General features: G+C 46.6%; 1 protein-coding gene across 1 annotated transcript; it reads right to left on the minus strand.

Annotated features, from left to right (window-relative positions):
• Nucleotides 1-5,015: 5,015 nt before the first annotated feature.
• Nucleotides 5,016-55,182, minus strand: LOC142431596 (very-long-chain 3-oxoacyl-CoA reductase-like). The gene is made up of 14 exons (XM_075536618.1): nt 55,129-55,182; nt 50,547-50,591; nt 45,292-45,472; nt 44,104-44,150; nt 42,214-42,289; nt 41,937-42,047; nt 41,724-41,791; nt 40,055-40,099; nt 39,871-39,905; nt 39,606-39,687; nt 38,907-38,972; nt 37,589-37,738; nt 5,219-5,725; nt 5,016-5,132 (listed from the first exon to the last, which is right to left on the minus strand). The coding sequence occupies exons 1-14, from the start codon at nt 55,180-55,182 to the stop codon at nt 5,016-5,018; spliced, it is 1,584 nt and encodes a 527-aa protein (XP_075392733.1).
• Nucleotides 55,183-72,089: the final 16,907 nt, after the last annotated feature.

Raw genomic sequence — 72,089 nt, forward strand, 5'->3', positions numbered from 1 at the left:
TGATTAGGAATGGGTGCTGGATATTGTCAAATGCTTTTTCTCCATCTATGGATATTATCATGTGGTTTTTATCCTTTCTCTTCTCAATGTGGTGTATAATATTGATGGATTTTTGGATGTTAAATCATCCCTGCATCTCTGGGATGACTCTTACCTGGTCGTGGTGGATGATATGTTTTATATACTTTTGTATTCTATTTACCAATATTTTGTTAAGGATTTTTGCATCTTTGTTCATTAGAGACATTGGTCTGTAATTCTCTATACCTGTGGGATCTTTTCCCTGTTTGGGTATCAAAGTAATGCTGGCTTCGTAAAATGGGTTTGGAATTCTGTTATGGAATACTTTGTGGAGGATCGGTGTCAACTCTTCCCTGAATGCTTGGTAGAATTCTGCTGTGAACCCATCTGGCCCTGGGTTTTTTTGTGTTGATACGGTCTTGATGACCCTCTCAATTTCTTCTTTCGCTATGGGTGTGTTGAGGTTCTTGATCTCTGTCTGAGATAATCTAGGGAGAGACTGTTTTTCCAAATATGTATCCATATCTTCCATGTTTCTGAATTCATTATGTTGTTATGGCCCCTGTTTCATCCCTCGCCCTGGCTATTGATATTTGCTCCTTTTTATCCTTGGTAAGCTTTGCCAGAGGACTTTCAATTTTGTTCATTCTTTTGTAGAACCAGCTTTTAGCTGCATCTGACTTTTGCATTGGTCTCTTGTCTTCCCACTGGTTTAACTCTTCCCTGATTTTTATTATTTCTTTTCTCTTGCTATTGGAGGGGTTGTTGTGCTGACGCTGTTCTAGTTGTTGAAGGTTTTGTGTTAACATATCTGTCATGCACCTCTCTTCTTTTTTCATATATGCATTTAATGATATCAAGCTGCCTCTGATAACTGCCTTCACAGTGTCCCATAAGTGTTGGTACATTGTATTCTCATTCTTGTAAGTTTCTAGAAACTTCCTAATATCCTCTCTAATCTGGGCCTGTACCTATTAATGTTGCAGGAGATTGTTGTTCATACTCCAGTTGGTTGTCCTTCATTTTCTGGACATTCTCTTATTAATCTCCAGCTTTATGGCATGGTGGTCAGAGAAAGACGTATAGATAATATCTATGTGTTTGAATTTACTCAGGCTGGACTTGTGTCCCAGCATGTGGTCTATTCTTGAAAAAGATCCGTGTGGATCTGAGAAGAATGTGGAATCGTTTGCATTTGGATGGAAAGCTCTATAAATGTCTATCAAGTCCTGTTGTCTGATTACATTGTTTAGCTCTATCACCTCTTTGCTGAGCTTCTTTCCCAGTGATCTTCCTTTCTCTGATAGCAGAGTGTTAAAGTGACCTACTATGATTGTTGAGTCTGTGATTTCCTTTTTCAACTTTTTAATAGTTTGACGAAATTCACCACACCATTATTAGGAGTGTAAATATTCCATATGCTAAATGCTTCTTGGTTTGCTGAACCTTTGAGCATTATGTAGTGTACCTCGTTGTCTCTTTTTATGGTTTGCATCTTGAGGTCCATTTTGTCAGAGATTAAGATAGCCACCCCTGTCTTTTTTGAGTTACAATTTAATTGATAAACTTCCTGCAAACCCTTTATTCTTAGTATATTCTTTTCTTTTTTTTATTATTTTTTTCTTTTATTTTATTTTTTAAAACAATTTATTGGGGCTCATACAATTCTTATCACAGTTCATACATATACATACATCAATTGTATAAAGCACATCTGTACAGTCTTTGCCCTAATCATTTTTTTCTCCTCTTTTCTTTTTTTACATTTTATTAGGGACTCATACAACTCTTATCACCATCCATACATATACATACATCAATTGTATAAAGCACATCTGCACATTCCCTGCCCCAAACATTCTCAAGGCATTTGCTCTCCACTTAAGCCCCTTGCATCAGGTCCTCTTTTTTTTTCCCCTCCCTCCCCTTTCCCCCCTCCCTCATGTGCCCTTGGTAATTTATACATCGTTATTTTGTCATATCTTGCCCTATCCGGAGTCTCCCTTCCCCCCTTCTCTGCTGTCCCTCTCCCAGGGAAGAGGTCACATGTGGATCCTTGTAATCAGTTCCCCCTTTCCAACCCACTCACTCTCCACTCTCCCAGCATCGTCCCTCACACCCTTGGTCCTGAAGGTATCATCCACCCTGGATTCCCTGTACCTCCAGCCCTCATATGTACCAGTGTACAGCCTCTGTCCTATCCAGCCCTGCAAGGTAGAATTCGGATCATGGTAGTTGGGGGGAGGAAGCATCCAGGATCTGGGGGAAAGCTGTGTTCTTCATCGATACTACCTCACACCCTAATTAACCCATCTCCTCTCCTAAACCCCTCTATGAGGGGATCTCCATTGGCCGACACTTGGGCCTTGGGTCTCCACTCTGCACTTCCCCCTTCATTTAATATGGTATATATATACATATATACATATACATATACACATATATACACATACATACACACACTTATATTGTTGTTGTTTTTTTGCATGATGCCTTATACCTGGTCCCTTGGCACCTCGTGATCGCACTGGCCGGTATGCTTCTTCCATGTGGGCTTATTTGCTTCTGAGCTAGATGGCCGCTTGTTCACCTTCAAGCCTTTAAGACCCCAGACACTATCTCTTTTGATAGCCGGGCACCATCAGCTTTCTTCACCACATTTGCTTATGCACCCATTTGTCTTCAGCGATCCTATCATGGAGGTGTGCAGTCAATGATATGATTTTTTGTTCTTTGATGCCTGGTAACTGATCCCTTTGGGACCACTCCATCACACAGGCTGGTGTGTTCTTCCATGTGGACTTTGTTGTCTTAGTATATTCTTATCTGTGCGCTTAAGATGTGTCTCTTGTAGGCAACAGATTGATGGATTATGTTTTCTGAGCTGGTCCTCAAGCCTTTTTCTTTTAATGTACGAATTGAGTCAATCAGTGTTCAGAGTTATTATCACTATCTGTGGATTCATAGTTGTCATACCCTGTTCTGTGTTTTGGGTCTTTACCTACCTCACTTCACATGCTGTGTTTGAGTGCAGAGTTTCTATCTTGTCCTCTTTTCCATCTGAGACCCTGTTGTCCTGGTAATTGTTGCTGGCATGTTGGATTCTAGATGGAGATGGGCTATATGGTGGTCTCCTGTTTGTTCTTGGTGGAGGTTGATCCTCTGGCCATAGTGAGTCAGCCAGTGTCTCCTGCAGTGTCGGGTATCTTGCAACATATTCTTGGAGTCTTTCCTTGTCCTGGAAGACTCTTATCTCATCATCTATGTTAATGGATAACTTGGCAGGGGACAGGATTCTAGGGGAGGTGTTTTTTTTTCTTTCAGATTTTAGAAGATGTTGCTCCATTCTTTCCTCCTCTTCATGGTATCTGCTGATAGGTCTGAGCATATTCTTACCTGCACTCCTTTGTATGTGAATATCTTCCTTTCTCTTGCTGCTCGTAAAATTTTTCCTCAAAGTTGGATTTTTTAAATATTATATGTCTCAGTGTGTTCTTCTTGGGATCTAGTATCTCTGGCATCCTTTTTGCTTCCTGTCTAGAGTGCCTGGTTCTCCCTTGTTAGGATGGAAAATTTTTCTTCCAGAAATTTCTTTGCTCTCTTGGCTATTGACTTGTGTGTTGTCTTGTGTTCCGGTAGACCGATTATCCGAATACTATTCCTCTACATAACATCTGTCATTGATCTCAGGCTATCTTCTGTTTCTTTTATTTTCCTAGCTGACTGTATTTCTTGCTTGCTTTGGTCTGTTTGAGTGTCCTTGAGATCACTGATACGGTTCTCTGCCTCCTCAAGAATAATCATAAATTCTGTGACCTTGTGTGTGGCTTCTACTACCTCCTCTGTTAGCTCCTGTAATTCCCTTTGGTGGGTGGACTTCATCCCCTCTATTGTGGACTTTATCTCCTCTATCATAGCATCCTTATTCTGGGTTGCTTCCCTCAACTCCTGTATTACTGCGAGCAGACTTCTGAAGATTTTCTTCTGTGGCAGATCTGTATCTGTTTCTTCTATGAGAGACGTTAGCTCTGATACTATGTTTTGTCTCTCTGGTGTTTTTGTTGTTGTTGTTGGGAGTGATGATTTTTTTCCTCCAGCCTTTCATAGGCCCCATGTTTCTGAGAAGCCAGGGGAACCTTATCTGTGTTATGGTTATGGATTCCTTCAGGCGACCGCCTATGACCTACTATAAGGATGGGTCAGACTGCTGTGTAGGCAGAGTTCCCCGAAGGCTTAGTGACCTGCAGTGGTGAGATCTTTCAGCGTCTGGACTGGTGGCTGGAGCCTTAGTGAGTGCCCCCAGGCTGCTTTGACCTGGTCTGTCAGGGTACCCTTAGCAGTCCTTTTTTGTTTAGTAATAAAAAAGAAAAGTTCAAAGTTTAAAAATAATTTTTAAAAGTTTTGGGGACAGTAAAAAGAAAAAAGTGGAGAGAGAGAAAGAAGGAGAAGGGATAGAAGAGCAGAGAAAAGAAGTGATAATAATGGAAGTGGAAGGAGAAAAAGGGATAGAAGGAAAACCTATAGAAAGGGGGCAGAAGAGAAGTAACAGCAATAATGAAAAAGGAGGAAGAAAGAAAACGCAGAAAGTAAAAGAGAAAAACCAGCACGAGATAAAAGATGTATATATGTATATAAATTCCCCCCTGCCCCTTGTTTTCCCTCTAAGTTCTAGTGATGCCTAACAGAAGGCGGAGGTGGACAAGGCCTCGCTGCCACGGGACTTGGTGCTGATCTGGGCTCCAGAGCCGGGCTAGGTGGGGGAGGGGATGCTCTTCAGACCAGCAGGTCCTCCCAGGTCCCTGCAGGTCTGTAGAGTTGAGCCTGTGGGCAGGGGCTACACAGGTGGGAGCAGCCCCACAGGGGTGGGCCTCCTGCACCAGCAAGAAAAGGCTGAGCCCACAAGGTGTGCTGAGAGAGCCACTGGCTGCAGACCCCGCATCCTATGGCGGCTGGGAAGGGCTGGGGCAGGCTTAGATGCTGGCACTGGGGACCGCTCAGGGCACTGTAGTGGTGATATCCAGCCGGAGCACACAGAGGGCTCCGGCGGGGACCGCAAAGCCGTGTCCTAGGCTCCCTAGCAGGCGAGGCGCTTGTCGCTTGAGCTGCTGGCCCTATGAGCAGCGCAGGCTCCTCAGCGACGTGGTCCGAGTTGGTTCCGACAGCAGCGGCTCTGGTGGGAAACAGCCGGCAACGGCACCTGCCTCCACCCTGGGAGGAATGCGCCCTGGGCATACTCAGAGCTGGGAGCCGCCGGCTGCTGGCATCCACGCAGCGCAGCGGAGAAGGCAAACCCGATCTGGCAAGAGTGCAAGGCCCGTCGCTCACGCTCCCAGTAGGCAGGGTCACCCACTTGTTCCGCCCTGGGCTTTTGGCGCTGCCAGGGGCGCCCCGCGGCAGGCAGGTCTAGCGCCCCAGGCCGCGGGCACAGGACTCTGCGGTGGCACAAACCAGCCTGAAGTGGCTCCAGCGGCGGAAACGCAGTGTAGGGGTAGAAGTGGGATGGGCTCTGCTTCCGCTCGCTCAGGTGGAAGTGCTCAGCACAGGTTCCCGAGCTGGGCGTGGAGCCGGCGCTAAGATGACGGGGGTGGGTGGCCAGGTAAACAGGGTGGCTGGTGGAGAGGTCTCGGGCAGCAATGGGGACGGATGGTCCCCTGTGGGGGTTGGCCAGGCAGCCCCCAGTTGATTGCAGGTCAGTTGTCCGGGCCTTGGATGAACGGAGGGAGGGATGCGGGGCCCAAGGGCAGATCGCTGCCATGTGGGGAGAGGGGAACTGCGGCACAGGGAAGCTTCTCTCCTAGTAGGGTTCCTCAAGTGGGCAGCTGCTGTAGGGGGTCCCACCACCACTGCGCGTGTCTCGGCAGAGCAGACAAGCGAATCTGGGTGGGAGGTCCAGGTCTGGGGATGGAGTGGGGCTGTAGCTAGTCTCGGCTGTGGTATTGGCAGCCTAGTGACACGAGATGTCCCACGAATCGGGTCCTGTGTGGCCAAGGCCCCTGCTCAGGACAAATGCCTGGGGTGGGGTGGGGTGCTGTCCCTGGGAGATATTTCACTCACCAGATTCCTACCATTCATCTACCTGGACACCAAACCCTCCTTGTTGGAAAGAGCTCTCAGAGTAGGTAGGTCCCCTGGTCGGCCAGTCTTCCCAGAAGTCTTCCCCGGCTGTTTGTCTCTTTGTGTAACTTGATCAGTCTAATTATTGTCCTCTCTCTGTGTAAATGTCTTTATATTTCTCCCGCAACTCTGATAGATAGATAGATAGATAGATAGATAGATAGATAGATAGATAGATAGATAGATAGATAGATAGATATGTATATATATATTTATAAATATATAATTTCTTTCTTTTCTCCTTTCCTCCCTCCCGGTGATGGGGTTACTGGCTGTCAGACTTGTAGTCACAGACCTGATGGGCTGTAAGTCTGTCCAAACAAACAAAATCTTTTCTTGGGGCTGTTTTTTTGTGCTTTCTATTGGCAGGTTTAAATTGTTGCCTAAAAGTAAATGAATTTTAATCAGGACCGAACAATTTTTGTTTTATAAATTTAAAACATTTTTGTAGTATCTTTTAAAGAACACGGAGTGTGTTTGTTTGTTTCTTTAATCATTTTATTAGGGAATCATACAACTCTTATCACAATCCATAACATGAAGTGGTTTTATCCGCAAACCTGGAATTTGGACAGACTGAATGAATATGAATCTAATCTGCCAGGGCAAAAGCTTAAGCCTTCGAAGGTAGATGTCTTTGTGTGTGTGCTTCTGGTTTATTGTAAAAATAAATAACAATTTTAAACAGCTTTTTTAAAAAGAGGTCTGGTTTGGCTTTCAGTTCTCCTGGTTTAATTTTTTGTATTGCTCTTTCCATGTGCCCTCAGATCTTTTCCCTTTCCTAAAGTTTTGTTTTATCTGCTCTGCAGTGTTGCTAAAATAGATGACCTGTCAAGTTTTGCGTCTTTGTTGAAAGACTTTAAGCCGTTTCACCCAGAGATTTGAGAACAGGAATGTGTTTTTCAATGGGTAATTGATATTTGCTTCCAAGAAACACTTTGTAAGTTCAACCCATAATAGGAGTTTTTCTTTACTTTTGTTTTGCCTGGTGACAATCTGTTTATATTTTCTCGTCTCCGAAAGGGAATTCATGATTTTGAAATGTTTAGAAATATGTAGATTTGTATTCACATCTAATTAAAGCTCTAAGCTGCAGGTCAGGCGAGCACCTGAATGGTTTCACTTTAAGTGGAACTCTCCTCTATGTGTCTGCATTGTACTGAGAGGGTTAAAAATCAGCTCAAATAACTACCCTGTAAAGTGTCTGTCTCCTTCTTCCCCATGGAATGCAGTCTCATTCATCTTTGGTTAATTCTCGGGGGATTTTTTTTTGGGCCACACGTTTTGGCTGCTCAGTGTCTCTAACTTTCTGTCCAAGAGCTTGCTGCCGCTGAAAACCATCCTCTCTGCACTCGGCAACTCAGAGTGCTCTCTGTAACACCCCAGAATTCACCTGTACTCCAGAATCTTTGGAAAATGAAAAATGCTCTGTGGTGGCTCCAAGCCCTGCCTGTCTACTGAGGTTTCCTAGGCAAAGCCCTCCCCCCACCCCACCCCCACCCCGTGCCTGAATCTGTTTAATGTGGGCTCCATCCCTAATCCTCCACAGGCCGCACCACCACCCCAGCCCCCCCCCACCCCCCGCCTTGCTCACCTGTGGAGGGCAAAGAGCAGCCACAGATGCTGACTGCCTGCTCTCACCTGTAAAGAGCAGGAAGCGTCAGTGCATGATAGCTCCGTGCTCTGCAGAGCTCTGGTAAAGTCCCTGGTTTTGTTTTCCTCTAAGCTGATCTCCCCACTTGACATGACTGCCAGCAAATAATGATTGTGCTTTTTGCATCAGAGGATCACAGTGGGATTTGCTCCGGGGCCCAAAAAGCTGTGCTGAGCTTCAGCAGCAGTAGGGCATGAAAGGAAATAAAAACGGATCTATTTATTTGTTTAAGAATGAATAGAAATTGCTTAAAGGATATGTAATGACTGGAGAAACAAGCAAAAGGGCTGTAGTGTGAACTGTAGTCGTGGCCTTCAAAGAAGCAGGTCAGACCGCTCAGAAGCCTATAAAACCAGAGACAGTTCCGATTCAGAACAGGCAACCCTTGGGAAGGAACCACCGCACATTTAGAAGAAAAACTTTAAAAGTAACAACAGTAATAGTTAAATATTAACACCTTTGCTGAATCAAAGGAAAAGTTGTGTTTGCATTTCGACAGATTTTGAAATGTATACACATCTCTTTGATGGATCTACCTTAAGCAGGTTGTTTCCACAGATTCCTACAAGGACAGTCTCATGTAGAGAGCAAATGATTTCAAAACCCTGAGGCCACATTTCGTGTCACTAAAAGTGTTTAATTAAGCGCTACAATAAAAATTGAGTTTCAAATCTGGCTTTACTGGGTCTATACCGTTTTCTTTTACTCTTGTTATTAATACAATGATTTATAAAAATGATTGTATAGTAAAAGAATAGAAAGTTTGTAGGTCTACTGGCTTTCAGCCATCAAGTTGAATCTTTAAAATAGGGATTGGCCACGCCTGTAAAGAAGGTTCTGAAAAAGTCAGTCCCACCAAGTGCTTTGCGTGCTCTGGACATTTGCAGACACTGGTGAAGATAGCGGTTGGCAGAAGAAAACGAACCCATTTGGTTTTGTTTAAACTTTAAACTACTGGTTCACATCTAAGGCTGGAATTTTTTATAATAAATCATTTTATTGGGTCTCATACAACTCTTATCACAATCCATACATACGTCAATTGAGTAAAGCACCCTTACACATCATTGCCCGCATCATTCTCCAAATTCGCCTTCCACTTGGGTTCCTGGAATCAGCTCATTTTCCTTTTCTCCCTCCCCCCTCCCCTTCCTCATGAACGCTTAATAATTTATAAATTATTATTATATCTTATCTTACACTTCCCAGCATATCCCTTCACCCACTTTTCTGTTGCCCATCCCCCAGAGAGGAGGTTATAAGTAGATCCCTGAGATTGGTACCCCCTTTTTATCCTCCCCCCTTCCCTCCTGGTTTCGCAACTCTCGCTGTTGGTCCTGAGGGGCTCATCTGTCCTAGATTCCCTATGTTTCCAGATCCCAACTGTACCACTGTGCATCCTCTGGTTTGCAAGGTAGAATTGGGATCATGATAGTTGGAGAGGAGGAAGCATGTAAGAACTAGAGGAAGGTTTGAGTTTCATTATTTCTACACTGAACCCTGAGTGACTCATCTCCTCCCCACTACCCCTCTGCAAGGGATGTCCATGTGTCTACAGATAGGCATTGGGTCCCCCTCATGCACTCCCCTCATTCACGATGATATGATTCTTTTCTCCCACTTTTGTTGCTTGAAACCTGGTCCCCTCGGCCCTTCGTGATCACACATGTTGGTGTGCTGCTTCCATGTGGGCTTTGTTGCTTCTGGGCTAGATGGCCGCTTGTTTACTTTCAAGCCTTTAAGTCCCCAGACGCTATATCTGCGCACCATCAGCCATCTTCACCACACTTACTTGTGCCCACATTCGTCTTCAGCGTTTACGTGGGGAAGGTGAGCATACAATGATGGTTTTTGTTCTTTGGTGTCTGCTACCTGATCCCTTCAACACCTCGTGTTCACTTAGGCTTATGTGCTTCTTCTCTGTGGACTTTGTTGCTTCTGAGCTAGATAGCCGCTTGCTTGCCTTCAAGCCTTTAAGACCCCAGATGCTATATCTTTGATAGCTGGGCACCATCAAGGGATGGAAAATTTTTAAAGCCATGAAGAAACTCTCCTCTCTAGGACTAAATATTAAAAGAAGCCTGTAAGCAGCCTGAAATGCTTGCTAGGTGACTACCTGGGTCCACTTGTTGTGGGGAAATGGAAAGAAATGCAGCAATAAGAAATCAAGTTCAGTCTGGTCATTAACACCTAAGAACCTGGTTTGAGAGAAACTAAATAAGATGAGAATGGGTTGACTAAAGCTCATGGCCTAGCCCAAGGGGGCTGAAGTTGTTTTGAAAAAAAAATTGTAACTAGGCTCATGGTCTAAAGCAGGATGACCAACGGGCACCCTGGTGTAGTCAAGTGAGGCATCCCACAATGAGTTATCCAAATTCCAACCAGATGAAAAGAAGATATTTGATCCTCTAAACTGGTGTGTATTGCTGCTGCCTTTATGGATGGTCTGTCCTGATTTGACTTTGCTTCTGGATGCAGACTCACAAAGGCTTCAATTGCAATGAAGATTCTTCACTTCAAAGAATTTGCATATCTTCCCAAAACACTTGGTTAATATAAGTAGGAAGCATAAAATTTGGATGCCCAACTTTCATAGGTAAAAATATAAAATATTTTTGTTATGCTCACTTATAAAATATTGCTTAAATGATGCTAGTACATTTCCACCTGTATGTATTCTTGTTTTATTTTGTTCGCACTATTGTCCTTGTTTTGAAATTTATATATGGCTAAAAATCTGTTTAAGGGTGTCATGTTAATTTGACCCAGACCCTTTGACTGTCCCAAGGACACCAGCAGGCAGAGATGCATAAACATAATTTGCTTAAGTCCCTGCAAGCTTTACAGATTTTCCAGCACCAACTCTACAAATCCTTGAGGAAGGCAGAACCCCACCCACCAGCAAGCAGCCTACCTGCGCACCCATTCCAACCCGGGGCCCGTGTCCGCGTAAAACAGTTCATGTCCACTGGACTTACACCACGTTAAGACCCTTCACCATCATGCTCACAATTCCAACCACGGTCAAGTTGAATGGACTTGTTGCCTGTGTTCACCATGAGCATCTCAAGGCTGCCCTGCCCAACACAGAATGAAAGGTTCATCCTTCTGTAAAAGACTCCGTAAACTTACACCATCTTGGGTCTCTTAATACTGTTACCTCAGTCTAGGTTTCCTGAAAATTGTAATTAAACTATTAAAATGTGCCAAATGTATTATAAGGCTTTCCCAGAAGTATGGTTTCCTGTTCTTTTTGCCTTACCACCTGCTTGACTCCTTGTCTGTTTAACAACTAGGCAATGCAGGTTCTGCGGCCACAGGTATCTCTGCACTCTTCCCCCAGAGTCCTGGCTTGAAAGGCCTCTCTAGTATAATTAATGTAAACACTAACAGATTAAAAGCCACCATTTGAAAACTGTCAGAGCAAAATCATTAGAGCTCATCCAGAACCAGTAAGCTAACAATATTGATACCCCAGTATACCAACGTAAGTGCAGAAAAAGTTACTGATTAATCAACTATTTGATTCCCAAATAAAAAGATTAGGAAATGAGGCTGGGTAGCCAAAGAAACTCCATTTTTTAGCAGCTGATTGACCTGCCTCCTTCCCCCCCTCCCATCTCAGAAAGTCCCACTAGAGACTAATTTTATAATGTACTGTCATGTTCCCAGGTTCAAGACACAACAGTTAGTTTAGACTATTCTTCACTCAATCGTTTGTTTTAATATTGACCCTTTTGATGTTGTAACCTGAATGGTACAGTTAATCTTGTTATGGTAACCAGGATGTTACAGTCAATGTTGCTATTGTTTCTTTATGATAAGGAACACACCTTGTAATACATGTAATGCATGCTTGCTCTTCCCCAAGTTAACAGAATGTGATCATCAATGCCGTGGCCTGCAATGCTCCCTAACTCTAAAGAATAATAACATCAACTTTGCTTTCTGCTTCAGTCCACCCTTTTGTAAGTGTTAGACAAGAGATCAGTGAGGTTTTTGCCTTTAAAAATGAACTGAAATGTGGACTCGGGACTGCAATCAAAGAATTGCTTTTAGATTTTAGGAGTCTGGTTATAACCGAATAATGACTCTTCTAAATAATCAAGAAATTCTAGTGACTGTCATTTACTTGAACCCACAACAGTGTGATTCTGCATGGATTCTCTCAGCCGCTCTAAGAGACTCACAGGACTTCCATTAGGTCCTTTGTTAATAGCTGTCACTTGAGTGTAGGTGATGACCTTTAGCTGCCCTGGCTCTAGTCCATTTTTGAGTCACATCAGAAAATGTTCCCGTGCCCACCTACCTTTGGGATCATTATAATCCCAGGTGGAGTCAGTGGGAGGGAGGCCCAGCTGTTTCTCCTATTGGATACTTATCATTCATCACGTGTGAACCTTCTGCAAATGTCCCAGCTCCATGCAGCACTCGCTCTTTCTCCAAGTCTGTCAAGGGTTGTCCCGGAATGATCATTACACCCTTTCAACCAATCATCGGCTAGGGTGAGGTGCTGAAAGCTCTCTGTGTGTTCTTCTGGACTGTCTGTACCTACGTCACTCTGAATCTGCTTGAGTTCAATTAGGGTGAAAGGTTTGTGACTTTCCTGGGGACCAAACTCCCCCAATACCGCTATTAAGGGTAGGACTTTGATGAGACCACCTGTCCCCCAGCTTCGACAGGTTCAGGGATCGACGGTGGTGTGGCTGGGCTTGGTATAAAGTGCCCTTCAGCTTCAGGGCCCCTTAAAGGATCCTTAGTACAGTTAGAACAAAGGACTTTACTGCTTCTCAAGAGCACAAATGTTTTAACATAAGGGAACTACACCCACTTCCCCAACTCTCTACAGGAACATCCTAACTGAATCAGGGTCAGAAGGAACGTGTGCCGTTCTTTGGCCAGGATTCCCCATCCCCTAGCATGTACTGAGGCCAGATGGTGTTGCAGAAAGATATTAGCTTCTGTTTCTTTAGTGTCTGTGGGTTAAATCTCTGCCAATTAGACAGGATATCGTGTAATGCCATTCCTCTGGGGATAGATCCTTCATAACCCATCTAGAAAACAAAACAACATCAAGATTAGAGATTCTGGTGCCCCAGGGTCATCATCTGAAGTCCCAGTGCACACCACACCTAAGACATGGTGGAGCTTGAGCCCAGAACAAGCACCCCTGTTTAACGGAATGGGTCGGGGGACCCATCTCTGCTGGAGAACTGTGCCCAACCATTTTCTAGGCAGCAAGTAAGATGTTATAGGCCCCTGACTGGAGTGACCTCACAGCAGTGATGAAGGGAATTACTGGCATGAGGAATTCACCTGAACCTTCAAAGGTGAGACCCCACCTTGGAGAGGCATTACAATTGCCTTCAAAGGTGACCACTGGCTTATGAGTGGCCTTTTGGTAACCATTGAAGGGGACGAGAGACCTGTCACTTGGCTCAGGATACATTCAGCCACTCTAGGGAAATCGGGATCCTTGGCTGATGCATACTGACACAGCAGAACTGGACCAAGAACCTCAATGGCCCGGACGCCAGCGTCTGAAGGCAGGGAGGTAGTTGTGCTTAAAAGCCTTTCAAAAGAGCAGGGTTCCCATTCCTCAGTGGCCTTGTCTTCAAATTCCTTTTGCCCAAGCTTGGCAAGAGAGAAGACCAACCAGCAGGAGAACCAAAACTACAAGCTAGCAGAAAGCCTAAGCCAAACACCAAAACAGCACCATGCTACTTGTCTGTGAACAGGAGAAAACAGTTGGGGAACATCTGTGGGAAAACCTGGGCCCAAAGCCATGACAACTGAGCCAGGCCAAAACCCATGGGAACTGGGTGGGACTAGCCACTAAGTCCCTGCCCCACACTGAGTTGGAACACTGGATGCCATCTGGGTGAGATCGGTAGAAGACCATGTGCTCAGTTGCCCTACAACAAAATGGCAGACACACTGGGGCCCCATCTTGGTGAGATCCATGGAGTTATATGTTCGGCTAGTCTAATGAAATGGTGGAAATGGGGGTCTAGGGGAAGAGGTATGGGGATCCAGCGTCCTACAGAGAGACCAATGGATTTACACAAGCAGTTTGCTGACAGCAACATGGAGCCAAACACTGGAAAGCAAAGGGCTTTGGGGACCAGACTTCCCCCAAAGTGTCAACAGCAGTCTTTTAATCAAATCACAGGAAGGGAGGCTTGGGGAGTCCTGGAGCCAAGGATTACAAAGGAGAGCGGAAAGCGACACGAGCCCAAACATGGAAGCAGGAAACCCATGGGAGGATAGGAAGGCAGACGCATGCTCGAGCAGAGAGGCAGACACGCAGATGTGGAGGAGTAAGGGGCTCCACCGGCCATACATTACACATGGTCGCAGTCAAATAGACCTCCCGTGACCCCAGGAAAAGTTCTCCCCCTTGCAGAAACTCCTCAGTGCAAGGTCGAATGGTTCCGGGGACATCTGCAGCCACATCTGAGCGGAATGTCCTACCTTCCTCTTACAGAGGCCGGCATTTTCAAACTGCATGCTTTGCAGTTAAAGTCTGACCCAACCACTAGAGTTCCGCGGTTTCTCAAAGATGATGAGGTGAAGTCTGAAACGAAAACTGCACTAAAACAGTCAGTGAGGCAGAGATGTGTGCCTGCTTCAGGTACAAATGTCCCGGGCTGGGCATACCTTAAAGCTGTAGCCAAAGGTTTTAATCTGAGGCACTGAACTACATTGCTGGGTTTCTGCAGCGGGTCTTTGCTTCACACGCTCAAAGAATTCAGGCTGATGGCCATTTTGTAATTCAGGTGGGTTTTGATGAAGGACAAGACAAGTTTCAGGTTGTAAAGTCTCACAGGAGTTCACAACTGAACTCAAACAAGCACGCTGAAAAAAAGCACCGGTGTGTGTGGACTTCAGGTGGGAGGAGGGTCCTAGGAGGTCAGAAGCCCAAGAATCCTAGAAGTCAAGAGCATGTGGGCACAGAGGCTGTGGATCCGAGGTAGGGCCGAAGCAGGCACATGCGGGCCTGCATGAGGGAGGGAGACCATTCTCACCCACTGCCTCTGACCAGGAGCAGGGCAAGAGAGCATACAGAGTGTGCTCCCTGCCTTTCTTCTAGCCCACACCCTGGCTGGGGGAAGGTGTGGCTGAAGATATAGTTGACTCCATTGGCTGGGTTAAGCCACCTGGGTGATGTCATTAGCCTGGGTCCAGTGTGGCCAATGCAGGTGTATCTTCCTACCTGTCTTGGGGCCTTGAGTACAAGCACACTCAGTTTGGGGTCTTCAGAGGTGTCTAATAGATGCCTGATTTCTTTCCAACCTCCTCTATAGGAGCATTTGCAGGCATGGGCAGGAAAACCCCTGTGGGATTATAAAGAGACTTTTCTCCAGCTTTGTCTCCCCAAAAGGCATGCCTAACAATAGGGGTTTTTTGCTAGCATATGGGGGAGGCCAGATGCTTACAGACATCCTCCCTGAAGGTAATCAGTCAGCAGAATAAGGTAGGCCCCACTCCCGCCTGATAAGGACAATGGGCTACTTCTCCCTAAAGACTTGCAGCCATTGATTTGGTTCCTGTAGGTGGAGTTAACACCCTTCAGGTAATGGTGCCAGGGAACAGGTCAAACCTGCTCAGTGACATCGAAAGTTAGCCTATCATCTGAATCTAGGATCCACCCATCTTGCCACATGTACACCCCCAATCCTTCCTCTTCCTATTGCGTGGATACCCCTAGACCACCCCCTCCCATTACTGTATTACCTATAGCACAACCCTTTCCTATGATGTAGGTCTTCCCTGTAATTAGGGGGCTTGCATGTCCCTAGAGAATATTAAAGCCTTGCTTAGCATTAAATATCGCTCTCTCTCTACGTGGACCACAAAGTGAGGCTGAGGTGAGCACTGCTACCATGAAATGTGTCTGACTCCATTACTTCTCTCTGTCTTCTATCTCTCAAGCTCTTTATGACTTTACCATAATCTTTACTTATTATCGCTGTACAACTGCATCTACCGGACCAGTGATGATGTGCTAGGGGCTGGATTCTCCTTGCAAAACCCCTGTCTCTAAACTAGCTACCTAACAGGTCCTCAAAGGTGTTATCTATTTTGTGTCTCTAGGAGATTTAGAAAAACAGTTAATGTTCTCACATGGTCTTTTCTGTGGGAGATCAGTCTCCCCATAAACCAATGGGAACAAAGTGATGATAGCGTAATTGCTGGGTAAATTAAAGAGTCATCAAACAAGATAAAACATGTAACGGTTCACCTACTTCCATGACTGCCAGGAACAGAATGAGACTGTACTTGATTGACTCAGACATGTAATCTCGGGCAACCAAGCCACAGTAAGCTCAAATGTAACAGAAAGGGGTTGTAATAGAAGCATACACATCTGTTGTGGGAAAGTTTTAGAATCAGTCAGAAAACGCCTCTCTGAGGCATATGCCATCCACCTGGAAATAATATGCCTCGATCCTTGGTTTCACTGGAGAAAGAATTCACACTGGTTTGTGATCCAAGTGAGTTTTATGAAAGGGGAAGGGAGCAGGAAGGGGAAGAGCTAGGAGTGTACACACAATAAGAAAGAGTTCCATGGGAGGCATACATGTGATAGGAAGATGGGCAGGCTCTAGAGCAGTGGTTCTCAATCTTTCTAATGCCGCAACCTTTTAATACAGTTCCTCATGTGGTGGTGACCCCCCAAACATAAAATTATTTTCATTGCTACATCATAACTGTAATTTTGCTAGTTATGAATCAGGTGGCCCCTTTGAAAGGGTCATACGTCCCCCCCAAAGGGGTCACGACCAACAGGTTGAGAACCATTTCTCTATAGACTCAAGAGGACAACCTAACCTTGGTTGTACCTCAGCTGACTTAACCTTGGATTTCTTTGAGCTCTTCTCCAGGGGAATAATTTATGATCCTTATCCACCCTACTAAGGGTGGAACAGACAATAGGGTCTGATGGCAGACAACCTTTAGGAAGACAGCCTTTAAGAAGTTGACCTTCAAGTGTATATAGTAGCAGCCATGTGCTTGAAGTAGCACCTTAATATTGGCATTATTTTGGGGGACACCATGGGGAATCTCTTTTCCTTAGGACGATGTGAGTGGGATGCATCTCCAACCCATGAACGTGAAGGTTTCTTCCACAGGAGCCTTGGCCTCCCAGACTCCTTAACGTATGAAATGTTGAGAGTTTCCCCCAGTACAGTCTCCTCCCAGTATTTTTTGCCACAATTTTCAAATTTAAAGTTTCTGTGATCTAGTAGTCATCTAATCTACTGTTGTCCCTGGGTGTGCATAAGTCTGGGTGTCTGAATTTAATCAGAAGCACTTATTAACCCTGCCTGTGAGATGGCCTTACATAAGTTTGTTGCAGCATTTCATTGTTAGGTGCAGCTATTGTGATATTGATAGGTAGCTAGCATAGAGCCTGGGGCGTCCATAGCACATGCTCAGAGGTTCGAACTTCCAGCCAAGAAGGAGCGGTACACTTCAGTGGGTGATACACTTGATTGGCCCATCTGGACCATGTGAGTTCAGCTCAGCCAATGGGGTCGACCACACCTCCCAGAGGACAACCTGAGAAAGCAGAATCCAGAGCCTTGTGGCCCTCCTTCTCAACCTGCTCCTCAGAGGTCGTGCAGCATCCTCTCGCCTCGGGACTCCATGTGCAGCGATGAAGTGTTCTGAGGTGCCTGTGTAAACCTGAAACTCCTTTAACCTTTCATAAAACTCACTTGGATCACAAACCAGTGTGAATTCTTTGGTGTGAATTCTTTCTCGAGTGAAACCAAGGATCGAGGCATATTATTTCCAGGTGGAGGGCGTATGCCTCAGAGAGGCATTTTCTGACTGATTCTAACACTTTCCCTACAAAATACTGACACGTGGTGGTGCTATTTACTACGCCCTGAGCCAGAGTTGGGAGATGGCATCTCATAGTAGCGGGCCTTTGTGCTCAATTCAGGGATTGTGAAGGCAAAACTCTCATGATGAGTAGGATCTAACTGGATAGTGTGAAAACAGTCTTTTAAATCTATGACGATTGAGTATCAGTTTGGAGGATTATTACTAGGTGAAGGAAGCATTGGTTGGGTTGTGTAATTAAGTGGATTGACAGCTCTCAGGTCTATGAGCATCCTCCATGTGCCAGATTTCTTTCTAATTATAAGTGCAAGAGAGTCGGGGGACTGAAAGTGTCTGCTATATAACCTTCTTGCAGCTGATTTTGAACCAATTCATGCAGAGCCTGCAATTTTTCTTCATTTAGGGACCACGGCTGTTTAATTTCCAAGACAGTTTAATAGGTATTGGCCTTCAAACAGCAGTCTCAATTCGTAATGTGTGTATCGTGGTCCATGGCGGTCATTTTTAGGAGTGACCTCCATTGGGCGAGGAGCTCCTTGTTCATTCTTTCCAAGGCCACTTCCTTTACAATCCATATTTTTCATCAAGTCTTGTGCTTCTGTATTTTGTGGTGAGATGTCCAGTCTGGCTCCCCACTGCTGTAACGATCCCTCCCCCATAAATTAATTGGGGCAAGAGTCACCAGGAGTTAAATTAAGCTTCACTGTTCTTCAGGCCCTGTGCATTGGAGGGACTTTCTACTCGCCACACCTTTCCTGGTTAACCTCCACTACTGCCCCATGGTAAAACCACGGGTGGTTAGAGGTCAGACTCTTGACCTTTGTGATGACTCATGCCAGTGAGGTAAGCCCCAGGCTAAACGTCCTGAAAATCTCTTTCCTTCAATCATCAATTCCATACAAGGGTGCTCTTGGTTATCTATAATAACATTCCAACACTCTCCATGACCTACGGGCAGATCTGATCCCTCTGGTGCCTGTCTCCCAGTGGGGTTAGTTTGATCAGCTGGACCATAAAGGAGTGAGAGTTTCTGGGATCTCCCCTTTTATCACCCAAGGGACTACAGATTTATCACAACTTTAAGGTCCCCTTTGTAATCCTGATCCATAACTCCAGTGATGATCTGAACACCCCGAATATTCAAATTAGACTTTCCTAATAGAAGCCCTATTGTTCCTTTAAGCAGTGCCACCCAACTGCCAGTCTGAATAATTGCTGGTGGGCTACCTGGTATAAGCTGAACTTCTTGACTCTTAAATTCTTCTTCTTGAAGAGCTCCCTCTGGCGGTGGGTCTGAGTAATAGGGAGGTCTGGGGTTCGGCCTGTTGTGCGCACAGCTCTGTGGGAGCTGAGTTACCCGGGCGCCTTGGGTGGGACACAGAGCATGCCTTGCACTCTGTTTCCAGGCGAGGAAGCACTCACAACCAGGACTACTCCACTGATGTATCTTGATTGACACTGATTTTCCCTATGATTTCCTTTTTTGCAGGGGGGCAAAGTCCGGGTTCCCTTGAACCTGGCCCCAACCCACTGTTAGCCGCCTGGCTGACTGGTGGTCCTTACCAGGACTATTTCTGAAAATGTCCAACCGTCCCACAACTAAAACACTTCCCTTTATGTCTGTACTTGGCTGTAATCGTGGATAGGAGGCCCACTTTAGGTGTCTCTGACCCAGCTCCGGCAATTCTTATAGCAGTCTCAAATTGTGTCCCATTCTTTGTAAGGACAGATGGCAGACCGACAGTCATGGTTAGCATGATCATAAGCTAGAGTCTGTATGAGACTACCTGCTACCTATGCGCTGCTGACTTTCTTATGAACTCTCTCCTGGAAACAGGACACAAGATCTACATATGGCTCATGACGGTGTTTAGCAGTGTAGCCTCGACATTTCTCACATAAGGCACATTATCTTTTCACAGGCCTTCAGACAAACATCACATACTTGGGAGAATACTTGTTCGATAATCTATATTGTGCTTCCACTCTCATAAAATTCCCACTTGCCATTAATTGATCTACCCCTATGGGGTCACCCTGCTCTGTGTTCTGGTGAGGCTGTGTTTCTGTTTCAGACCACCAGATTCCGTAGTGTCTGTAAGCTGATGAAGAGAAGCAAGCCTTAGTTAAAGCATTCCAGTCTGCAGAGATAACACGCTCAAGCTTCAGCTAGAAATTTAATCACGCTAGCTTTCAACTGCCTGCTTGAGATCTGTTAGCAGCTCCAAGGGGTTGGCATCATCATGGCTTTCCTGATATCCTTGTGGGCTGCCAGAATTGGGTGGTCTTTACATTACACGCAGTGGTTCTCAACCTGTGGGTCATGACCACTTTGGAGGGTCAACCTACCCTTTCACGGGGGTCACCTAAGACCATCAGAAAACACATATTTCCGACAGTCTTAGGAACCGAGACACCGCTACTCTATCCATCTCCAGGCGGGTCTGCCCACATGCAGATATGCCCACATACGAGTACCTGTCATTATGATACCATGGCACCAACTCCATCATATACACCCCGTACAGATATAGGTGTATGTGATAAGGTTGTCATGGTGCTATAATGTACTTATGCAGACCAGTCGTAGACAGCAGCTACTGTTTAAAGGGTAACTGCTGTGTTGAAAGCAGCTACTGTGTTAAAAGCAGCAGTATTGGAGGTAAAAGGACACTTCATGAATTATAATTACTTGGTAATGTAAAATCATGTACTGTAAAATGATCAACTACTGCAATATATATACATTTTAATTATTATTTATTTATTTATCTGTATTATGGGAACTTACCATCTGGATGCTGATCGGTCTTTATATTCAGCTGTGGCTAATGTGAATAGTGTCCCCTTATGTTATTAAAAGGTATGTAAGAAAAACAACACAGAATGGTAAACCATAGGAAACTTTAATGAACTGTATTGACTGAAATATGCCATGGATCATCGTTTGTCTTATTAAAGCTATGGTTATATATTATGTTCAATAGCAAACCATCCCATGACAATGGATCGTGTAGAGAAGAACATTAAGAAAAGAAAACATTAGCAATGAAGATGCTGCCACAGAGTTACAAGAAGTAATGAAAAGTTTCGTAAGTTCTGTCAATTTTGGAAAGGCGAGCACTTGAAACAACTGACTGTTCCCACAACTGTGAAATGCGCCGAATAATGCTCTGCTATTTCACACTGAAGTGAGATGGTTGTCGAGAGGGAAAGTTTTAAAACGTGCTTTTGAGCAATAAAAGTGAACTGCAGAAAACAGCTTACTTAGTTGACATCTTTGTCATTTTGAATGAGTTAATCTGATCAATGCAAGGACCAAATGCAACATGCCTCAATTTGTCTGAAAAGATCTGATCATTCTAAATGAAACTTCAGTGTCAGCAAAAAAACAAAACAAAAAAACTGTATGAAAATAAAATGTATTTCCCTTTTCCTCCCGCCACCCCCATTTTAGTTGGCTGCCATATGTATCCCTGGATTTGGACTGGCCCCTGCCATACTACCTAGACCGCACCGTTGGTCTGGTCCCTGCCATACTACCTGGACCTCACCCCTGTAGTGTTTGTATACAGATACAGTAGCTTTTTCCCTGTGCCCCCTTTTCACTTACCTTTGTGGATATATATATACCTCAGTGGACTCATGTTATACTTGTCCTTTTGTGCTTGGCTTACTTTTCCTCCAGTTCTTCCCATACACCGATGTGCTTCATGCGTTCTTCACTGCTTTTTGGCGATGCATAGTACTCCATTGTATGTATATACCACAATTTTTTAATCCATTCGTCTGTTGATGGAATTTTGGGTTGTTTCAAACTCCTTGCAATTGTGAATTGTGCTGCAATGAACATTGGAGCACAGATGTCTGGTCGTGGTTTGTTTCTTGCCTCGTCTGTGTATATGCACAGTAGGGGATTGCTGGATCGTACAGTAACTCAATTTCCATCTGTTTGAGAAATCACCAAATCGATTTCCATAGGGGCTTTACATACCTCCAGGTCCACCAGCAGTGGATGAGAGTTCCTACCTCACCACAGCCCCTCCAACACTTGTTGCTTTCTGATTTTTTTTTAATTGGTCTGTCTTTGAGGGTGTTGGGTAGTATCTCATAGTTGTTTTGATTTGCATTTCTCTGATGGTTAATGATCGGGAACATTTTCTCATATGTCTATTGGCCATTCGGGTTTCAGACTCTGTGAAACTTCTGTTCAGGGCCTTTGCCCACCTCCTCAGTGGGCAATTAGTTTTTTCTCTTATTGTAAGCTTGCAAAGTATTGCAGATTTTAGTAACAAGGCCTTTGTCTGATGTGTCATTGCTAAAGATGTTTTCCCAGTCAGCGGATGCTCTTATTACTCTCTTGATGAATTCTTTCTATGTACACAGGTGTCTTATATTCAGTATATCCCTCTTGTCTATTTGTGGCTCCTCTGTATTGGTATCCTTCCCTATTTCTGATCGCCTAAGTATTCCCTGGGTCAAGGTTCTCAGGTTTGTCCCAATTCCCTCATTAATGGCCCTAATTGTTTGGGGGTTTATCTCAAGTTCTGTGATCCACCTTGAGTTTATTCTTGTGCATGGAGTGAGGTAAGGGTCTTGCTTCATTTTTCTGCAGGTAGATTTCCTTTTTTCCCAGCACCATTTATTGAAGATGGCACCTGCTTCCCATTTAATATTTTGGGGGCCCTTATCAAAGATCAGTTGCCTGTATGCTGAGGTTTTTATTTCTGGGTCTTCAGCTCTTTTCTATTGGTCTGAATATCTGTCATTATGGCAGTAACACGCTGTTTTGACTCTTGTGGCCGTATCGTACAAGCTTAAGGCAGGTAGAGCAAGCCCTTCCATTTTGTCCTTCTTCCTAAGGAGTTCTCTCATAATTCTGGGCTTCTTCCCCCTCCCTATGAAGTTGGTAATCTGTTTTTCTAGTTCTTTGAAGGATGGTGGTATTCGTTTTGAGATGGCATTGAAGTTATATAGTACCTTGGGCAGAACTGACATCTTTACTATATTGAGTCTGCCAATCCACAAGCATGGGATATTCTTCCATTTGTTGAGGTCACTCTTGATTTCTTATAGTAGTATTTTATAATTTTCCTCATATAAATCTTTCATTTTTTTAATCAGATATATCCCTAGGTACTTCAATTTGTGCTTGGCTATTATAAAGGGTACTACCTTTTTAATTGTCTCTTCTGTGATCTTGTCTGATGTGTAGAGCAGTTCAGTAGACTTCTGTTTGTTGATTTTGTATCCTGCCACTCTGCCATATTCCTCTATTGCTTCCAACACTCCGCTTGTGGAGTTTAAGAGCTCTTCGATATAGAGAATCATATCTTCTTCGAATAATGGTAAGTTTGCCTCTTCCTTCCCCAGCTGAATAACTTTAATATATTTCCTTTGTCTTATGTTATTAGCTAGGACCTCCAGTACGATGTTAAATAGGAGTGGGGACAACAGGCATCCTTGTCTGGTCCACTTTTTCGGTGGAATTGTTTCATCTTTTCTCCATTAACAACCACATTAGCTGTTGGTTTTTCATATATGACTTGTATAATATTGAGGAAATTCCCTTCTATTCCTATCTTCTTGAGTGTCTTAAATAGGAATGCGTGTTGTGTGTTGTCGAATGCTTTTTCCGCATCTATCAATATTATCATGTGATTGTTATCATTTTTCCTGCCAATGTGGTGAATAATGCTGATGGCCTTTCATATGCTGAACCATCCCTGCATCCCTGGTATGAATCCCACTTGGTCATGGTGAATTATTTTTTAACATGCTTTTGTATTCTATTGGCTAGTATTTTGTTAAGGATTTTTGCATCAATGTTCATTGGGGATATTGGTCTATAGTTCTCCATTCTTGTGACATCTTTGCCCACTTTAGGTACCAAAGATATACTAGCTTCATAGAAAGAGTTTGGGAGTTTTCCATCTTTCTATGTTCTGGAAGAGTTTGTGGAGAATTGGTGTCAATTCTTCCCTGAATGCTTGGTAGAATTCTCCTGTGAAACCATCTCGCTCAGGTGGTTTTTTTGTTGGTAATCCCTTGATTACCTTGTTTATTTCTTCCTTTGCTATGGGTCTGTTGAGGTTGTTGACATCCATGTGGGATAGTCCAGGGAGGGATTGTGTTTCCAAATATTTGTTCATGTCTTCCAAATTGTTGAATTCGTTAGAGTATAGACCTTCCTAGTACTATATAACTATCCTTTTGATTTCATTAGGGTCCGTTGTAATGTCCCTTGTTTCATCCGTCATCCTTGCAAATGTCGTTTTTTCCATCCTTTCTTTGGTTAGGTTTGCCAGAGGTCTTTCTAGTCTGTTAATTCTTTCAAAGAACCAACTTTTGGCAGCATTAATTTTTCCATAGTTTTCTGGTTTGCCCTCTCCTGTATCTCGCCTCTGATTTTTATTATATCTATCCTCTTCCTATTAGTAGGATTGTTCTGTAGACTCTGCTCTAATTGGTGTAAGTTTTGTGTTAGCATATCATCCACGAGTCTCCCTTCTTTTTTAATGTGTGCATTTATTGCTACCAGCCGTCCTCTGATAAATGCCTTTGCTGTGTCCCACAGGTTTGAATACGTCATCTTTTCTTTCTCATTGGTTTCTAGAAACTTCCTGATTTCATCTCTGATCTGGGTCAATACCCACACCTTTTGCGGTGGAAATTGTTCATCCTCCAATTTTTTGTCCTTGTTTTCTTCATCGTCTTTCTGTTAATTTCCAGCTTTATGGTGCAATGATCTGAGAGAGATGGTTGTAAAACTGCTATGTGCTTGAATGTACTCAAGTTCAACTTGTGTCCCAGCATGTGGCCTATTCTCGAATATGTGCCACGTGGGCTTGAAAAGAATGTGAATTTTTGCATGTGGATGGAAAGCTCTGAAAATATCCATCAAGTCAAGTCGTCCAATTGTGCTATAGATCTGTAGCCTCCTTGTTGGGTTTATTTCCCAATGTCTTTTTCAGAGAGTGGTTCATTGAAGTCACCGACTGTAATTGTTGAGCCTGTGATCTCTTGTTTCATCTTTTGGAGTGTTTGAGTTACGAATTTCTCAGGTCTTTCGTTAGGTACTGGTTCTTGGTCTATTGTTCCCTTGAGCATTATATAGTGCCCCTCCTTGTCTCTTGTTATGGCCTCTATCTTGAGGTCAATTTGGTCAGATATTAAGATCAGCTACCCCTGCTTTTTTGCATTACCATTTGCATGGTATATTTTTCTCCAGCCTTTCATTCTCAAACTGTTTTGTCTGCCAGCTTGAGATGAGTTTCCTGGAGGCAGCAAATCGATGGGTTGTTTCCTGAGCCAGTCTGTTAGCCTCTGCCTTTTAATGCCTGAGTCCAGGCCTTTGGTATTCAGTGGTATTATATCCATCTTTGGATTCTGTGATGTCATCTCATACCTTTTGTGCTGGACACTTTCCTATCTACCTATCTTATCCTCTTGTTTTGTGTGTGTGGTTTATGTTTGCCTTCTTTCCACTACTGAGCTGATGCTATCCTGGGAGCTGTTTCCTCTTTGTCACCCTATGGGTGGAGTTGTTCTATGTGATGGTCTCTTATTTGCCCTTGGTGAGTGCTGATCTTCTGCCCATACTGTATTGGCAAGGATCTTTTGTAGGGCTGGGTTTCTTTTTCTGTATTCTTTAAGTTTGTCCTTCTCTGGGAAGACTCTAATTTCTCCATCTATCTTAATAGATAATTTGGCTGGGTAAAGTATTCTTGGGTTTGCGTTGTTTTCCTTCAATTTTTGGAATATGTTACTCCATTCCCTCCTCTTCTTCATCATTTCTGCTGATAGATCAGAACATACTCTTATTGGGGTACCTTTATGCGTGGTTGTTTACATTCCCCAAGCTGCTTTTATGATCGTCTCCTTTTCCATATAGTTGAATAATTTGACAATTATGTGTCTTGGTGTGTTCTTCTTGGGATTCAGTCTGGCTGGTGTTCTTTCAGTCTCTTAAATGTTTGCCTGATTTTCATTTATTAAGCTGAGAAAATTTCCCTCTAAAACTTCCCTTGCTATTTTCGCTGTTGACTTCTTTGTTGTGTCTTGTTCCAGTAGTCCAGTTATTCTAATAGTATTTCTTTTCATAGCATCAGAGATGGCTCTTAAGTTTTCTTCAGCTATTTTGATTGCTTTATTTGACTGCTTCTCCCGTTTGCTGAGGTCTGCTTTGTTATCCTCTAGGTCACTGATGGGATTCTCTGCCTCCTCAAGCCTATTGGCAGGTCTGTCAATTTGTCACTGGATTTTGTTATTTCATCCCTTAAATCTTGTATTTCCCTTTGGTGCACTTCCTTTATCTACTCTATCACTTCATCTTTTTTGCATTGTTTCCCTCATATCCTTTATGATGTCAAGCAGCATTTTGAAATTTTCTTTTTCTATTATGTCAATATCCGCTTCTTCTATGCCCTTCGTTAAGTTCATGACTTCTTCAGGCATTGTCTTCTGTTTCTCCGGCTCTTTCGAGGAAGCTGTTAGAACTGGTTGCTGTTTACGTGTTGTTTTAGAGGATGCTGGAGCCATCTTCCTGAGTCCAAGAGCTCTGGGCTCTCTTTTAGGGGATTCGTATGAGCACTTCTATGAACTACCTGCCAGTAGCTGTACTGAGGGCTCAAGCTATCGCTATATCTTCCTGTGGTTTCACTCTTATCCTCTCCATCCAGTATTCCATTACTTGGAAAGTGTGTTGGATTTTCCCCACATGTGACACTGGTCAGGTTGTTGTGGGTTCACGAGAGCATCGGTTCCATGGCCGATCTGTAAGTAGGCTTCACAGTTCTTGGAGCACCTTGGCTGGCCTGTGGTATTTTCCTCTGCAACTGTAGTGCTGAGGAGGACGTGTGGGTAAATCCTCCTTGATGTAGAGCTCTGTAGCTGACAGGGCAATTACCTTAGACAGAGAGATCACCTTGGAGGTTGGGTGGAAGTTCCCGCAGTTGCGTGAAGCCCCACCAGTGGTGGGCAGGGGTTTCCCCAGTCACTTGTAGGACCTCAGGTTTAGGCTTGGGATGCCCCCCTATTTGTAAGGGAGAACCCCCTGCTGCTTGGTGTGTAAAGAGGACCGTCATGAATTCTCCAGATGCTTGCCAAGTCAATAAATGCAGGTGTTAACTTCCCTAGTTGGGCCTTCAGAGTTGCCCTAGGCAGAGGGGAGTAGCCTGGAGCCTTCCAGTGGCTTGTGACAAGAAAGAGAGTGAAAGGAGAGGGAAAAGAGAGAAAGAGGAAGACACAGACTGAAGCAACAATGCCAAGCAAACTGACACCCACTCTCGCACACACACCTGAAATGCACAGAGTAAACAAAAGTGAAAATAGTAAAAGAAAGAAAGAAAACAACAAAAAAGATAACTGAATCTACTGAGGCTTTGGTAGGACATAGAGAAGAGCTAGAAGAAGCGGAGAAAAGAAGAAAACGTGAAATAAGAACACAAAGAGAGAAAAAATAGAAGAGAAAAGGAAGGAGAAGGAGAGAGAATTTTAAAAGTAGATTTAAAAATAGCTGGCCCAGTGTTGTGCTGTGTGCAGCACTGTCTGAGCGGTCAGGCTGCCCACTGGGAGGACAGGATTGCCCTAGGCAGAGTGTAGGGCTTTGGGAACCAGCAGTGGCATGTGAAAGAAATGAGAGGGAGAAGAGAGACTCATACAAGCAGACAGAGAAGCAAAGGAACAAAGACAGAAAGAGGAAAGAAAAAGAGAATCAAGAGAAAGGGGGGGGCCAAGTGAGTTCATTAAGATTGGCTGTGATGGTAAAGAGGGAGGAGAGAGAGAATGAGGAAATAAAGAATAAAGAGATAGTTGATCCCTAATTGCTTGAATGTGTGGCCAGAGGGGTTTAGACCCTGCCCTACAATGCCAGGTGGGTGTGCTCTTTTAATGCAGGGACCCAGTGGTGCTGGGCAGAATTGCCCTAGTTGACGAGATGGCCTTAGAGCGCTAACGGAGTTTTCCTCAGCTGCGCAACACAGTGTAGATGTTTGTCCCAGCTGTCCTGTGTGGTGTACAGCACTCCCATGGAAGGCTGGCTGGAGTTCCTCCTGCATTTTGGTTGATTTTTCCCTAAGCGGAGGGTACTGACCTAGAAGCCAGTAGTGGTACATGATAGGAGAGAGCGTGGGAGAGAAGAGGAGAAGAGGGAAAAAGAAGAAAAAAGAGGGGGGGAAGAAAGAGAGACTAAAACCCCCAACACAAATCTGAGCTCATTAAGACTGACTGCAGTGGGAAAGATAGAAGGATTCGTGAATAGAGTGGGAAGAAATAGTGTATTTAAGTAAGGAGATAACTAAGACTTGATCATCTGTCCGTGAGGCTGGAGGAATTCCAACTCTTCCTCAAGGTAGCAGGGTGATGTACCCAGTTGTGGACCAAGAAAAAAAAAAAAACAGGGGAAAACTGAGTCTAACTCAGAACAACCAATGCCTTTGCATTATGATGTTGGCAAAGAAGATGGACTTTCTCAGAGTGTCTTAGGCTGGGTTCTCTAGAGAAGCAAACACAGCGAAGCTTGTGACTCTTGATGCTGTTAGTAGTCATCAATTCTGTTCAGCTTCACAAAAACTCTAGACACTGCAAAATTGAAAAACATTCGACACCATAGAATCGAAAACCATTCGTTCTGCATCATCCTCACAAGGCTGATTTAGCCCAAGGCAATGGTGTCTATGCTTCTAGACTGTCACCAAGTCTGTAGGTCAGGGAACACGCTGGGGGCTTTTCCTGACTCATTTAGCTGCCATAGCAGATGAACCCAGACTTGGCAGGTCAGACTACTGGTTCATTCTCCCTGATAGCTGGAATGCTTATAAGACAGATTTGTTATTCTGGTCATTCAAAATCATCTCATTTGTCTTTACCAACATTCACATATATGTGATTCTTTCTTTGTTCTCTTTTATACCTTCCATTCCTCTGCTCCTTAGGACTTTTAAGAAGTTTGTGCAGCAGATTTTCCCAAGACAATACATCCATCGATTTCTAGACTGCTGCTTTCCTGAATGTTGATCCTGGATCTAAGTAAAATGAAATCCTTTATAACTTCAATGTTTTCTCTGCTTGTCACTATTTTGTTTATTTGTCTAGTTTGAGGATTTTTATTTTCTTTATTTTGAGGTCTAATCCGTAGGGAAGGCTGCCTGATTTTCTTCAGCAAGGACTTCAAGTCCTCTTCGCTTTCAGCAAGTAAGATGGTGTCATCTGAATGTCGGTCTTTTAATGACCTTTCCTCCAATCCTGATGTCAAATTCTTCCTCACCAAGTCCAGCTTCCTGGATTATTTGCTCAGCAAACAGATTAAGTAGGGTGAGAGGACATATCAGCGATGTATACTGTGTTAGTAACATAATTTCATGTGAAATTGATAAATGAAAGTAGGGGTGGAGTCTAGCCTGTCGATCAGGTCCCAGGCTGATGATGCCTCCTTGTGGGCATGGTCTTCTCATGAGGATTCTGGGAACTTCCTCTCTCTCTCTCCCCTTTTCTTTCTGTTTCTAGTCACATGGAGACTAGCTGAGCACAGCAAGAGCCTCTCACTCTCTGCTTCACTTTCCTATTGATAAGCCAAGCTGACAACAGCCAGGATCCTGGAGATGTGTCCACCACTATTGGACCTAAAGGACTTTCCACTCACTGTCCTGGGATCTTCTAGCATTTGCCATCATCGTATGCGCTGTGTGAGTCTGAAGAAGGATATTTGGACTAGAATCAGACTTATGGGCTAATATCGAACTTATGGGGTCGATCTAGACTGGACTGGGATGTTTTTTAATGTACAATTACTCTCTGGTATAAAGATTTTTCTTATACACATAAGAGTGCCACTGGATTTGTTTCTCTAGTCAACCAGGCCTAACACACATGCCATTCTTGATTTTTAAACCACCCAGTATTGGTTTGTTCAAACAAGTTCCTTTTGGCCCCTGCATAGGTTCCACACCAGAACAATAATGAGTTCCAATTTACATTCTGTGCAATGCAATCCAGGGTATGTTAAGACCCATGCAGTCGAATGCCTTTGCATAGTCAATCAACACAAGTAAACATCTTTCCAGTGTTCTCTGCTTTCAGTCAAGATCCATATAACATCAGGAATGATATCCTTTTCCAGACCTGAAGGATTCCTAAGGGCCATCATCTTGGGGTCCCACCTATCTCCAGTAAACTTAGTCTCCAGAAGTTAACATGTTCTTGTAACCTGCAGGGTTTGTTCCTGCTTCACGTCAGTAAACCCCTGGGTGGGAGGTGGGGGGGGGAGTGACTTTTGCTGGATGGATCTAGTTTTCTTCTATTTTTATCTCCTTCCAATCATCAAAAAGAAAAAATATTTTTTTTAGTTGTATAAGTATTATTGGCATGTTCAAAGAAATGTTTAAGTCAATATATACCCAATATGTAATACCAAGTTTAAAAATTTTTTTTTAAATTTTAACAATTTATTGGGGCTCATACAATTCTTTTCACAGTTCATATATATACATACATCAATTGTATAAAGCACATCTGTACAGTCTTTGCCCTAATCATTTTTTTCTCTTTTCTTCTTTTACATTTTATTAGGGACTCATACAACTCTTACCACAATCCATACATATACATACATCAATTGTATAAAGCACATCCATACATTCCCTGCCCCAATCATTCTCAAGGCATTTGCTCTCCACTTAAGCCCCTTGCATCAGGTCCTCTTTTTTTTCCCCTCCTCCCTCCCCATTCCCCCCTCCCTCATATGCCCTTGGTAATTTATACATCGTTGTTTTGTCATATCTTGCCCTATCCGTAGTCTCCCTTCCCCCCTTCTCTGCCGTCCATCTCCCAGGGAGGAGGTCACATGTGGATCCTTGTAATCAGCTCCCCCTTTCCAACCCACTCACCCTCCACTCTCCCAGCATCGTCCCTCACACCCTTGGTCCTGAAGGTGTCATCCACCCTGGATTCCCTGTACCTCCAACCCTCATATGCACCAGTGTACAGCCTCTGTCCTATCCAGCCCTGCAAGGTAGAATTCGGATCATGGTAGTTGGGGGGAGGAAGCATCCAGGATCTGGGGGAAAGCTGTGTTCTTCATCGATACTACCTCACACCCTAATTAACCCATCTCCTCTCCTAAACCCCTCTATGAGGGGATCTCCATTGGTCGACACTTGGGCCTTGGGTCTCCACTCTGCACTTCCCCCTTCATTTAATATGATATATATACATATATATACATACATATATACATATACACATATATACACATACATACACACACGTACATCTTTTTAAGAAAAAAGATTTTGAAACTCACTCTTAATTGTAGAGAAGCTAAGGCAAATGGAAGAAATGGTGAAGGAAATGAGGTCAACAGAACATTTCAAAAAGCATCTCGAGAAGACAAAATATTATAAAGAAATTTGCAAAGGCCTAGGGTTGGAAAACCAAAAAGGAAGTTCATCAGACCTTCAACTGATTAAAAAAAAAATTTTTTAATCAATTCTTGATTTGCAATATTGAAAGATTCTATAGGTAAAATATTAAATGGTGCTAGGACACAAAGTCTCTGTGACCAAGGGAACTAGTCGATACTCGACAATTTCAAGAGGAAGCATATGATCAAGAATCTATGGTACTGAAGACATTAGTAGCAAAACAAGGGTTCAGGAATTGACGGAATGAAATGTTTCATCACTCTCATCTGGGCTAACGAATTAGGCTAAGACTTACTTGGCAACTGACTTGAAGATATCCATATCTGTACGCATTCCAAAGAAAGTTAACCCAACAGGATGTGCAAAATATTGAACAACATTGTTGGTAGCACATGTAAGCATAATTTCACTGAAGATTATTCAAGAATGATAGCAGCAGAACATTCACAGAGAGCTGCCAGAAATTCAGGTTGGATTTAGAAGAGGACTTGGAACAAGGGTTATTGCTGACATCAGACGTATCTTGGCTGAAAGCAGAGAATATCTGAAAGATGTTTACTTGTGTGTTTTTTTTATCTTTTTATTGGGGCTCATAAGGTTCTTATCACAATCTGTGCATACATCAAATGAGCAAAGCACCCTTATACATTCGTTGCACTCGTCACTCTCATAATTCACCTTCCACTTGAGTTCCTGGAATCAGCTCGGTTTCCCTTTTTTTTCCCCCATCCCCCTCCCTCCCTGATCCCACCCCTGGTCCCTTGATAGTTTATAAATAATTATTATATCTTATCTTACACTCCCCGGCGTCTCCCCTCACCTGCCTCCCCCTTGACAATCTCCCAGAGAGGAGGTTACACATAGATCTCCGAGATTGGTTCTCCCTTTCTACATGCCCTTCCCTCCTGGTGTCACCTCTCCCACCGCTGGTGTTGAAGGGTTCGTCTGTCCTAGATTCCCTGTGCCTCCAGATCCCCATTGCACCGCTGTACATCCTCTGGTATAACCAGGTCCGCAAGGCAAGGTAGGATTGGGGTCATGATGATTGGGAGGGGAGGAAGCGTTCAGGAACTAGAGGAAAGTTTTGAGTTTCATTGTTGTTACACTGAGCCCTGTGTGGCCCATCTCCTCCTCACTACCCCTCTGGAAGGGGTGTTCAGCTCTCTACAGGTGGGCATTGGGTCCCCATCATGCACATCACGGTGATGTGATTCTCACCACCACCCCACCTTTGTTGTTGGAGACCTGGTCTCCTCTGTCCTTCATGGTCACCTATGTTGGTGTGCTGCTTCTGTGTGGGCTCGGTTGCTTCTGGGCTAGATGGCCGCTTGTTTGCTTTCAACTTGTGTGTGTTTTTATTATTCATTGACAGTAATGCATACATTACATTACATTATTCCTTAGTACTTGTGCTGTATCGACTATAAAAGGCATTCTCGTGTGTGGATCAAAATAAACAATGGATAGCCTTGAGAACAATGAGAACTGCAGAACACTTGTGCTCATGTGCAATCTGTAAATGCATCAAGAGGCAGTTGTGTGAACAGAAAAATCGGATACAGTATGGATTAAAGTCAGGAAGGTTTCTGACAGGGTCATATCCTCTCATCACACTTATTCAATTTGTATGTTGACCCAATAATCAGAGAAGCTGGACTATATGAAGAACAACACACCGCCAAGACCTGAGAAAGCTTGTTCTGTCATCCAAGGGATTCATATCACAGTCCTTGGATTCCTTGCTTGAACTACTACTTGAAGGCTGAACCCACTCAGCACCATGGAAGGAAGACCCAACTCCCACTGTGGCAATCACATAATCTCCTGTCAACTTGAGTGAAGGGGAGACGTCTAGCTTGTCAATCAGGTCAGAGCTTGATTACTTCGATTATAGCCCAGGAGGAGATAAATAGCTCACTGGAGGCCGAACCATCCTCTCTGCCTTCCCTTCCTGCTGTTGAGACACACAGACAGGTGGAGAAGACGCATGGAGGTAACACATGGAGACCAGCATCAGAATTGACATGTGTCCACTACCACTGGATCCACAAGACTTTCTAACCACTGGCCTGTGATCTTTCTGCATTCAGCATCATTGCACGTGCTGCATGAGTCTAAAGAGGAATTTATGGACTAGTATTGGACATATGGGCTAATATCAGACTTGTGGACTTGATATGCAGTGGGCTGGTATACTTTTTATTGCACAATTGCTCTTTCATAAAAGCTATTTCTTCTGTGCGTATGAGTGTCTATGAATTTGTTTCTCTTGTCAACCCAGACTAACACACCCTATGAGCACTTTGAATATGTAGTGCATCACCTTCAGACTCCCATTGTCTCCGGTGAGAAGTCAGCCAACCATCTTATTGAAGTTCCTTTATCATTGTTGACTTGTTTTTCTCTTTCTATTTTCCAGGTTTTTCCTCTTTTCTTCTCTTTCAATATTAGGAGTGGCCATCCTGCTTTATGTTGGGTTTTATTCTCTGGTCTGCATGGTTTGCTTCTCTCAGCCTGGCACCTCCACTGTACAAGTGACCCAGGGAATGATGATGGGGAGCTCAATATGCTCTGTCTGCTAAGGCTAAATAGAGTCTTGGTTTTATGATCAGGGACTGAGTGGAGAAAGGGAATATTGGATCGCTAAGTCACCCATATCAGCAGTTTAGTTTCTATAACTCACAACTGAGTTGTGAGAAATGTTGGCTACCTACCCTTCCTTGTGAGATACTTGACTGGGATCCAAAGGAAGGGACAGGTCCAACTTTTTTCTCACAACTTGTCAGAATAGAGATTTGATCAAGCTAACTTTTGTGGACAGCATGGAGCCAGTGGTGGCTCAAATGCTACAGATTCTCCTGTCCTTAACCATTTAATAGAGTTTTCTGGACTCCAATCTTTCTTGACTTATTATATGCCCTAAGACAATCTCTATACACTCTAAATCAGTGTTTTCCAAAGTGCCCAGGGAGACACCGAAATGACCCAAGAAGGTGACAAATCAGATCATTACACTTGATCCAGAAGTATGGGCCCTAGTATGATTTTTTAATTCCAAGGGCAGCACTGAGTAATTTTTTTCCTTTTTCTCTGAAAAGGGTGTAGAAGGTCCAATAAATCTGGGCTCCAAAAGGTACCTAACCTATGCTCCAAATGATATATAAAGGAGTTTTTATTGTTAACTACCTGTAGCAAGTTGGATTTAGAAAATGTTAGCAAAATAGCATGGGGAAACAACTGACCTCCCACTGCACCAGGAGAAGGAGAATCCAACTTCACTCTCATTCAAGGATATTTCTGTGGGGCAGAAGTTAGACATGCCTTCATCATCCTATCTTCTTTACTCTCTCCAGACACTGTGAATCCTACAGCTCTCAAATTCCCTGCTAGGTTAACAATTCATTGCAATGGCCACACAGAAATCACTGACAATACTCCCAACTAGGGGTGGGAGGCTATTAGAGAAATTAACAAATTACAGGTCAAAATCAGAAAACATTAAGGGAACAGTTCTTCTGTCGTCAGTGCCTCATCTCACTCCTGCCAGTAGGCATGTCTCTCTCTGGTCCCCAGTTTTAGCCAGGTGGTCCCTTGGCCCCTGCTCTGCTCAGGCAATGATTACAAAGCTCTTTTGATGCTGATAAATGCACAACAAGCAGCACAGTCTCCAAACCAGCCTTCTGCAGCAAGGAAATCATTTAAGTCTTTCTGTTGGGTAGAAAACCCGCGGCTCTTATCCCTCACTTCCAGTGCTGCTTCCATTTTTCTGTGCAGGGACCTGGTTGTGCTCCAGTCTTGTGGTTCTTCATTCTCCTTCTGAAAGGGCTCATTTATTTACACGCTCCCACCGAGTCAGTTGGTGCGAGTGCAGACTATGGACAGATGAGGCATGTTATGTTGTTTCACTTCACTGCCCCCGTCATTTCCACTTGCTCTTCTATGGAGCTCCTCGTGCTGCGGATCCAGAAGGGACTGCACTGCTAATTACACCCTACATTCCATCAGCAACCCCAAGTGCATCTCGAACATGACCACCTCCTGTCACCTCGACCGCTTACATCAGATGAAATCAAATGTGAATGTACTAAAGGCTACCAATAAGGACAAAGATTTTTAGAATAGGGAAAGTATTTTAAAATACATAGTCTTCAAGAGACATGTAAAGTAAATTCATTAGCCTAGAAAGAATTGAGGGGGCACACTGTAGAATAATGCTGACATAAAGAACATAACAAATAGGCATCACGCGGATATTATTTAACTTCTAATCCAAACACACACACACACACTGCTGTCAAGTCAACGTCAACTCACAGTATTGTAGCACAGAGTAGAGCTTCCCCGGGGGGGTTTCGAAGGCTGTAACCTTTATGGAAGTAGACGTTTGTATCTTTCTTCTATGAAGAGGCTGGTAGGGTCAAATCACTGATCTTTAGGTTATAAGCCAAGCACTGAACCACCAAACCACCAGAGCCCCTTGACACAAAGGTTGTTGGCTTCTATCCAAAAAGACAGCCTTATGAAAATCAGGCTCTTTCAATTATGGGTGGGATAGTAGATAATATTACAACACTTCTGTTTAGTCTGTAAGACTTTTTAGATTAGCATGGTGGTTCTCTCAATAACATTTGTCAGTATAGGGTAAGGAGGTTTCCTGAGTTCTTATGGGTGAAAGGGCATAAAGTCGAGGATTTGATTTAAAATACTTGCTCTATTTTCCAAGCAGCACTGGTTGGGTTGCTGATAAGAACAGAAATGTCAAACTATTAAGAATTATATGGGAAAGGGGAAAAAAGAACAGAAATGTATTGCCTCAGAAATCTAGAAGCTGGGAATCTGAATTGAGGATGTTGACGGGCCATATGCTCTCTGTCTACTTGACAGAAAAATGCTTCCAGCTTCTGGAAACTCCGGGCGATCTCTGGTGTTCCTTGGCTTACAGGTACATCTTCATATGACATGTATCCTAAGCAGCGCCTCTGCACTCCTGGGCCTTCACCCTCCGTGTTGAAGAGCAATTGCTTGCTGTCACTCTGTTGTCCAGAGTCATTGTAATCCCCACCTTGGGTGGGGGTGGCGTTATTCGTTGGGTGTCATGGAGTCATGCCTAGCCCATCACGACCCTATGCACACAGAATGAACCACTGCCGTGTCCTGGGCCATCGTCACTATAGTAAGGAGTTGAACTTGGGGATCGGTCAGTTTTGTCATTTCTCTGGGTACAAGAGCCATTCCAAGATCAAACAAGAACAGCCACTAGAGGAGCAATGGGAAGATCTTTGCCTGCATTTGGGCAAGAAGAAGGGGCTGCCCTGTGCCGGAGACCACAAGACACAACAGAAGAGCTGAGAACTCGGAGGCAGAGTCACGGGCTTCCCAGCCTATGGGAGAAGGTAGAGGCCAAGGACCCCAGGGCTGACAGACTGAGGAATGGAGACTTGACTGTTGGCCCAGGACGGGTGCCAGTCTGGACAAAACCTGTATCCTTAATGTGTGCTGCTCCTTACTGATGGCTACCCGTTAACTTCCCTAACGAACTCCCCTCATCTTGAGTACTGTCTGTGTGTTCTGTGTGGTCATTGCAATGGATTATTGAACCGAGCAGAGAAATAGATGCTGTGTAGGGGTGATCCCCCAAAACTGCTCTCCCAATGGTCCTGGGGTTTCTCCCTGTGCCTGAGACGGCACCCACGCGTGGTTTTGTCTTTCAGCAGACCCAACTGGCCAAGGAAATAGACTGTGTGACTCGGTTCACAGATTTCATGGAGACCAAAACTCAATTTCACATTAATAGCACAGCAGACGATGCTCCCAGCAAAATGGGATGATCGTCACAGACATACTCAATTCAGTCACCAGGCCAGGTGGGTGGCACACAGCAGCATTTATTTCTTGCCTGGGTACTGGCCGACTGAGGAGAACCAGTGCATGAGCAGGGCTACGGCGATCACGTGCATCAGCCCAGAGCTCAGGGCCAGGCGGCCTCACACTACAGAAATGAGGAATGGCCCGGGCCCCTATCGGCTGCAAACATGGGCTCAGGTCTTCTTGATCGATCAGCATCAGGAGAGCCCCAGATGGTCACTTTTGGTCATCATCGTTTGTGGTTCCCAGATTCCTTAGTGGTCATCGGGGTCCTTGGTCCGCTGGTTTTTGACAAGAGTGCATTCTTTCCAGTTTTTCCAGAACTTTTCACAGGGTCTGGCTTGGGGCCGAACTTCATTGGGCAACTTTGGGGTTAAGCAGGGAGGCACTTTGGTCTTTAAGGATTCTCTTAATTACTGTTGGCTGCAGCAGAGCCCAAAGCTTGACTGTCCAGCGGCTGCACATAAACCAGGAGGGCAGGAAACCTACCAGGAAGGTCTAGGAAGGAGAAGCACCAGGGATCAGTGTCCTGCTCCCTCTTGGGCTTCTCAGCCCACCCCATCTCTCTACCCAGCCCAGAACTGGGGGCTTGCCCTCCTGGGAGCCAGACGACTCAGGGCAGGACACGTGCCCCCACCCCTGCAGCCCAGGGACGCACCTGCACGACGTGGCTGAGGCACCCAGGGGTGTGGGAGGAGAGGCCAAGCGTGTGCACCGCCTGCTCAGACCAGGCTTGGGGACCCCTCACCAGCCATCCAGTTTTCATATTACAGGTCAAGTTTGTGGAGACCGTACCTGGGCTCACCGTCTGCAGAAAGGAGAGGGTAAAGCAAAGGACCTTCCTCCACTCAAGTACTCCCTCAAGGCAAGAATACTTTCTTCTATTAAACTGACATTCCATGATGCTCAACTTCCCGACACACTGAAGACAAAATGGGTGCATAAGCAAATGTGATGAAGAAAGCTGATGGTGCCCTGCTATCAAAAGAGAGTGTCTGGAGTCTTAAAGGATTGAAGGTAAAAAAGTGGCCATCTTGCTTGGAAGCAACAAAGCCCACATGGAAGAAGCACACCAGCCTGTGTGATCATGAGGTGTTGATGGGATGAAGTAACAGGCATCAAAGAACAAAAAAAATCATATCATTGTGAATGAGGGGGAATGCAGAGTGGGGATCCAAAGCCCATCTGTAGGCAACTGGACATCTCCTTACGGGAGGTTTGTGGGGAGGAGACAAGCCAGTTAGGGTGCAGTGTGGCAACGATGAAACATGCAACTTTCATTTAGTTCCTAAATGCTTCCTCAACCCCACTATCATGATCCCGATTCTACCTTACAAACCTGACTAGACCAGAGGATGTACACTGGTACAGATAGGAACTGGAAACACAGGGAATCCAGGACAGATGATCCCTTCAGGACCAGTGTTGACAGTGGCGATACCGAAGGGTGGACAGAGGGTGAGGTAGAGAGAGGGAACCAATTATAAGGATCTATATATAACCTCCTTCCTGGGGAATGGACAACAGACAAGTGTATGAAGGGAGCCATCAGATAGTATAAGATATGACAAAATACTCATATATAAATTATCAAGGGTTCATGAAGGAAGGGGCTGCAGGGAGGGAGGGGAGAAATGAGGAGCTGGATCCAGGGGCTTACGTGGAGAGCAAATGTTTTGAGAATGATGAGGGTAACAAATATACAAATATGCTTTTATATTCTTGATGTATATATGGATTGTGATAAGAGCTGTATGAGCCCCCAATAAAATGATTTTTTTTAAAGAAAGAAAATGTCTTTTTCCTTCCCTCCTTTGCTGAGCTCCCTCTTCGCCCCTCTCCAATATCTCACCCACTGGCTGCCCTCCCACCAGTCTCTGACCTTCTACACCTGGGGCCCCACTCCTGCCTCCTAAGAGACCACGCCCCTACATCGCCTCACCCACTTAGAGGCCATGCCCCTACCCCACTCACACCTGTATGGTAACACCTTCAGAGAGGTACTCGGCGCCCACTGCAACAGAGAAGCTTTGCACAAAGGCCTGTGGAGGAAGAAAGAGGGAGGGTCTCAGAATGTGAAGCCCACCCGCCACCCAACACTCTCCAGAACACCAGGAAGATGCGGACGTCCTAGGACCCTGGCCACACTGGTCACCGGGACAACAGAATGTTTCCTGGTTGTGACCCCTTCCCCCGCTCCCACAGGCCACGCCCTTCCCAGCCTGGCCTGTCTCCTGGTCTCTTCAACCCCAGGGGTTCCCTGGTGGCAGGCTGTGCCTTCTCTTGCCTCCCAGCCTGTTTCTCTTACAATAAACCGTTCTGTGTACATCCTACACATAAGGCTTTGCTTGAGACATCTGCCCACCTCTGGATGACTGGCTGGGCTGCTAATCTCTAGGTCGGCAGTTTGAAACCTCCAGCTGCAGCAGGAGAGAAAGAGAAGGCTCCCTGTTCCCTGAAGCCTTAGTCTGGGAAACCCATGGGGCACTTCTGTTCTGTCCTGTAAGGCCACCAGGAGTCAGAATCGACTCCATGACTGTGGGATTCTGATTCGACGGATCACCCAGATTAGGGTGACACCGAAGCCTTCCATCAAAAGATGCTTTAGGGAGATGCTCCTGGGAGCATGCAGGGGTGGACAGCCCAGGTCTTGATGGGGGTGTGGGGTTGGGTACCTTTGTGGCTGAGTAGGTGGCAAGGAATGGCCAAGGTTGGCTTTCAAGCATAGAAGAGAGATTGATGATGATCCCTCTGTGCCTGGAGGAGAGAGCATTCTCTGGAGAGGAGTGACAGGCAGGCAGAGGGCAGGGGACAGGGCTTTCCCACCCCCACTCCTTGAGCAGAGCCCTTTAACTGGGACACATGGGAGGGAGGGGTGGAGATGTGGGCAGGGCAGCTGGAGAATGGAAACAGTTGGCAGAGGAAGTGGCTGGCTCCTACCTGGAGACCATCTGGGGCAGGACGATTCTGGTCATCTGAGGAAAAGAGGGGAAGGGCACGTCTTCCCCTTTCCAGTCGCCTCACCCTGTTCCCTCCCAGAAGATCCTCCCCCGCCCATCTAGTGCAGGGTGTTCCGGGAGCCACCATGGATGCTCAGGATGTTCTCAGACACACCCATCCTCACCTGGACCACAGACATCATGTTGCAGTTCACAATATCCGAGAGTCTCTGCGGGGAGGGGGCAGGAAGTTCACTCAATCACACCATCCCTTGGAAGCCCCGCTTCCCGGATTTCCGAACTTAGCATTGTTGCGTGGACATGACTGATGGTGTTGTCATTGTTGAGAATAGACAAGATAATGCTTACCCGGCTTCAACAATTTCTATTCCTGCTGTCATGCCCGACATTCTCCCAACTGTGCAATGGTTCCCACCCTCCTTCTGAAGAGGGTTCCCTCCCCCAGGGATGGAAGGCCCATTTTTAAGAGAAACCAGTTCTTAGGAGAAGGAGCCCTGTGGCATAGTGGGTTAAGAATGAAGCTGCTGGTCACAAGATGAGCCGTTTGAAATCCCTCCATGGGGGAAAGCTTAGGCTCGTTGCTCCAGTGAAGACTGGCATCAACATCCACCCACAGCAGCAGTTCTGCTCTGTTCCGTGGGGTCACTAGGAATTGGGAACAACTCTATGACAATACGTTTTCATTTTTAAATGCTACACCTCCTAGAGGTAAAAAAAAGTTTAATAATATGTTTTATTAAATCTCCAATGGACCTTTCGTATTACCATCTTCCTGTGTAATCCCATTTTAAAATTCTCGATAATCATTTTTGAATATATATCAGCACACACCCTGCTAACCCAATTGCATAAGGATTTGAACTGCTAACTGCAAGGTTGATGATTCAAAGACATCAGCAACTCTGAGGAAGAAGAATGAGGCTGTCAAGTCCAATCAAGATTTTCAGGCTCATAAACCTGATGTCGGGTGCCTATGAATTGGTGTAGACTTGATGGCAGCAGGTTGGTTTTGTGTTGGGTGACATGTCCATACATGGAGACTAATACCTATGCACATATACATACACATGGACTCAAGTAGGAAAAAATCTCTTCTGCTTAAAAATGCATACATCTAAGTCCATACATCCTACGTGGGCCGCACTGGCCTTCCTATGCAGGTAAGCCACATCTCTGTCCTCCCGTCAACGCACACTCACACCCACTGCCATCTGTTCTGCTCATAGCGACCTCAGGGAAGGGCTCTGAGACTGTGCATCTTTATGGGAGCAGACAGCCTCATCTTCCTCCCGTGGACCTGCTGGTGGATTTGAGCCCCTGAACTGATGTTTAGCAGTCCCATACTTTCCCCAATGTGCCACCAGGCCTCGCTATTCACATACACATTTATATTCCTGGAATCTTAAAGGGAAGATGCATCAGTGGCCGTTGAGTACATGTGACCAGGAGTAGAATGATTTGGGAAAGAATTCCCAGAGCATGAAATGGGTCACTGTCACTGAATTCAACGTGTGGAAATGCCTGCTGAGGTGGTGAGGTCTTTGTTGTGTATACTCTTATTAGGACTGCAACTAAAAAAGATAAAAATTTAAAGGGAGAGAGCAGGGCCAACAGTGGTCCTGGTTGCGCACTGCAGAAGCGCATCTGCCACACAGAGTGGTCAGTATCCCCGAGGTCATCAGAGGTTTGGAGTTTCCAAAACAGCCTCCTGCAGATGGCGGTATAGAGCACGGTCCTAACAAAGCGAGGGCATTGCGCCCGCTTTCCAACAGAGGGCAGTGACGAGTCAGAGGACCAGGTGATTCTGGGGAGGCAGGGCCAGGTGTCACTCACCTGGGCTGGATTCTCACAGTCCAACAGTTTGCCAGGGAGTTTAGAGGGATTCATGCCCACGTTGTTCACTGAACCAGAGGAAACATATGGTTTGTGTCACTCCAGAAGTCCAGGAAGTGGGGTCCCGAGATGACCCAGGATCTGGCTGAGCCTGGGGGAAGTTGACGGCTGGCATCCCCACTGGCCCCGCCTCACCCAAGCCACAGGACATACCCAGCACTCCAATATCCAGGCCCTTCAGCCCTTCCTCAATGGCCCCGTAGATCTCGAAACCCCCCGTGAAGTCAGCCTGGATGACACGTGTGTCGGTACCATGAAGCCGCTCTAGGAAGGGAGAGAGGGAGCAAATCAGACCCTAAGCTGGTGTCTGGCCCCACCCTTGCTGTAGCCCTTGACCCTACCCAGTCCCTGTCCCCATTCATTGTCCATTGCAGCCCATATCTGGACCATCCCCACTGCTGCCCCAATCCCCCTGTGCCCTGGGTCTCACCAATCTCTTTTGCCTCCTTCTCCAGCTTGTTCATGTTTCGACTGATGAGGACGATGTTCAGACCTTTCTTGGCAAACTACAGGGGAAGATGGAAGGGTGTATGCATGCAACCTGTGCTTCTCTTTCCAAAGCCACACTTTCCTATGACTGACCTTTTTGCAGTCCAATCCCTAATCATTATCAATGCATCTGGTGCGCATGTTTGATCAATTTCAGACTGAAAATGTGCATCCAAATTCATGCATTTGCTCACCATAGCTTTAGAGGAAGGAGCCCTGCTGGGGTAGTGGTTGGGAGTCGGGCTGCTAAGTTCAAGGTTGAAACTACCTGCCAGACTGCAGCACACAGACAAAGCATTCTACTCCTGTGCACAGCTAGTCTCAGACACTCACCAGGAGAAGTCCTGTCCTGACCTATGGGGGTGCGGGGGGTCAACATCCACTGTAAGGCAGTGAGTGTTTGAGAGCTTCAGTGGTTGGTGCATAGACTTGAAGAAAGCTTGTGGTGGAGTGGGATTTCATAATATACTTCTACTCATGTCTCTCTAACTGCCACCACAGGATGGTGGGGGCTATGCAAATAGGGTGTGTACACCACTAATACTGGGGATTGGTCAGTTTTCAGGACCACTCTTCTATCTATGAGGATGAGCCATTCTTTGAAGGAATAGCAGAGATAAAAGAAGCTCCAGGACCTTGGAAAAGCACATTCAAGGTCTCTGACCCAATCGACAGATGCTGCCGAGACGAGACACCCTGGGACTCTGGTGCAGAGACTCAGTGCTGCAAGGAGTCTCCGGGGCACCAAGACCCATGTGGCCTCAGACTATGGAGTGTGAGACACATTAACAAGCAAACGAGCTTCCTGACTCATGAAGGAAAGGCTAAGGGACCACGTGACTGTGAGACTAAGAACCACAGGGAGACTTGGCTACCATATCAAGAAGAATTGTACAATCAATCATTCCAAGAAGAATTGTACAATTAACCTTAGAACATTTTCTTTCTTTTTCTTCATGGTTAAGCCTCATTTGAAATGAGTTGCCTGATCACAATCACTTCTAGTATTCGCGAATTCATTGTTTACTCCTGAAATCCCCTCTCCCTCCCCATCTCCCACCCCCAGCCCGACCTCCCCTAGAAACCCTTGCTTCAGTTAATATGTCTATGCCTCCACTCCTTCTGTGCTTCACACACTGGGAAACCCAACAGAAACATTAGGGAAATAATGGAATAAAGAGGTATGAATAAAACCCTAATAATATCAAAACTATAAAGAATAAGTTAAAACATCCCACCATCAATATTTTAAAAGCTATGGAGGAAAAGTTTGTCACGGAACAAGAAAGAGATACTTGCACCTAGAACAAATTCAGGTTGGGTCAAGCGTAGGTCACCTGACCTAGTACCTAGTCTGGTGGAGCAGAACCGAGATTACAGGGATCATTGTCCAAGAGTAAGGCTGTTGGGGACCCTTGCATGTGGCTAGAGGGGCTCTGCCAGCAGCTTCATCTGACTATATGATCTGGAGATGGGTTTTGAACTTGGAGCCTTTAGTAATGTACAAGTTCATTTCAAACACATGGGGGGGAAGCAGCATCAGTAATAACCCGAGATGAGCAGGTGACACAGGCCTGCCTGCTAAGAAATAGAAGGACTTGAAGCACGCATGAGGGTGAGGGTCTAAGACAGCAGTGTGCAGTGTGAAGTCACAGGGGCAGTGGGAGGCAGAGAAAGCACCATGCCCAGCAGAGGGGGCAGAGAGGAGGCTTGAAGATGCAGGTGGATCTGAGAGGCAGGCAGTCTCCCTTACAAAGGCTCACTCTACTGAGCATGGCTGCTGGCCCCAGAAGCTCCCTCCCCTCCCAGCTCCACGCCAATCCCAGCTCACCTGGTGTGCATAGGCCTTGCCTATGCCATCCGTGGCTCCTGTCACCACTGCGGAGAGAAGGAAGCATGGGTCTCAGTGACACCAGCTTGGGCAAGCTGTTCCAACAGTGGGGGAACAGCTCAGCTCACCCCAGAGCTTTCCCTGCCATCTCCCCATGCCCACGCTGTCCCTCCTTATTCCCAGCCTCCTCCAAACCTCAGCCCTTATTTTCCACACACACACCCCAAAAATGAAAATCAAACATTGAGCTGTCCTAGTGGCACATTGAGTGACAATTTGGGCCCTTAACCTGAAGGTGGGCACGTCAAACCCAGCAGCTGCTCCTCAACAGAAGAATGATGAGCTTCCAGGCTGGGAAGCCCCACAGAAGCAGTTCTGCTCTGCCCCATAGAGTGACTGTGAGGCAGGAGTACCTCCTTCTGGGGAGGTTAGTTTGAACTGATTTGCTCTGGGGTCATTTCCATTCAGACTCCACAATCCCACGGGATGCAGGAGAATTGCTCCCAAGGCTTTCCCTGGCTGTGAGGTTCGGCTGCTGTTGCTCACTATAAGCCTTGAACTGCTAACCTCAAAGGTAGCAGTTCAAACCCACCAACCTCTCCTTGAGAAAAAGAGTAGGCTCCCTACTCCTGTTAAGACTTACAGTCTCAGAAATCCCACCAACCATTGCTACAAGACACAATCAACCTAGTACCAGTAAGTCAGGCTTGGAGACTGAAAATCTTTATAGAATAGGCCACTGACTACATGGGTTGTTAACAGCAAGGTCAGCAGTTCAAACCCACCAGCTTACTCAGGGGAAGAATAATGAGGGCTATGGAAGGGCTCCCCTAAGGATGCCCAGTCTCAGAATCCCTCAGGAGCCAGTCTTCACTGTCCTATAGGGTCATCATCTGGACGACAGTGGGTGTGTGGGAAAAAAACAGCCACAACTTTGTTCCCCGGAACAGCAAGTGGGTTAAAAACCCACCTGTGTTGGTAGCACAATGCTTGATCCACTACAACACACCTGCTGCTCTCACCTGTCCAGGTTTAGGTTAGGAGAGAGGGGTTGGTGCCTCCTTGCAGAGGGCACGCCAGCCTTCATTCCTTTTGTTTCATGGCAGCTCCCTCCACCCTTGTCCTCATTCCAGCTCTCCTATTGACTCATCCCTACCTCCACTCTCCCAGCACCAAATCCTCACCTACCTGCCCAGGCTCCCTGTGCCCGGATCCACTGGTCCCCTGGACGAGCCCAGGGCAGTAGGTAGATGTAGACCACACGGCCAACTCTCCATGCTGCTCCCAGCAGAAGCCATGCAGCTGTGAGAGCGCCCAGTGCGCTGAGTGGGTCCCACATTGCAGCTGCTGTGGCCAGCAGAGCCGGAATCTAGTGGGAAGTCTGTCCTACAGGGCCAGATTATATTAGGGGAGTGAGTTTCTTAGGGCGTAGTTTGCTATCAGCGCTAGGTAACCCGCCTACATGAATGTCTTATGCCTTCCCCAAGCCACACCCTGCCCAGCTCCCATTCTGGTGTCACTAAACCCCAAGGGAGCTAAGCCACAGCTCAGGGCAAGGTCCAGAGGAGTCACTTTGAAAGGCGCCCCTGATCTGGGTCACTGTACTCATCCTTGCTCCCCATGGGGGTGGATTTGAAAGGACTTATCACAGAAAGTTGGGGAAAGCAACATTCCAGGAATTGACAGAATATCTGAAATGTGGAACAGGCGCATGGCACCCTAAAATCTCAATTATCAAACAGAAGGGGGGAGTCAAAGGGCGAGCTGTGCCTGACAAGCTTCATTTGAACTGTATGAACTCATAAAACCCTCTCTCCTCAAATCTTCCATCATTGGGACAAACACGTGTCTGTCCTTGCGGAGAAAGTTGATCCAGAGAAGACCTGGTGGAACCACAACAATGGCGTCTGTGATCTGGGTTTGCTCACCGCCCTTGGGAGGGGCTCTTTCCTTTGTGTCTTTTCAGGTGAGGGATAGAGTACATGGATTCCCCCTAACATCAAGTTCGGCCAGACCCAGGAAGGAAGGACCAGGTCATGTGTGTCCGGGAGGAAGAGAAGGCAGTCCTGTTGCTGAAGTTCTCAAAACATGAGGACGTCCTCGCGGATTCGTGAGTTCGGCCCTTGTTGCCTTCCTGGTTCTCATCCTCCTTCCTACCATTGCTGAGGTTGCCAGAGAGACACTTTGGGGCTCTATCGTGACTGAAGATTTGTGTACAAAGATGACTGGACTGCGACAACCGACTGCTCACTCACTAGAAGATCAGCTGATGGACTTTCAATTTCATTTGTGCTAAACCTTGCAGGTTTATGTGACCCTTTATCCATAGACTGTGACCTTACAGGATCGGGCTTTTAATTAGAAACCATTGGCAGGGACTTAAGGGGAACATCGCATTCAATGGCAATCAGCTGGAAAGGAAATTTGCAATCAATGTCTTCCACGTCGTTAAGGCTAGGGAAATACCCCATCAGATTTCAGACAGCTCAAAACAGAGATTTTCCGTAATCATGCACTAGCTTTGGCACAAATGAACAATTGGTGGATGGGCTGGGGCCTGAAGTGGGGTGAGGAGGAGGGCTTAGCTCGCTGGGCTGCATTCAAAGTATTCTCCGGAGCCTAAGTTCGGGTACAGCCACATCATTATTTTCATGTTGGCAGTCAAAAGGCTTCTGCCATTTAGAACGTGAAGATGTTGCCTCAGTGTCCCTTTGGGATTAAAAAGATAAAAACAAAAGGGGGAAATGTGGGCAACAGGACTGGGAGGGAAGAGAGTGTGTGTGGACAAATTTTCTCCTTTCCTATGTTAAGGGGTCTGGCAGACCGGGCCTCCCATGGAGGCTGAGCTTCACATTCAGAGGTTGGAGATGCATTCCTGTCACATTCTCCTTAGTAAATGTTATTCCACACGTTGTCCCCCACGACCCAATAATGCCAATTTCAAGGTGCTGCTTGCAAGCACATGGCTGCTACCATGTGCACTTGAAGGTCAATGGCTTGAAGGCTACTTGCCTGAAGGTTATCAGCCATCAAGCAGTCCGACCATCTAATTCAAAGTAGTCCTTCTCTCTTCAGATAAGGTCCATAGAATGCTCCCCTGGGGAAGAGCTCAGTGGAACCTAAATGCCGCCAACTCAGAGATGACCAAAGTCAGGCACCATCTGCAGTCTAGACCCACCCATCTCGTTACATACATGCCATGTGTGGGTGTGTCCCTCGTACCTCCCCTTCCTGTTGCATGCACACCCCTAGCTGGTCCCCTCATGTTTCATGCATGCCTCTGATGCCACCCCCTCCTGTTATGTATGTTCTTACTGTGGCTTGCACGTCCCAGATGATATAAACTCGTAAGAGAATACATTACCGCCTCATTCTGGTTATCGTCTCCTTTGGAAGAGGTGAGCCCTGGCGTGCTTGGTCTTGTCTGATATCCCTTTAATGTACCCCTCAACTCTACAAATGCCCCCCTGAACTCATTCAGCTGTGAAAGGAATTTGCCCACCTCATTAGCTCTCCTTGTGTGTCTCTTGAATTACACAGGGGTTTCTGATTCTTTTGGGGGTTGAAGTTGGTGTACATTGTGAGGAATGATTTTGCAGCAGCCAATATAGAGTGGCTACATCTGATTTGGCTCTTCCTTATTGCCATAGGCAGAGGTCAGAAATGCCCCCACCTCCCACCTACTTCTATACCCATGTGAAAACTCATTGGCTTGGCCACGCAAACCCCACAGACATGGTTTAGTAGGGAAGTTGGCAGGTGGCCACAGGCCAGGATTAGCAAACAGTAAGGATAGACATTGGCCATTGGGCAATGCCTTTACTTAGTCAATGGTCAAGTCACTTTCTAGTTTGTGGCTTCTCAGCCTTGATCTCTGCTCTGCGTCTGTGGGCTGGAACTCAGGCCACTGTTCTGCCCTTCTGTCTCATAGCCTTGGCCTTGCCCCTCTCCTCTGCCCCCTTGCCTCCGCCCCTTGTGCCTCTGTTCTCAGCCTCTGATGCTTCAGACAGAGCTTGGCCAGGCTGGTCATCCAATGGCGCTGGGTTTCCTCTCTGTGGCTGACACACAGAGCACTGGCTTTGATGGAGGGTCATTTTATCTTTCAGCAGTCAGCTTGCCCATGGAAACAAAGCGTGTGAATCAGTTCACACCCTCTACTAATGTCAAGCCTAAAACCCACCTTAATCCTGTCCAGTAGCATAGGAGACAGCTCCTGGGAAAATGGGATTCTAACCACAAGGGTAGAGTCCAGAATTATAATCCATCGCACAAGGAATTACGGCTATAATGGCCATATGAATTGATTGCATCCTTAGTGTCAATTTTATCCTGCTGGGCATTTCTTACTTTAAAATGGTTTTTATTGAGAAATAACTCGCAGGCTCTACAGTCACCCTTTGCAGGTGTACACCCGAGTGGCTTTTTATTATGATTATAAAGGTGTGTGTGTGTGTGTGTGTGTGTGTAAATAAGTACAGCGACATACATCTTCCACCAAAGAGCTATGTCCATGTCTTGCTGTCACATGTTAAGAACTCCCGTTGTTCCCCACAAAGGTCTAAACGTCAATTCCCGGCATCCAGTTCTGCTGCCCTGGTCGGTCTGCACATTGACTCCAAAATCCACAGTCCAGGATTTTGAAAACAGGAGTGGGCAGACCAGCCCCCACGTCTACGTCACCCCTTGCCCTATGCTTTTTCATTGGAAGACGCCAGCAATTTCGCAAGGTTGACTCCCCGGCATCTGAAAATACCCCAGGAGGACAGGAGACCCATCAGGAAGCTCTACGAAGGAGAAGGGACCGGGGTCAGTACCTGCCTCTCTCTTGGCTCTCCCAGCCCACCCACACTCTACCCAGCCCAGGCACTAAGAACAGAGGGCTTAATGCCCCAGCTCTGCAGCCAGGGATGCACCTGCACCTCCTGCCTGAGGTACACAGAGGCGTGCGAGAAGAGGCCCAGGGTGTGCACTGCCTGCTCAGCGTAGTCTTGGGGACCTTTCACCAGGGATCCGGTATCCGGGTGATTAGTCAATATTGTGGAGATCACACCTGGTCTCACAGTCTGCAGGAGGATAAAGAAAGGCCCCTTCCAATTTCCACTGCTGAGCGCCACCCCCACTAGAAGCATCTCCTCACTGGCTGCCCTCCCACAAAGGTCTCTGAGCTTCTTGCCCTGAGGTCCCACCCCTGTCTGAGACTACGCCCTCAAACTCCCCGCCCACCACGACGCCCCGCCCACACCTGCACAGTGACACCTTCAAAGAGGTACTGGGGCCCACAGCAGCAGAGAATCTTTGCACAAAGGCCTGTGGAGGAGGAGAGAGAGAGGGCGGGTCCCAGAATGTAAAACCCCCTCCCCCCTCCCATACTATCTCTTTTCAGAGCACCCTGAGGGTCAGGAAGCCCCAGGGTCCTGACCACACTGGTTATGGGGACACCAGAATGTCTGCAGGTGGTGGCCCCTCCCCCGCTCCTACAGGCCCACCCCCTTCCCAGCTGGGCCTGTCTCCTTGTCTCTTCAACCCCCCGGGTCTCTGTCCACTCTCCAGGGGCTCCCTGGATCCCCTCTGTCCCTTCTCTTGACTCCCAGCCCCTGTTACTCGTCAATGCACAGTCCCGGCTCTGCCTTAGACATCTCCACGAGAGTGGGTGAGGAGCTGGCCTACTAGCCACAAGGCCTTCAGTTCAAGCCCACCTGCTGCTCCTGGGGAGACATAGCGCTGTCTGCTCCTTTAAAGAGTGACAGTCTCAGAAACCCGCAGGGGTAGTTCTCTCCATACCATAGGGTGACTCTGGGTCAGAATCCATCCCCTGACAGGATGTTTTTGTCTGGATTAATAACCCAGAATCAAGGCCCACCTAACCCTCCCTTCTCAAGGTGTTTGCAGTCTACCCTTCAAGGCCTGAGGGAGGTGCTAATGGGAACATTCGGGTGTGGACAGCCCAGGCCTGGACTGGGTGTGTGGGCGCTGGTACCTTTGTGGCTGAGTAGACAGCAAGGAATGGCCAGGGGTGGTTTTCGTTTATGGAAGAGACATTGATGATAATCCCTCTGTGCCTGGAGGAGAGAGCATTCTCTGGAGAGGAGTGACAGGCAGGCAGAGGGCAGGGGACAGGGCTTTTCCCACCCCCCCCTCCTTGGGCAGAGCCCTTTAACTGGGACGCATGGGAGGGAGGGGTGGAGTCGTGGATGGGGCAGCTGGACAATGGAAACAGTCTGGAGGTTGACAGAGGAAGTGGCCGGCTCCTACCTGGAGACCATCTTGGGCAGGACGATTCTGGTCATCTGAAGAAAAGAGGGGAAGGGAGAATCTTCCCCTTTCCAGCCCCCTCACCCTGTTCCCTCCCAGGAGATCCACCCCACCCCACCCCGCCCCTCTAGTGCTGGGTGTTCTGGGTGCTCAGGATGGTCTCAGCCACATCCATTGTGGCTAGGCCTCACCTGGACCATGGACATCATGTTGCAGTTCACAATATCTGAGAGTCTCTGGGGGGAGGGAGCAGGAAGTTCACTCAATCCCTCCTCCATTTGAGGCCCCCCTTTTCTGGATTTCCTAACTTAGCATTGTTGCGTGGACATGACTGATGGTGTTGTCATTGTTGAGAGTAGACAAGATAACGCTTACCCGGCTTCGACAATTTCTACTCCTGGTGTCGTGCCCAACATTCGCCCGACTGTGCGATGGTTCTCACTCTCCTTCTGAAGAGGGCTCCCTCCCCCAGGGATGTAAGGCCCATTTTTAAAGGAAACCAGTTCTTAAAAGATGGAACCTTGGTGGCGTAGTGGGTTTTTAACTGTTAAGCTGTTCTTCTGGGCTGTTGTGCATAAGGACGTGCAGCAGAGTAGCAAGGGGAGCAAAGCAATGAAGTCCCCGGGGAATACCAAAAATAGACTTTGGGGCCAGGGCATGACCCCCCATCAGACTGGACTCAGAAACACTCCTAAAGTCAACAAACAGATCTGGAATTATTTATAGGTTTTCATTTTTTTGGCATTGGGTTTTTGTTTCTGTTACTTTCTTTTCTTTTGTTGTTTGGTTTTGTTCTGTCTTGGTTTTGTGCTTATTATTGTCTCTGCGTGTCTATCTAGGTAAACAATCCAGAGGGGAAAACTATGGGCACAACGGTCCAGGGGGACACAGGAGAGGGGGAGACTGGATAAAGGAAGGCAGCTGCCAACGAACCCAGGGACAAGGGAACAACAACTGATCTAAAATCAATGGCGAGGAGGATGTAGGATGCCTGGTAGGGCTTGATCAAAGGCAATGTAACCAAGAGGAATTACTGAAACCTGAATGTAGGCCGAACATGACAGTGGGACAAGAGGAAAGTAAAAGGAAATAGAGGAAAGAACTAGGAGGCAAATGGGAATTTATAGAGCTCTAAATATAGGCATGTACATAATATGTAAATATATCTATATATAACAATGGGGAAATTGATCTATGTACATATATTTATATATTAAGTATTATGGTAGCAGACGGACATTGGGCTTCTACTCAAGTATTACCTCAATGCAAGAAAACTTTGTTCTTATGACCTGGCATTCCTTGAAGCTCACTTTCCCGACAAGATCACTGAAGACAAAATGGGTGCATAAGCAAATGTGGTAAGCTAATGGTGCCTGGCTATTTAAAGAGATAGTATCTCGGGTCTTAAAGACTTGATGATAACTAGCTGAGAAGCAACTAAGTCCACATGGAAGAAGTACTCCAACTTGTGTGATCATGAGGTGTCAATGGGATCAAAAATCCAGAACAAAAAAATCATATCATTGTGAATGAGGGGGAGTGTGGAGTGGAGACCCAAAGCCCATCTGTAGGCAATTGGACATCCCCTCACAGAAGGGCCACAAAGAAGAGACAAGCCAGTCAGGGCACAGTATAGCACTGATGAAACATACATTCCTTTAGTTCTTTAATGCTTCCCACACACACACTATCATGACCCTAATTATTACTTACAAATCCAGCTAGACCAGAGCATGTACACTGGTACAGGTAAGAGCTGGAAACACAGGAAATCCAGGAAAGATAACACCATCAGGACCAATAATGAGAGTAATGACACCAGGAGTATATCATTAAAAGTGGGAGGAGAAAGTGGGAGGAGAAAGGGGGAAACCGATCACAATGATCTACATATAACCGCATCCCAGGGCAAGAGATAACACAAAAGTGGGTGAAGGGAGACATTGGTTAGTGTAAAACATGAAAAAAAGTTTATAAATTATCAAGGGTCCATGAGAGACAGAGCGTGGGGGAGGGAGCAGGAAAAAAGAAGAGGAGCCAAGGGCTCCTGTAGAAAGCAAGTATTTTGTAAATGAAGGCAACAAATGTACAAATGTGCTTGACACATGAATGGATGTATGGATTGTGATAAGAACTGTGCAAGTTCCTAATAAAATGATTTTTAAGTGTTAAGCTGCTAAGAACAAAGTCAACGGTTTGAATCCCCCCACAGGAGAAAGATGAGGTGTCCTGCTCCTGTAAAGACTGACAGCCTCAGAACCCCACAGCTGCAATTTTATTCTGTCCTGTTTATTTTATTCTAGAGTCCCTATGAGTTGGGATCGACTCAATGGCTAAACAACAACAACAAACAACTCGCTGCCATCAAGTCCATGGCATCTCTTCATGACCCTCTAGGACAGTGGTTCTCAACTTCCCTAATGCCACGACCCGTTAGTAGTTCCTCATGTTGTGGTGACCGCCCCCAACCATAAAATTATTTTTGTTGCTACTTCATCACGTTAATTTTGCTACTGTTATTAATCGGGCGACCCCTGTGAAAGAGTCATTCCAACGCCAAAGGGGTCGCGACCCACAGGCTGAGAACCGCTGCTATAGCACAAGGTAGAACTGCCCCTGTGGGTTTCTGAGACTGGAACTCTTTGCAAGAGTTTAAAGCACAGTGTCTCTCCCTCAGAGCAGCTAATGGTTACAAACGTTGTAGAAGCCGAATGCATAACTCTTACACCAGGGAGCTCCTTGGACTCCATTCCACTGCGTTTTAACTTCTTTAAAGTAGCACTTCCTTGAATTGAAAAAGAAAAGGTAATACTATGTTTTATCAGATACTCATTAAATTCTAATGGAATCACATTTTTAAATTAGTAATGTGTTAGTGTGCTTTCGGTGCTAGTGTGCTTGGCATATTAGGTTCCCCGTGTTGACAGTCCCCATTCAAATCGTTCAGTGACAATGGCTCCTGTTTTCACAATGTGTGAACCAGAGTCTCTCCCTGTGCCTGGTGGTCCCAGTGACAGGACTCTAGTTTTACTGACCCTTGAACCACTGTCTCATCTCTGTTTTAGAGGAACTGAGTATGTTGCAAGAGATACTTTGTGGCACTATTGGACGTGGTTGTGTGCCCAGAGTGGAAATGGCTCATGTGGCTTTAAAGATGTGCCTGGGGTGGAAGATGACAGAGTAAACTGGTTTTCCATCCAACGGTTCCTAGATGTTTTGATGGGTGCCCTGGACTGCCGTCCCCACAATGGCACAGCACTCTCCCACTTACTCCTTGTCTTTCCATCCTTCCTTGTTTCTGTGCCTTCTTCCTGCCGAGCTTCATCCCTGAGCAAATGCTGACCTTTGCTCCCACATGGAGTCCATGTCCCTCTGGTGTTGTGCCCACCTTGTTGGCCTGCCGTCTGTTTGTCTGCAGGTTGCACCACAACACGGGCTCAACAGGTTAAAAGCAAAGGCCATAGTTCCAGAGTTGCACTGGTCTCTGCCGACCAGTGAGCCTGATCTTTTACGGTTTTTGTTATTTTGAGTTTTGGTCCACTCTTTTCTTCCACTCTACTCAGGACTTCCCATCTGGATCCTTTCAGGGGCTGGGCACCATCTAGTTCCTTGGCTCCAGTGTCATGGGGGCTGAGTCTTCCATTAGTCCTTGGACTACTAGTGTCCATTCATCTTTGATTCTCCTTCACTCATTTGCAATGGATAGGAAGAGACAAATGCTTGAAAATTAAGGGTTTTAATTTTGATGGCAGTGTTGCAAATCCCGGTGATTCAGTTGGGAATTGTTGAGCAGCTAACCTCAAGGTTGAGGATTCAAATCTATCAGCTGCTCTGAGGAAGAATGTTGAGGCTGTCTGTTACCAGTAAAATTGGAGCCTTCGAAATCCTATGTGGGCTACCTATGAGTTGACATACTCAGTTGCAGTAGGGTGGTTGTTTTCATTTATGACTATTTATAAACACTGAGCCAAAAAAAATGAACTTACCTAGAGAAGAATGATTCCAAATAAAGCTGCATCAATCCACACGTCCCAAACAGCACTCACTGACCTTCCCTGCAGGTAATTCAAGCCAGTGCCACTGAGTCAGCTCACACTCACACTCATGCCATCAAGTCTATACCATCTCATAGAAACCCTAAGCAATAGAATAAATCTATTTTAAAATTTAAAAAACACTTTTAATGCAACCTAAGCCACATATCATACAATTCAATAGGTCAGAGATTGGACATCTTTACAGGAGCACACAGCCTCATTTTCCACCAGTGGAGCTGATGGTGGGTTTGAACCTTACTGTTAGCCTTCCAACGATTACCTCACAGTGTCCCTAGGCTTCCATGTGCATATAAATGTTTACATTCAGAAAGTAAAATTAAAAGGGGCAGAATCATTACTGGGCAATGAGTTGATGTGAATAGTGGTAGAATAATTTGCACAGGATTCCCACGACACGAGAATGTGATCAACATCACTGAATTAGAAGTGGTGAAGTGGTGAAGGTGTTGTGGTGTACACAAGTGTTTTCATTGCTATTAAGAAGATAAAAATGGGAATGGCAGAACCAGGTCCAAACTGAACAGTGGTACGGGCTTCACACTGCAGAAGCGCTTCCCCCTCAGAGTGCCCTCAGTCACACCTCCAGCATCATAGACATGGACCTTCTACCACCACCTTCCCGCAGCTCCCCTTTTAACCAAGAGTAGGCATTGCCCAGGATTTCCAACAGAGGGCAGGACGAGGTGCGCCTGGGGAGCCAGGTGTCACTCACCTGGGCTGGGTTCTCATGGTCCAGCAGTTTCTCCATGCGCAGAGAGTAAGTCATGCCCACGTTGTTCACGGAACCAGAAGAAACACGTGGTTTGTGTCACTCCAGCAGCTCAGGAAGCGTGGCCTTGAGAAAACCCAGGATCTGGCTGAGCCTGGGGGTGATAGAGGACTGGCTTCCTCTCTGCCCCTGCCCAACCCAAGCCACAGGACATACCCAGTACTCCAATCTCCAGGCCCTTCAGCCCTTCCTCAATGGCCTGTAGATCTCTAAGCACCCAGTGAAGTCAGCCTGGATGACACGCGTGTTGATACCATGACGTCGCTCTAGGAAGGGGGAAAGAGAGCACATCCAGACCATAAGCTTGTGTCTGCTCCCACCCTCTCTGCAGCCCTGATCCTACCCAGCCCCTGTCCCCATCCATTGTCCTTAAAGGGCTGAACCCCCAGACCCATTTCAGCCCTGATCTGGCCCAGCTCCCACTGCTGCCCCAAACCCCATATGCCCTGGGTCTCACCAATGGCCTTTGCCTCCTTCTCGAACTTGTTCATGTTTCGGCTGATTCTGACAATGTTCTGCTTCTGGTCACGAGGCACTCGGTGTCTAACAGTGTATCACTGCGGTGCATCAGGCTCTCAGTGACTAATTTCAGAAGTAGACCGCCTATTCCTTCTTGGTTGTCTGTTCTTAGTCTGGATGCTCTGCTGAAACCTCATCACTTTGGGTCAACCGGATGGTGTTTGAAACACCGGTGACACAGTTTCCAACGTAACAGCAAAGCCCAAGCCACCAGAGTATGACACACTGACATGTGGTGGAAAGACTGGACAGGGTGATGCAAAGAGGCCTTGTGGCCCGACAGGGGAATTGGAGAGCTCCCTGGTAACTTAAATAAGATACGTGGCACCGTGTTGAAGGTTCTGGGATCATGCAAATACATTCCATGAAACCCCAATGGAGGTTCGTTTTGTGATCCTCCCCAGGGCAGACAAAAGAACTAAGGAGGGACTTTAGCATTTAGTTCAGTTGTCACCTGGTTACCCTGGTGGCAAGTGTACTACATTTGTAACCTCATGGTGGGCAGTCCACACCCACGAGCTGCTAGCTCAAAGGCAGACAGTAAAGGCTTTCTGCTCCCCTACAGATTGACAGCCTCATAAATCCTTGTGTGCAATTCTGCTCTGCCTTAATGATTTCCTGAGTTGAAAGGAGGCCTGGTGGTGTGGTGGTTGTGAGTTGGGCTGCCATCTGCTTGGTCGGTAGTTCAAAACCATCAACAGCACTTTGTTAGAAAGACTGGGGCAGCGATTCTCAACCTGTGGGTCGCGACCCCTTTCGGGGTCAAGCAACCCTTTCACAGGGCTCACCTAAGACCATGTTTCCGATGGTCTTATCAGTCTCCGTGTTGATACACCCACATCACCGTGAAGACTGTTCCCCTTGCTAAACCATACTTCAAGTCAGTTTCCTTCATTGTTCATTAGAAATAAATATTTCGCTATATATAATTACATATTGTTTTGTGATTAACCATTATGCTTTAATTATGTTCAATTGGTAACAATGAAAATACATGCTGCATAGCAGATATTTACATGATGATTCATAAAGGTAGCAAGATGACAGTTATAAAGTAGCAATGAAAATAATTTCATGGTTGGGGTTCACCACAGCATGAGAAACTGTATTAAAGGGTCGCGGCATTAGGAAGGTTGAGAACCACTGGACTGGGCTTTCTATTCCCATAAATAGTTACGGTCTCAGACATCCACAGAGGGTGCTATGACTCAGTATTGACTCGATGGCAGCAAGTTTTGACTTTATGGGTTGAAATTTATTCAGTCTCTGTGGGTTTTGGGTGGAATACAGGTCATGTGTTCCAAACATTAGAATCTCACTCTATAGCCAATCTTCCATAAGTTTTATCAACTCTGCCTTCCAAGTAGACCCAGAATAGACTGCTGACCCTCCACTGCTGCGACACGGGTCTCACCCACCAGAATCTCCTGCCTGGATTCTGCAAGGGACTCTCAGCTGCTCTCCTCACCCTAGACCTTCCCTGTCTGCACAGGCCCCTCCCAAGACTCCCATTGGACTCAGAGCAAACATCCAAGTGACCACAATGGCCTCCCAGATTCCCCACGACCTACATGGGAATGGCATCTCTGTCCTCATTCTGTTATGGTTGCAGTGCCAACCTCACCGCTGCTCCATGGGGTCTTGGCAACACCCATTTCTATCTGCCAGTTAGCATTGAGACTCAGCTTTCATTCGGTGCCACCTTCTAGAAACTGGGAACCATACTTACCCACGCAGAAGTCGCTGTTGTGCGCTCTGGATTTATTTTTCTCTCTAGCGACCACTTCCTGACCACAGCACTGGGTTCACAGGATACCTCTATGCAGACCGAGGCGATCATTCCAACAGAGCAAAGCGACACTAAATGGTTTAAACTCAGGGAAAAGGTGCATCAAGATTACACCCTTTCACCACATTTATTCCATCAGGGCGCTGAGCAGATAATCTGCGGAGCTGGACTATGTGAAGCAGAACTCAGCACCAAGATCGAGGAAACCGCATCATCCCCGGGCGATAAGCAGATGGCACAACCTCGCGGGCCGGAGGCTGGATGGACTGGACTGTGTGATGAAGGGCAGGGACCACAGCCTGTGGAACGGGTTCCACCTCCAGGTAAAGACGCGGACATCCTCACAAGGGCACCAAGGCGACTTCAACATGCACAGGAAGGTGGACGTCGGCAAGGGTTTTGTTTGACTTGGATCAATAGTCAGCGCTCCTGGGAGCGGCTGTCAGGAGATCCAACAACGTGTTGCCGTAGGCAAACCGGTTGCACATGAACACATCTGCAAAGCATTAGCGAGCTCAGGCGGCACTGTAGGGGCTAATGTGCACCGGAACTAGTCTGCTCAGTGTCCTCAGATGCATGTGAGACCCGGACAATGAATCAATGCCTTTGAAGTATGGTGCTGGTGAGCAATGATGCATGTATACTGTGGACCAGCGGACCATAAACAAATATGTATTGGACGAAGTACACTATGCTTGAACAATGCAAATGTGTATGGGAAGAAGTGTACTATGAATTATGTTTTAACTCCAAATGAATAATAAGTTAAAAATAAGTATAGCTGGATTGCACCTTAGAAGTGTGGCTGATAAGACATCACTTCTGGTACTGTGGATGCCTCTACAGGACAGACCAATTCCTGAAGAAGGATATCTGCTTGATAAAGCAGAGGGTCAGCCAAAGGGAGGGAGAGAGGCCCTCAGGGAGACGCATGGACACAGTGGCTGCAACCATGAACTCACAACTAGGACCGATGCTGAGGATGGCGCATGCTGGACACTGGTTCCTTCTGTGCACCTGTGAGCGGGACCCACCTAGACAACATCTAAGAAAACAGCCAGAAAGGGGTCCTGCTTGTGCCACGATGAAGTACTTGGCTGCCGACCAAAGGTTGGAGCTTCAAACTCACCATCTGCTCTGCAGGAGAAAGATGGGGCGACCTTTCTAGCCTATCCTGTTGGGCTCATTCCATTGAATTCTGTTCTGCTTCTCTCTAATTCCATAGCACTTCTTCTCCACTGCACTCCACTCCATTCCAGGACAGCGCACTACCGTCCACTCTAGTGTCCCACTGTCCACTCCACTCTCTTCACCTCCATTCTGCCACACTACCCTCCACACCAATCCATTCCACTACAGTCCAGTCCACTCCACTCCATTCCACTGAATACAGTCCACTCCACCGCATTACACTCTATGGAAACAACCTCCTCTCCACTCTATACTATACTCCACGAGGTTTGGGGAGTGTGATAATTTTCCCTTTCTGCCAAGTTTTTCCTGTGAGACACCTTAGAACTAATGCTCGCTCAGGTGTGTCCCAACAGCCCAACTTCGGCCTAGAAGCTCACTTTTCAACTACTCCTTGAAATATATTCATACAACACCTTATTTAACATTTTGATTATTTAACAACTTAGGGGGGGTATCCCCCATTAAAAATCACTGGTAACGGATGGCGACACAATTGGATGCTGTGGACCGGCTCCCTTTGGGTTGACGAGGCTGTTAATCTTAAGGGAACATCCCACTCCCACTGCTGGGAGCAACTGCGGATCACATGAGGTTGTCAGCTCAATAAGCAGCCATCTCGGGTGGGGTGGGTGGGGTGTGAGACGTGGCATGGAGTGGGTTGGTGAGGCTCTATGCAGTCTGAGTGACAGAGGAGGGAGAAGGGGCAGTAGAGTGCAGTGTAAGCACTGTCCCCAATCTAGGCCATGTAGGAGAGGCGTCAGGGAGGACCAGTCTGAACCAGTCAGACAAACCACATACCAGAGGCTCAGTCACAGCAAAGGTGTGGCTGCCAGACCCCGCAAGCTCCCTCTCTCCTGCCCTGTGCCAACCCCAGCTCACCTGGTGTGCGTAGGCCCGGCCTAGGCCGTCCGTGACTCCTGGCACCACCTTGGAGAGAAGGAAACTGAGGTCTCAGTGACCCCAGGCTCCGGCTGCTCCAACAGCAGGGGGCCCTCTGCCTGGGCTGCAGCTCAGCTCGCCCCAGAGACTTCCTCACCAGCACCCACGCCCACCCTGCCCATCCTGCTTCCTAGTCCCCTCCACCCTCCTCTGCTCTGTTCGCCTACACAAGCTCCCAAATCCAAAACCCTAACCGTCTGCCGTGGCCTCCTAGTGACATATTGGGTTATGATTTGGACCCTTCACCTGAAGATCGGCAGTTCAATCCCAGCAGCTGCTCCTCGTTGGGAGAATGACGAGCTGTCTGCCCCCGCACAGAGGTCCAGCCTGGGAACCCCCAGAGAAGCAGTTCTGCTCTGCTCCATAGAGCAGTGGTTCTCACCCTTCCTAATGCCTGACCCTCTAATACAATTCTCATGATGTGGTGACCCCCAACCATGAAACTATTTGTGTTGCCGCTTCGTAACTGTCATGTTGCTACTGTCACGAATGCTTATGTAAATATCAGGTACGCAGGATGTATTTCCACTGTTACAAATGGAACATACTGAAACACTAAAGCATGGTGGTTAATCACAAAACACGACGTAAGTATATATTGGAAATATTTGTGTGTTTTCCGACGGTCTTAGGCGACCTCCGTGAATGGGTGGTTCTACCCCAAAGGGGTTGCTACCCACAGCTTGAGAACCGCTGTCTTAGAGGGACTCTGAGGCAGAAATGACCCGGTGGCAGTGAGTTTGGTTTGGACAGATTTGTTGTGTGCTCATTTGCATTCAGACTCCGCTATCCCATGGGACCCAGGAGAACTGCTCCCAAGGTTTTCCATGGCTGTGAGCTTGCGCTGTTGTTGCTCTCTGGAAGCTGTGCTCTGCTAACCTCAGTGTCAGTGGTTCAAACCCAGCTGCCTCTCCTTGGGAGTAGGATGAGGCTCTCTGCCTATATAAAGATTGACACACACACACACACACAAAAAAGATTGACAGTTGCTTGGCTCCATACAGGGTCACTCTGAGTCAGACTCCACACCAGGGCAGTAGCCTTAAACTTCCTTGTGGGCAGCCGTTGGGCTGTGAACTGAGAGGTGGACCGTTCAAACCCACCGGCTGTTCTGCCGAGGGAGGAGGAGGCTGTTCCTGTGTTCCTGTGAATACGTGCAGTCTCACAAACCCCACATGCCACTGCTGGGAGACAGAATGAACTCAGTGCCTCAGGCCTGATTTGGAGACTGGAAATCTTCACTCAGTAGGCTGGTGGCCAAGTGGGCTGCTCACAGCAAGGTCGGCCGGTTCAACCACTGACTCAGGGGGAGAAAGTGAGGCTGCCTGCTTCCCTCATGCTGCACCGTCTCAGAAACTCTAGGATCACCTCTCCTCTGTCCCATAGGGTCTCTAAGAGTGGTCACCACCTGCTGGCAGTGAGTGTGTGTGAATCTTGACAGAAACAGAGGCCACCTCTCTCTCTTCTGGAGCTGCAAGTGGGTTAAAACTTGATCCACCTCGACTCACGTGCTACGCTCACTGTACAGGTGCAGGTTGGAAGAGAGCAGCTTGTGTCTCCTTGCCCAGGTCCTGCCACCCTTCATGCCTCTTGCTTCATGGACCTCCCTCCACCGTTGCCCCCTTTTAGCTGTCCAGCTTCATCCCTACCTTCACTCTCCAGCGCCAAACCCTCACCTACCTGCCCAGGCTCCCTGTTCCCGGATCCAAGGGTCGCCCCTAAGAACCTAGAGCAGTAGGTCGACATAGACCAAACAGCCCACTCCCACGCCACCCCCAGCAGAAGCCATGCAGCGGTGAGAGCACCCAGTGCATGGAGTAGGTCCCACATCGCAGCTGCGGTGGCCACCAGAGTTGGACTCTTACTGGAAGGCTGTCCTACAGGGTCAAATTGCATTAGGGCAGTGAGTCCTTAGGGTTTGGTTTGCTATCAGCTCCAGGAAGCCCGCCTACACTGCCACCTTCTGCAATTCACGCCCTGCCTTACTCCCAGTCTGGTGTCACTAGACTCTGAGGCCAGACAGTGAGGGAACCAAGCCACAGCTCCATGACTCAGGGCCAGGGCCAGAGGGTGCACTCTACAAGGTGCCCTTTGTCTGGGCCCCTGTACTCAACCTTGTCCCCATGGGAGCAGATTTGATAGGACTTCTCACTGATGGCTGGGAAAAAGCAACATTCCCAGAACTGAGAAAACATTTGAAATGTTTCCACATGCTCAGTAAACACGGGGAGCACTCATTCTATCATTGCCAGAGATCTGGAATCCCGCTACCTTGGCAACTAAGAGATCTGGAATCCTGCCACCTTGGCACCTAAGAGATCCATAGTTGTACCCATGCGAACAGAGGTGACATAACAGAATTTGGAACTTAGTTGGTTTCACTGACAATATTATATTTAAGCAAAATTTTGTTGGAAATCAATCATAAAAAGTTTCAGCAGTTCATGAAAGAGAATCGCCCGAAACTCCAGCTGGATTCGGTGGAAAGCCCGGCCTGAGAGCTGGCATCAGCTGCATCTTGGCTGGAAGCAGAGCAAACCAGCAGGATGTTTCTTTGTGGTTTACTGACTCTGTGAAGGCAACTGACCGTGTGGTTCAGAATGAACTTTGGATCACATTGAGAAAATGGTGTTTGGAGAAAACTTTCCTGCGTTCATGTGTCAAGTACATGAGACAAGAGGCAGTTCTAACAGAACAAGGGATTGCGGCATGGTTTAAATTCTGGAAAGATCTGGGTACAGACCCTAAAGAATTTCAGAACACAACACAAAGACACACACACACACCCCTAGATTTGCCGTCACAATGTTTATAATAGCAAAAAGATGAAAACCCCAGAAACTCTGAGTATAGAGCAATGGATGAAGAAACCTTGGTACATTCACACAATGAAATATGATGATTAATAAAACCATTGATAACACTGTGAAGCACCACAAGACATGGACTGTGTTGGTCTGGGTACTTTAGAGAAACAAATCCACAGAAACTCATGTATAAGAGAGAGTTTTATATAAAGTGTAAGTGCACATCAAGAAAACATCCCAACCCAGTGCTGCCCAAGCCCACAAGTCCAACATTAACCCATATGTGCAACACCAATCCAAAAAGTCTTCCTCCATCTCACAAAACAGACACAATGATGCCAACAGCAGGAGGAAAGCTGATTCAGTGAATGTGTAAGCATCTCAGCACTGGCAGGGGTCTCCACACAGCTGCTCCAGCACCCAGGGCTGCATCGGGGTAGGTCCATGTGGCTTCTCCTCAGGGCTGTCTTGCAGGAAGAAAGCCTTGCCAGCTGAAGCAGGGACCTGGCTAAGGAAGCTGCACCCTGATCTGACCATCAGAGAGCAAGAGACCTGAGAACTAGAAAGTCAAAGCTCACTGAGCCATTTATCCCTCCATTCTTCAATTAACCCCACATGTGTTCATTGGCCAGGTTGGCACAATAAACTAACTCATGGACAAACCTAGAGAGCATATACTTAATAAAGTTAGGGAATCTTAGATTGAATACAAATATTGAAAGGAAAAACAAAGAAAAAGAAAGTAGCACACCAAAGGACTAGACTGTGATGTCTAAGAGGAGGCCGTTGATGGGGAGTATGTAGGGACAGGAAATATGGATGGGAGAGAATGGGAGAGGGGAAGCTTCCAGCATCACAGCAACACACAAGCCACCCAAATAACCCCCTGTCCATTGCTGTCCACGGAGTTGCTCTGAGTTACAAACTACTCTCTGGCAGTGGGTTTGCTTGGAACTTTGCTTCTCTGTCTAAGATATTGCTCCGGTTAATGCCTGAGGCAGCCGGTCATGCAAACATTGCTGAATGTTTCCAGGTTATACCTCTGTGTTAGTCTTGGCTGACCAGAGAAACAAATTCATGGACATTCATATGTGTAAGATATAACTTTATATTAAGGAGTAATTGTGTATTAAGAAAGCTTCCCAGCCCAGTCCACACAAGTCCGTAAGTCTGATACTAGCCCATACCAGTCTATGAATTCCTCTTCAGACTCACGCAACTCATGCAGTGACACTGAATGAAGTGGGTAGAAAGTCTTGTGGATCCAATGGCGGTGGAAGCATCTCAGTGTTGACACGGCTCTCCACATAGCTCCAGCACTCTAGTGTAGCTCTATGTGTCTTGTCACTAGGAAGACACAGCAGAGACTCCCACGTCCAGGGGGGAAGACATGAGTCCCCACATCCGGCGATACCCTTTCCATGAACTGCTGCAACACTTCATGATTGATTTGCATCAAAATTTTACTTAAAGATACTATTATTAGTGATATTGACTAAGTTCCAAATTCTGTTACGTCGCCTCTGTTCGGATGGGCACAGCTATGGATCCCTTAGTTGCCAAGGTAGCGGGTTTCCAGATCTCTGGCAATGATAGAATGAGTGATCCCAGTGTTTACTGAGCATGTGGAAACATTTCAAATGTTTTCTCAGTTCCGGGAATGTTGCTTTTTCCAAGCCATCAGTGAGAGGTCCTATCAAATCTGCCCCAATGGGGAGCAAGGTTGACTACAGAGGCCCAGACAAAGGGCACCTTGCAGAGTGCACCCTCTGGCCCTGGCCCTGAGTCATGGAGCTGTGGCTGTCTGGCCTCAGAGTCTAGTAACACCAGACTGGGAGTAAGGCAGGGCGTGAATTGCAGAAGGTGGCAGTGTAGGCGGGCTTCCTGGAGCTGATAGCAAACCAAACCCTAAGGACTGACTGCCCTAATGCAATTTGACCCTGTAGGACAGCCTTCCAGTAAGAGTCCAACTCTGGTGGCCACGGCAGCCGCGATGTGGGACCCACTCCGTGCACTGGGCGCTCTCACCACTGCATGGCTTCTGCTGGGGGCGGCATGAGGAGTGGCCTGTTTGGTCTATGTCGACCTACTGCCCTAGGCTCGTAGGGGTGACCCTTGGATTCGGGAACAGGGAGCCTAGGCAGGTAGGTGAGGGTTTGGCGCTGGGAGAGTGGAGGTAGGGATGAAGCTGGACAGCTGGAAGGGGGCAAGGGTAGAGGGAGGTCCATGAAGCAAGAGGCATGAAGGGTGGCAGGACTTGGGCAAGGAGACACAAGCTGCTCTCTCCCAACCTGCACCTGTACAGTGAGCGTAGCACGTGAGTCGAGGTGGATCAAGTTTTAACCCACTTGCAGCTCCAGGAGAGAGAGAGGTGGCCTCTGTTTCTATAAAGAGTTGCACACACTCACTGCCAGCAGGTGGTGACCACTCTTAGAGACACTCGGGACAGAGGAGACGTGATCCTAGAGTTTCTGAGACGGTGCAGCGTAAGGGAAGCAGGCAGCCTCACTTTCTCCCCCTGAGTCAGTGGTTGAAACGGACGACCTTGCTGAGAGCAGCCCACTTGGCCACCAGCCTACTGAGTGAAGATTTCCAGTCTCCAAACCAGGCCTGAGGCACTGAGTTCATTCTGTCTCCCAGCAGCGGCATGTGGGGTTTGTGAGACTGCACGTATTCACAGGAACACAGGAACAGCCTCCTCCTCCCTCGGCAGAACAGCTGGTGGGTTTGAACGGTCCACCTCTCAGATCACTGCCCAACGGCTGACCCACAAGGAAGATTAAGGCCACTGCCCTGGTGTGGAGTCTGACTCAGAGTGACCCTGTATGGAGCCAAGCAACTGTCAATCTTTACATGGGCAGAGAGCCTCATCCTACTCCCAAGGAGAGGCAGCTGGGTTTGAACCACTGACACTGAGGTTAGCAGAGCACAGCTTCCAGAGAGCAACAACAGCGCAAGCTCACAGCCATGGAAAACCTTGGGAGCAGTTCTCCTGGGTCCCATGGGATAGCGGAGTCTGAATGCAAATGAGCACACAGCAAATCTGTCCAAACCAAACTCACTGCCACCGGGTCATTTCTGCCTCAGAGTCCCTCTAAGACAGCGGTTCTCAAGCTGTGGGTAGCAACCCCTTTGGGGTAGAACTACCCATTCACAGAGGTCGCCTAAGACCGTCGGAAAACACATAAATATTCAATATATACTTACGTCGTGTTTTGTGATTAACCACCGTGCTTTAGTGTTTCAGTATGTTCCATTTGTAACAGTGGAAATACATCCTGCGTACCTGATATTTACATAAGCATTCGTGACAGTATCAACAAGACAGTTACGAAGCGGCAACACAAATAGTTTCATGGTTGGGGGTCACCACATCATGAGAATTATATTAGAGAGTCAGCATTAGGAAGGGTGAGAACCACTGCTCTATAGAGCAGAACTGCTTCTCTGGGGGTTCCCAGGCTGGACCTCTGTGTGGGGGCAGACAGCTCGTCATTCTCCCGACGAGGAGCAGCTACTGGGATTGAACTGCTGATCTTCAGGTGAAGGGTCCAAATCATAACCCAATATGTCACTAGGAGGCCACGGCAGACGGTTAGGGTTTTGGATTTGGGAGCTTGTGTAGGCGAACAGAGCAGAGGAGGGTGGAGGGGACTAGGAAGCAGGATGGGCAGGGTGGGCGTGGGTGCTGGTGAGGAAGTCTCTGGGGCGAGCTGAGCTGCAGCCCAGGCAGAGGGCCCCCCGCTGTTGGAGCAGCCGGAGCCTGGGGTCACTCGGGCCTAACATTTCCTTCTCTCCAAGGTGGTGCCAGGAGTCACGGACGGCCTAGGCCGGACCTACGCACACCAGGTGAGCTGGGGTTGGCACAGGGCAGGAGAGAGGGAGCTTGCGGGGTCTGGCAGCCACACCTTTGCTGTGACTGAGCCTCTGGTATGTGGTTTGTCTGACTGGTTCAGACTGGTCCTCCCTGACGCCTCTCCTACATGGCCTAGATTGGGGACAGTGCTTACACTGCACTCTACTGCCCCTTCTCCCTCCTCTGTCACTCAGACTGCATAGAGCCTCACCAACCCACTCCATGCCACGTCTCACACCCCACCCACCCCACCCGAGATGGCTGCTTATTGAGCTGCCAACCTCATGTGATCCTCAGGTGCTCCCAGCAGTGGGAGTGGGATGTTCCCTTAAGATTAACAGCCTCGTCAACCCAAAGGGAGCCGGTCCACAGCATCCAATTGTGTCGCCATCCGTTACCAGTGAGTTTTAATGGGGGATACCCCCCCTAAGTCATTAAATAATCAAAATGTTAAATAAGGTGTTGTATGAATATATTTCAAGGAGTAGTTGAAAAGTGAGCTACTAGCCCGAAGTTGGGCTGTTGGTACACACCTAAGCGAGCATTAGTTCTAAGGTGTCTCGCAGGAAAAACTTGGCAGAAAGGGAAAATTATCACACTCCCCAAACCTCGTGGTGTATAGTATAGAGTGGAGAGGAGGTTGTTTCCATAGAGTGTAATGAGGTGGAGTGGACTGTATTCAGTGGAATGGAGTAGAGTGGACTGGACTGTAGTGGAATGGATTGGTGTGGAGGGTGGTGCGGCAGAATGGAGGTGAAGAGAGTGGAGTGGACACTAGAGTGGACGGTAGTGCGCTGTCCTGGAATGGAGTGGAGTGCAGTGGAGAAGAAGTGCTATGGAATTAGAGAGAAGCAGAACAGAATTCAATGGAATGAGCCCAACAGGATAGGCTAGAAAGGTCGCCCCATCTTTCTCCTGCAGAGCAGATGGTGAGTTTGAAGCTCCAACCTTTGGTCGGCAGCCAAGTACTTCATCGTGGCACAAGCAGGACCCCTTTCTGGCTGTTTTCTTAGATGTTGTCTAGGTGGGTCCCGCTCACAGGTGCACAGAAGGAACCAGTGTCCAGCCTGCGCCATCCTCAGCATCGGTCCTAGTTGTGAGTTCATGGTTGCAGCCACTGTGTCCATGCGTCTCCCTGAGGGCCTCTCTCCCTCCCTTTGGCTGACCCTCTGCTTTATCGAGCAGATGTCCTTCTTCAGGAATTGGTCTGTCCTGTAGAGGCATCCACAGTACCAGAAGTGATGTCTCATCAGCCACACTTCTAAGGTGCAATCCAGCTATACTTATTTTTAACTTATTATTCATTTGGAGTTAAAACATAATTCATAGTACACTTCTTCCCATATGCATTTGCATTGTTCAAGCATAGTGTACTTCGTCCAATACATATTTGTTTATGGTCCGCTGGTCCAAAGTATACATGCATCATTGCTCACCAGCACCATACTTCAAAGGCATCGATTCATTGTCCGTGTCTCACATGCATCTGAGGACACTGAACAGACCAGTTCCGGTGCACATTAGCCCCTTCAGTGCCGCCTGAGCTCGCTAATGCTTTGCAGATGTGTTCTTGTGCAACTGGTTTGCCTACGTCAACACGTCGTTGGATCTCCTGACAGCCGCTCCCAGGAGCGCTGCCTATTGATCCAAGTCAAACAAAGCCCTTGCCAACGTCGACCTTCCTGTGCATGTTGAAGTCACCTTGGTGCCCTTGTGAGGATGTCCGCGTCTTTACCTGGAGGTGGAACCCGTTCCACAGGCTGTGGTCCCTGCCCTTCATCACACAGTCCAGTCCATCCAGCCTCCGGCCCGCGAGGTTGTGCCATCTGCTTATCGCCGGGGGATGATGCGGTTTCCTCGATCTTGGTGCTGAGTTCTGCTTCACATAGTCCAGCTCCGTAGATTATCTGCTCAGCGCCCTGATGGAATAAATGTGGTGAAAGGGTGTAATCTTGATGCACCTTTTCCCTGAGTTTAAACCATTCAGTGTCACTTAGCTCTGTTGGAATGATCGCCTCGGTCTGCATAGAGGTATCCTGTGAACCCAGTGCTGTGGTCAGGAAGTGGTCGCTAGAGAGAAAAATAAATCCAGAGTGCACAACAGCGACTTCTGCATGGGTAAGTGTGGTTCCCAGTTTCTAGAAGTTGGCACCGAATGAAAGTTGAGTCTCAATGCTAACTGGCAGATAGAAATGGGTGTTGCCAAGACCCCATGGAGCAGCGGTGAGGTTGGCACTGCAACCATAACAGAATGAGGACAGAGATGCCATTCCCATGTAGCTCGTGGGGAATCTGGGAGGCCATTGTGGTCACTTGGATGTTTGCTCTGAGTCCAATGGGAGTCTTGGGAGGGGCCTGTGCAGACGGGGAAGATCTAGGGTGAGGAGAGCAGCTGAGAGACCCTTGCAGAATCCAGGCAGGAGATTCTGGTGGGTGAGACCCGTGTCGCAGCAGTGGAGGGTCAGCAGTCTATTCTGGGTCTACTTGGAAGGCAGAGTTGATAAAACTTATGGAAGATTGGCTACAGAGTGAGATTCTAATGTTTGGAACACACGACCTGTATTCCACCCAAAACCCACAGACACGGAATCAATTTCTACCCATAAACTCAAAACTTGCTGCCATCGAGTCAATACTGAGTCATAGCACCCTCTGTGGATGTCTTTTACAGTAACTATTTGGGAATAGAAAGTCTAGTCCTGTGGTTCTCAACCTTCCTAATGCCGCGACCCTTTAATACAGTTTCTCATGCTGTGGTGACCCCCAGCCATAAAATTATTTCCATTGCTGTTTCATAACTGTAATGTTGCTTCTATTAAGAATCATAATGTAAATTTACGATATGCAGAATGTATTTTCTTCATTACAAATTGAATGATGAATCACAAAAACAATATGCAATGATATATTGTGAAGCATTTATTTCTAATTTTAAATAAATGACTTTTTGTCTTGAAGCATGGTGTAGCATGCGTAGCAGTCTTCACGCCGGATACTCATATGTGGGCATATCGACATGCAGACAGATAGAGGAGCAGTGTCTCGGTTCCTAAGGCCATCTGAAATGTGTTTTCCAATGGTCTTCAGATAACTCCTGTGAAAGGGTTGTTTGACCCCCAAAGGGGTCGTGATTCACAAGTTATCACAATTATCTGGTTTAGTTTGTGAGAAATGACAAATTTAGGGAAAAATCATTGCGTTGATCATCGAAAAGGACACTTCAAGATCTATTGAAGCACCACACTGTTTCTAAAAGGAAAATACCTATCCCTATCCATGCACAAGGAAATCGGTCCATACAACTGTTTTTCAAATTTGTGCACCAACTTCTAAACCCAGTGATAAGGAAACTGATGAAATTAACCAACATCTTCATTTTGAAATAAAACCAACATGCACTCAAGATGCATTGATAATTAGTGGTGAGTGAAATACAAAAGTTGGAATCAAAGAAAAAGGGACAGTATTGGTAAATGTGGTCTTGGTGATATAAACAAGCTGGAGATTGCATGACAGAATTTTTCAAGAGTAATCACTCTTCATTGAAAATATCTTTTTCTCAACAAGCCAAACAGTGATTATACACATAAACTTCTTCAGATGTGTTGTTGAAAGAGAGGGGCCAGCCCCCACCACTAATCGTGGGTTCAGTAAGCACAATTGTATGGTTCTTTTATATATATAGTTAGAGAGACCATGAGAGTTAGAACAGAGAGTCAAATAAGGGAGTTGGACACATTTCATGGTAGCATGCTCACCTCCTGGATGGCCGTGATCTTACCGTCCAGGTCCACGCACAGCGTGGGTAGAGTTAAGGTGGGACGTAGACCCAGCAGGAGCCTGGAGGACCCGGTTTCTTGCTAACCAAGGGTTATATCTACTTAGGGGGGGGGCGTGTTTACAGGTAACCACACATCACAGGAAGGGACAGTACAATAGACATACACATCATAGGAAGGGGATGAGCCAGGGGTGTGCACATGATAGGAAGGGGTGGAACTAGAGGCATGCATGTGACAAGAAGGGCAGACTCTAGATTCATGATGGCAGCCCAACTTTGGCTACCCTTGGGTGCCCTTGACCTCTCTAGGGTCTACTACAAGGAAACAAACAACTACTCTCCTTATCAGAAGGGAGTGGGTCCTACTTGTTGTGGGATAAACAGTGGTGACTGCTCTGGATGGCTGATAACCCTTAGGAAGAATAACCCTGACCTACTTCTGATGACCTCCAAGTGTATAGTCATTCGCAAGCAGCTAAGTCTGGCACATATATGGAGGAGACAACTTGGGAGAAATCCTTGTTTCCCACAATTCCCCCTTTTGTTTTATCCATAAAATTCAAAAGCGCCACAGTGGCTACATGGTTATTTTCTATACATTGCAAGCTATCAAGGCAAAACTTCATGATCCAATTAATATAGCCAAACATTCAGGCTTATAGCAAACATTTTTAATCCAGGCATGGAGGATAAAGTCCCCCCTATGCCCACCTGCTATTGGGAAGGTAATTGAGGGGCTGGATGCCGCATCAGGAAGAAAACGAGCAAATAGGAAAGTCTGCTTCAGAATGAATCAACCATTTGCTTTACCTTAAGGCAGCACAGCTTTAAGGAGAAACTGTGGAAATGGTAGACAACCGCAGGAAAATGTACTCAGACTATATCTCTAACTACCAGAGTGGCGGTCTTCCTGCCATGGGATACTAGTCTTCCAGATTCACTCTGTACCAGTCAGAGAATAAGTCCCAATTCTATTTCCCTTAGTACTAGTATCCCACATTTCCCTTTCTGCATTATGTTTAAGATTCAATAGTATCACGGAGGCATCATGGTCTCTCTGCATATCTCTTAGCTTCCTATAGAAGTGACATGAGACTGCAAGCATCAAATTTATGATGAATAACCAACACAGTCAGACTAGAACTTAAGCTCTGTGAGATGCTTTGAGCCCAAGTTCGCAGGTCCAACCCTTCCATGCCATTCACTAATTGCTTAATCCTATCAGAGCGAGGAGAACCCCCAAGGTCAAATTCTCATTGAACGGGCACATGGCACACTGAAAATTCAATTATTTAAACAGAAGGGGGAAACGAAAGGTGAGACAGCACACAATAAACGCCACTTGGCCCTATTGACTCTAAATTTGTTCTCACTTCCAAAAGATTCTAATGTAACTAGGGCAGAGAAACACTTTTCTACCCCAAAAAAGAAAAAGCCGACCCGGAGAAAATCTGGTGGAAGAATGACGATGGGGTGTGGAAACCAGGTTTTCTGGTGACTAGGGGTAGAGGCTATGCTTCCTATTAGATCATCCAGAGCAGTGCCATCCTCCACATCCACGCAACCACCGTTCCCTGACTGGACCATCCAACTTTCCTTACAAATAACAGAATACTGGGTGGCTAGGGAAAGAATGAAACCACAGGAAGATAAAACAGTAGCCCCTACCCCAGGGCAGTTACCTGCAGAGAGTTCAAAGAAGCATTCCTACACTTCTTCCAAAGAGAGAGCCTAGTATCTTCGAGTCTCTGTAAAATGGTGCCACGCTCCTCTAAAACAACACAACTCAAACAGAAACCAACCCCAACAACCTCAATGAAAAAAATAAGAAAAACAAAAGGCAATTTCAGAAAAAGTCCTGAACCAAATGACCTGCATAGAAGAAGGAGACATTGATCTGCCATAGAAATCTTCAGAATGCTGCTTGGATATGAGGGTAGCAATACAGAAAAAGGATGAAATGACAGAGGAGATAAAGGCCACACACCAAAGGGAAATACAAGACGTAAGGGGCGAGAT

Source organism: Tenrec ecaudatus, chromosome 18 (assembly GCF_050624435.1).
Source record: "Tenrec ecaudatus isolate mTenEca1 chromosome 18, mTenEca1.hap1, whole genome shotgun sequence".
Lineage (NCBI taxonomy): Eukaryota > Metazoa > Chordata > Mammalia > Afrosoricida > Tenrecidae > Tenrec > Tenrec ecaudatus.

What these genes read in the sequence shown, in the direction of transcription:
- LOC142431596 (XM_075536618.1), bottom strand. Translation starts at nt 55,182, where the DNA reads ATGACTTACTCTCTGCGCATGGAGAAACTGCTGGACCATGAGAACCCA. An exon ending in CCTGGATATTGGAGTGCTGG is followed by an intron (nt 41,792 to 41,936) that starts GTATGTCCTGTG and finishes CCTCTGGTTCAG; the next exon opens with TGAACAACGTGGGCATGAAT. An exon ending in CCACCTACTCAGCCACAAAG is followed by an intron (nt 38,973 to 39,605) that starts GTACCCAACCCC and finishes CTTCCTCCACAG; the next exon opens with GCCTTTGTGCAAAGCTTCTC.